A 72,089-nucleotide genomic window follows, 5' to 3' on the forward strand; every position below is an offset into this window, starting at 1 on the left:
CCCCGAAGTAGCATTGTTCTAAACTTCAATTAATGAAATCTTTATGAATAGCCAATATCAAAGTTTGATTTACATCTTTACTCAAATAATAATTGCAAAATAGAGCAAACTAGCAAAAACATCAAGTGCCTACTTTGCACAAAATACGTTACAATTCTCCCATCGAGTTATGTTACTGTTAGGAAATGAACAATAAATATGTCCACGAAAGCAATGTACTAACCTAAATTCGTTAACGCATATTAGTTATCATAGTTACGCATTATCGCCTTTATTTTTAGGGTCGTAAGATCGAAATTTGTTTACAAAATATTTCGGTACGGGCAAGATGTGTTTGCTTTACGCCCCTTTTGAGAGATATGTAAACTGGGTGAAGTAGTGTTGACTGGAGCTTGTCGCATATATTCCCCTCTCCGTATAATGAAGACACTCCTATCCATGGAAATAGGTGTTTTCGCAATAAGCACACGTCGAAAATAAGGTTGGAATAGCAGATTACGATGCTTACGATGATTAAATGTGCGAGGACGGGGAACTTCATTATTTTCCTGAAACTCCTCTACTGGGATATTTTGTTACATTACATCTTACTTTCGAATATCGATCAGTGCGGCTTTACACCATTTCTTTACTAATCACTACTAAGCCCAGTTTCTGAGGCTCTTGCAGGAGCTAGGAGACTCTTCCTTTCTGGTTTTCTTCCCTATTGAATTGGTTCGTTGTTAATTGGTCTGTGTTTTAACGTTAGCCAGAAAAAGCGCTAGAGAACATATAATAAAATAGGGCGTATTAGGGCTAGCGTCTATTATTTTCAGGCTACGTTATTTTACGACCCCGATCTCCGCACTTCGTTACCTAATATAAACCTTTTATTTTAATCCCTATTCCAGTGATATAGGGCACCCTAAATTATTATTAGACTTTCACCGAAAATTTTTAGCTACCTCGATCTATTCAGATCGTCTCCCCATTAGGCAATAAATGGAGGCTTAAAAATAAATGATTTCACTCCGTTTTAATACCTTCAACTCGTTTTGTACGGTAAATTGCAACTTCAAAACGCCAAAATTCGTTTTTTGACCGTACACTTTTTCCGGGTGAGAAGTATCCTATATCCTTTCCCGGGACTCAATGTGTCTATCTCCATAACAAACAGCAAAATCGGTTCTACGGTTATTGGGCGTAAAGAGGTAACAGGCAGGCAAACAGTTAGACAGACAGACACACTTTCTCATTTATAATATTAGTATGGATATACAACACAAGTTGGGTTGGACAGTTTATAAGTGCTGATGTTGCCGATGTGTCTCGTAAATATCTGATAGCTGTTCTTGATACTTTGGTCATAAGTGGAGTTACTCAGGTTAGTTGGTAGATTGTTGAAATTGAGTGCGCTTATCCTGTGGTTGTAAGTCACGGCCATTACCATCTTTTTTCATTTTCGAAATATCGTTGTATCTCAAGCAGTACACAGTCCAGAATGATGCCTATCCAATTTTCTGAGATCAATGGCGATATCTCCATAACGATCTTCTGAAATGACAACAGAGGGCCCAATCTTTAGTTACAATTGTTTGTATATTAATTACCTACTTAGTTTGCAAATAAAATCTTTGAATCTTTTAATTATTTTCCCATGCTATTTCCACACAGTATATATAAGGCAAAACAACGTTTGCCGCATGAGTAAGTTGCTCAATAATATCAATACAATTACAGATTGTCGATCGACAAGCAGCATGTAGCAGGTAATCGATAATAGGCAAAAATATATTCGGACAGACAAAAAGATATTGCACATCATTTTTAGGTAGTGCTTCATCGTTATCTTTCATTGCTAAACATTTGTTACCTCTATGAGGACGAAAACCACAACACCTGGCCAGCAGCCAAAAGTTTCAGGTCATTTTACACTGACATTCATACAACACGTAGGAAAATTACAAATAGGACTGTCGTGTTTGCTAGCAGAAATATTATTATGATGTTAAATATTAATAATTTTTCATACCAGTAAGCAAGAAAGAGTCGAGTTTTAAAGACTTCTGAAACTAATTACCTGTAAGTATAATCCTGGAATGACAAATAATTTTTGGAATTAATGGAAGCGTAGAATACGTCATTACCTAACATTCTACTTGAAATGGTTATTTTTCAATTGCTGCATTGTATTTGTAATATTATAAATAATAATACTATGTATGTGAATAATGAAAAAACCACGAGTGACACATGAAACGAGCAGAAAATGCAATCACAAAATTTCATCTCCATTCCAGAACCACAATATTAATTCATTTCGACACTTTTTTCGTCGCAACGTTGACGCGTCTCCAAATTGAATCGCGGAAACAATAATATCCGATACCAATCGGAATTGATTTACCGCGATAATTAATTGATAAAATTTGTAAACGCAAAGTAGGCCAAAGATATTATGAGAATGTTCGTAACGAATTGTTTTGGCAGTTTAACGATTGCCTTATTTCATAGAATCACGTCGATTCCACGCCAAAAATTTCTGGTAAGGCACAAAATTATGTATCGTTTCTTCTGTACGCATATTGTTGTTATATTGGCTTCTTATTATTCTGTTCTCGTGGAATCTTTAGTGCTTACTTGTTAGCCTGAATCTTTATGGAAGTACTGAGCGCCTACTTACTCTGATAAAGCTAATGCAATGGACTTTTGACATTCTTCAGGGTAAACGTTCGCAGCTCAACCTCATGTACTTGTACCCTTGTAAAGAACATTTTAATAAAGTTGAAAATTACTTGTTTTTAGGTACATAGGAAATTTCTTTACTAAAGATAATATTCGGTCTGTATTGTGCATAATATTATGTATGTTTTAATGAAACATTAAACACTAATTACAAATAATTTCGTATATTTTTAATATACGAGTATAATAATAAGTTGTGTGGTTTAACACCACGTCAAATTTATCCTGTACCAAACGCCTAAAAACTAACGTGTCAACGTCTTGTAACTAGACCATAGCATAGTAATTATTATAAGTTAAGAAATAAAACAAATAAATTAGCTGTAATAGATTTAATTCATATTAATTTTGCTTTTAAATAAAATGTTTAGAAGCCTATCTTTTGCTTGTAGTATACAGCTTTATACAGTCGTACAATATTAAGTCATAAAGAGAGACGAAAATAAGACAAAGGGGTCAGTCTTATATTTGGGAAGTTTGTAAACACGACTAAATAATATTTACAAAAGTTGGGAAGACACTTATGCGAAGTCATAAAAGGAAATAACTATTAAAGAAATAATTAGATACTTAATGTAATTCCAAAGTCCCATATCGGTAACATTTCTTTTAAAAAGTTCAAGTACTCGTACACCTTAATAATGATAACAACCTTACATTATTATATCTTACAACATAATATCTTGTATCGTTCGCGTCAATCGCACACACTACATATTTACAATTAAAAATTTTCCACATAGCCTACTAACTATAATTACATTACAATTTGGAAATAGTCTAATTGACTCTTAACTGCGCGGTACCAGGTCACCTCAGACTCGAAGCATCCAGTACCAGAGGCCGAGGCTAGAGGGAAACGAACTCGGGCGGTGGCGGGGGCAGGGATAAGACCGGAGTCTCAGATGGTTCCAAGTTTTCAGAACTAGCTCCCGGTAATGACCAAGTAGAACTTCCCGTAGCTGTTACTCTCGGGCCCATGTTGTCATACGCGGGAGCCGTGCAACAAGTTCGACTTCTTCTTGGTAAAGTGGCACCACCACTAAGTAAGTCTGGATACTTTGAAGATTCTCCTCTCCCGGCTACTTGAACTGATATAAAAATATTTCCATACGGAACGGGAACCGCGAACTCGGCGGGCGGCGGAGGGAATGCCCCAGGCGTACCTTCTATCGTTATATGCACGGGATCGAAACCGCAACCTCGAGGCTGCTCGTCTATCGACAGAGATCTTTCCGTGAGCTCGAAATCACACGGGGAAGCCATATCCGCAATAGATCTGTCGCAGCTCACCACTACCGACGCATCGATTAACCTTTTTTCTTGATCGGTAAAACTTCTACTAGGAGGCATCGTTCTCCTTCTTAACTGCCAACACGCTACAGCTCCTATAAATCCCAAAGTTGCCAGTGCCCCTAGGGCACCGAACACTACACCCAGTAATTGAGGAATACCTGGGGCGGTTCGTGCTGTAGCTGTCTGAGATCGTGGTAGGACTAGGCTTATTACCGCTCTCGCTTCACCTGCCATGCTTTTAGCAACGCAAGTCCATTCTCCTGCAGCACTCGAAGTAACATTCAACAACGTAATATTTACCCACCTCACGCTACCGGGTACTCTATTTTCTGAATCGTCATCATCGACGACCGTATCGGATTCCTCCATATCACAATCTATTGTACTGTTGTGTATTTCAACACCGTCCAGTAACCACGTCACCTGGGGTTTCGGGATCCCGTGGACCCAGCATCCAAACGTAGCTGGAGCGCCGACTTCAGCTCTCACTACCAACGTGCTCGATTTTACTTCAGGTTGACAGGCCATCGATTCGCTGGGAATATTACGCCATTTGAATCCGGAGTGATTGGCGGGCTCCACGCAGACCAATTCCTCCGTACCCAGTGTACTGTCCAAAAACCAATCCTTAAATTCCCGCAAACGACAGTCACATCGCCACGGGTTACCAGACAAGGACATAGTTTTTAAAGCCGGCAGAGAGAATGTAATCAAACGAAGGAATGTGAGTTGGTTTCTTCTTAGATCTATATTTTCTAATGATTTTAAATTCCTTAGCGCGTTCGTGTGTATCGTTCGTATTCTGCAGCCATCTAACTGGAGTATCCGGAGATGCGGAAGCGGCGGAAACTGATCGGCAATTAGGGTCGTCAGGGGATTATTACTCAGTATAACCATGCGTAACCTTTCGTTGCCTCTGAATATGTCTCTCGGTAGAATCGCGAGGTCGTTGTCTGCCAAATCGACTTCCACAAGTATTCTTAATTCTAAAAAAGCATCTGCGTGTATAGATCTAAGTTTCGTTGCGCGCAGGTTTAACCTTTGTAAATTGAGTAGGCCGATATTAGAAAATACTTCCTGAGGGAGATTCCTCAGTGGATTGTCATGAAGATCTAGAACTTGTATATCGGATGATAGAGATGGCGGGCGGCGCAGGTCGCTGGAGGCACAAGTGGCGGTTTTCTTCCCGGAGGACCACTTGCAGCGGCAGGTCGCGATGTGGGCGCAGTCCAGCCAGTCGCTAGCCGTCCTCGCGGTACAAGTCGTGAAGATTACTATCCAATACCACCTGGCCCACGACACGCGCATACTCATCTCATTTCGGATTTGTATTTACACCGGCCGTATGCCTGCAACAAGGAAATAATATCAATTAAAAACTGAGCGTGATAACAACAATATAGGTACTTGTTTGATTTGATTATTGTTTTTTTTTAACATTCCCTACATATTTTATGAAAACATTTTGTGAAACACAAAATGAAACATAAGTTTATACTTTGTGAAACACAAAATTAAACATAGGTTTATATTTAATTGGTTATATTGAATGTATACCAATTAGCACTATATACACTGTATGTATTATACAGTAATAATAATAATAATAATTAATAGATCTAATCGGCGCGGCGTGACAATTAACACCTATGTTGCGTGTTCGTTAATTATACAGAGTATAGGTTGATATAATAATAATAATAATAATAACAATAAAACACTTGCTCACAAATACCAATACCAAAAATAATTATACTAAACACACGCTTTTAGATAATATATTAAAACTAGGTATGTGGGCAAAGGCGATCTTATCGCTAAAAGCGATTTCTTCCAGACAACCTTGATATATTATATATCTTTTTACTGTCTATTTGGCCAGGGTCGGCGGCAGCAGCCACAGTGTCCTGAGAGATATAGTCGACAGCGGGGATTGTCCTCTGATCGGCTTTGTGATAAATAGGACTAAATCCCTTTTTAGAATAGAATATTAACATAGCGATAAGTTTCTTTACTAACAATATAATAATTTATCATAAGATTATCTTATTAGATTGTCTTGTTAGAAATGCATTGGATATTAGAATTCGGGTCTGAGGAAGTTTATGATGCGAAACATTGTCTCAATTATTTTGGAATTAAGTCGTAGCCCGACAGAATATTAAACATATTAAAGCAAGATCAAGAAAATTATTATTTTATAGGAATAGGTAACTTATGCATTAAGTATCCATTTCAACGTTTTTCAACGAAGACAAGCAACATTGACTTTTTCCTTAACTTGTAGACAAGCTTTACTCACACAATTATAACTAAACTCAGTGGTGTTAAAACCAATTTGTATGTGTGTGTAAATAATATTACAACCCCATCCGTGAACACATAGTTATTAATATGTTCCGGATACACGCTGTCATATAACATAACATCGATATTGTTTTGATAAATGTCTTCAGTCTTCCGGCCCGGAGGTTTTCTGTCTAGATTAGAAGGATTAATGGTCAAGAGAGATATTTGCCCGGTCGTTTTGTTCCAGAGGCGGATATAATAGAGTACTTTCCCTACAGAATACTATAACTGAAAATAGTTCCTTCTCAGAAATGAGGAACCCCATAGAATGAATTGCTGAAAGCTGAGCTTTTCTGCGTACTTAAAATATATTGCTTTACAATATCAGCTTGTTATTGTCGGCTCAAAACCCGAATAATATAGTCCATTGAAATTTTACAAATTAAAGACGGAATATTGCATTAGAGGACGCAATTTTATTTTTGGGACATGTAGGAGGGGTCAATAGAAGCTTAACCTCAAGTTTGTAGGATCGCCACTCTTGTCCCCCGGCCACCATCTTGAAACTTTTTTGCTTATAACTTTTAACATTTTTAATTTAGGGCAAAAAATTATATAAACATATTATTTGTAGGTAAAATAATTTGCAGCAAATTATTATTTTACAATTTTTTCGTAAAACGTATAGTTTCCAAGGTATTTAATTGCGAAAATACTGTTGTCACCCCTATTTCCAAGATGACGGCTGGGGCACAAGAGCGGCGGCCCCACAAACTTGAGGTTAAGCTTCTATTGACCCTCCCTACATGTCCCAAAAAATAAAATAGCGTCCTCTAATAAATGCAAAGCTCATGTAACATTTCAATGGACTAATAATGTCAGGAGCTTATAAAATCAATATTGTCTTTGTAGGTACAAAGTTATAATTACAATTATTATTATCATAAAGTTTAGTCCTTGTTTGTATAATAGTTATTATAAAGACTAGTCAGCTTGTTTTATAAGCCACTTTTATAAAGCATAATATAGTAGCGTACGCTATAGTAGATCTTTTTATTCTATGACTAGATGACGCCCGCAACTCCGTTGCGCCAAAACTCGTTTATCGCGCGGGGACCGAACATTTTTTCGGAACAAAAAGTATCCTATGCCCTTTCCCGGGACTCAAAATATATCTATGCTCAGCAGAATCGGTTCAGCGGTTTGGACGTGAAGAGGTAACAGACAGACAGACAGACAGATAGGCAGACAGACACACTTTCGCATTTATAAATGACTAGCTGTTGCACGCGACTTCGTCCGCGTGGACTTCAGTTTATAGCGCGCGATGTCAACAAAATTGGTGTCAAAAGCTTTTATAAAAAAAAACCTGGTACCCCTTAAATCAATACAACTGTGCAGTGTGCACACAATAAGTACTTAATTTTTTTATATTAAACTTTATATTTTATGCCAAATTTTAAAGCTTATTTAGCCCCCCAATTACACAACTTTACCCATAAACTATTTATCATTGATAGGTTTAGCCCCAATTTCACCAACGTCTGTTAGTGTTAACAGCTTGTTAAAATGTCCTGTCTTCTCTTTCATTCATATGAAAAACGAAACAGCTAACGTGATACTAATTTGAGCATTAACTTTAACAGTCGTTGGTGAAATTTGGTCTTAAGGTTACGTCACTGCCTGCACAGATAAAGTACTGAGTTATTTAATACCGTAGAATAGATATAACAATCGAAAAAAATCGAGACTTAAATGTAAGATGATACCACCTCTTATAGAAAGACTTTTGAGCAAGCGTCAGCGCGATGTAGAAGACGCACGGCGCCATCTATTATGAATTTTTTGAACAAATTTACGACCCTTACAACCATTTTTTCCAGTAAAAAAGTAGCCTATGTCCTTTCTCAGGCTTTAGACTATCTGTATACAAAATTTCATTACAATCGGTTCGGTAGTTTTGGCGTTTGGCGTGAAAGCGAGACTGACAGACAGACAGACAGACAGAGATACTTTCGCATTTATAATATTAGTATAGATTATGTGCACACTGCACAGCTGTTTTTGGGTATTTTGATTAATTAAGGGCCGCGCTACACCGGAATGGCAGCGGCGAGGCGAGCACTTTCAGCGCTGCCATTCCGGTGTAGCGCGGCCCTAAGAGGGGTACCACTTACCAGGGTTTTAAAAAGTTTTTAAATTTGACACAAATTTTGTTGACACCGCGCGCTATAAACTAAAGTCCACGCGGACGAAGTCGCGGGCAACAGCTAGTTATGAATAAAAACAATAATATATAATAAAGTAAGTATGATTAGTTCTGTTACAATAATGAAGTAAAAAATAAAACGCCATCTGTTTTCATATATTAGAATTAAAATGTTGATTGCATTGATATATTTTCTGGATGGAATATAGGCCAACACGGTACACCCGAACTCCTTAGAAATGCAGTAGGAGTTCTATAAGATAAGATAGATTGATTATTATTATACCAAGTGATAATATTATTAAACATAATATTCTAACGTATTAAAAACTATAAACAAAAACATAATAACTAATAAGTATGATTAGTTCTATGTTACAATGAAGTAAAAAATAAAACGCCATCTGTTGAATCGTATTAGAACTAAAATGTTCATTGCATCGATATATTTCTGGATTTTTTATAATATTATACATAAAATATATTTAAGATTTTTGAAATATTATGTTAATACACATCTAAGACCCAGGAACATTGAAAACTTTTTGTTCCGCCTGCGGGACTCGAACCCAGGACTCCCGGGATGAGCGCTGGCCACGCGCAATACGAATTAATTTTCGTCGATATTTTCATGGAAATAAGATATTTTCCCACATCAAAATGTAGCCTATGTCCTATATATATATATATATATATATATATATATATATATATATATATATATATATATATATATATATATATATATATATATATATATATATATATATATATATATATATATATATATATAGGACATAGGCTACATTTTGATGTGGGAAAATATCTTATTTCCATGAGGGTGTGTGTTGAGAGCCTAAAAGTAAACACTGTGTTTGATTTGCTCCTCGAGTTTTTTAAAGAATTCCTAGTCCTCGGCTGCCGTATACACTAATACTTCAATGGATATCCTAAACAACACCTTGAAGAGCTAAAGTAGCGTGCAGGTGAAGCTGAAACACAATCTTCAAGACACTTTTTTTGGCTGAAAAGGTACAGATTTTCAGTTTTGTACTTGATCGGCTTACTCACACATAGAAGACGTTTTGAAAATTATCCAATCAGCAAAGATTTTAACGAAATAAACTATTTTTTCGTTATTAAATTTGTAAAAACAGCTGTCATACTTTGTTTATACCGCCTGAATTATTTGAACTGATTGACGTCTGACAGGTGACTACGCACCTTGAGTACTGTCACCTCACATAGACTATATTGCAGCGGTGTTGCCAGCCATACTTCTTCTTCTTCTTTTAAACAGGCTTTTTTTGCCACAAGAAATCCAAGTTGTGCAGAATGTCACAAAAGTTATCTTTTCACTGCTCAGGATGTAATAACTACATAACCGAAGGGAAAATCAAATGCTCAAAGTGCCGACGTTTCTACGACACCGTGTGCGCAGGCATCTCAGGCGAGGCGACACTGACCCCTGAGTTCACCTCGAACTGGACGTGCCAGGAATGCCGGTGCAAAATTCCTAGAGGGGATAACTCTGAAACCCCAATACGTTCTCGCACTACCCATCATAGCGAGCCTTCCATTGGGACTCCAGGTATTTTTTCTTCGCCAATGTCTATTGAAAATGTTACAACTGTTCGTGGATCTCGTCGAGCTCATGTTGAAGCTGTAAATGTCCCTAACGACCATAACATAATGCGAGAAATCATTAACGAAGAGCTAGTGAAAATTTTCGAACAAAAGGTGCCCGAAATGATCACTCGTATTCTTGAGCCTTTTAATACTAAATTTATACAGACAGTGAATGTATTAAATCAAAAAATAGATAGTCTCCAAAAACAACTGCAGTCGTCAGGGTATAAAGCTAACTGTACTCCATCCTCCAGTGCAAGAGCTATGGAGACCTCCGCGAAGAAGCTCTCAGAAACCCAGCCGTCTACATGCCCCAAAGCTGCAAAGAAAGGCCAAGCTGATTCCGATACCATAACATCTCGTGCTAAATCGTCTAAAAATGCCCGACCAAGACCAGATGCATATCCTTCTAAGCGAAATGCTGTCACTTTGCAGCCTAGCACCCATGCAACGCAGCCAGTCGCTCTGTCCGGCAATACTATTGATGACAAAAGAAACGATATACCATCCGCTTGGCAAGACACTTCCTCTCTGCCCCCAGCAACTGCCCAAAACACTACCTCCTTGGAAGAAACTGGCTGGACAGAAGTTCAAGGTAGGCGAACTCGGTCATCGTCCAGTTCCATCTTACGAGGGACGGCAGCGCCTGGAACAACCAACCTACGAGCTAGTGAGAAATGGAAATATTTGCATCTCTACTATGTCAGAAAAGGGACGTCGGATGAAGAGATACGTGCACACCTTGACAATATCATTGGTGAAAAGAACACATGCACTGTAGATGCTCTCAATTCTCGTGGCAATTACGCTTCTTTCAAGTTGGGGGTACCAACTAGATTAGTGGATAAAGTTATGGCACCCCAAAATTGGACAGAAAATATTTGTATTAAGTACTGGCGCAGAAATTTTTTACACACAAAGGCCCAGTAGCTCACCCCGAATTCAAAATACCTACCATCACGCCCACTCCCAAAGTCCGAAATACAAACGTTCATATCCTGTACCAAAATGTAAGAGGTATCAAAACAAAACTTTCTACGTGGCGATCTAATATGATGATTACTGAACATGACCTTATAGCAGTGACCGAATCGTTCTTAGACACTTCGATTGATGATAATGAAATCTCTGCAGGCAACTGGAGCATATTACGCAGAGATAGATTATCTTTTGGAGGCGGAGTTTTGCTTGCATCTCGCCCAGGCATATCATTGAACCGATGTCGTCAACTCGAAACTGATCATGGGGAGGATTTATGGGCCTCTTTCTCCTATCTGGGCTCCTTAATTTACGTCTGCGTTGTTTACCTCAAGCCAACTGCAGCAGATGATGAGTATATGTCATGGTTCTACAAGGTCGAAGAAATAATTTCTAACTTGAAGGGACATTTCATAATTTTGGGAGATCTTAATATGAATAGTGCATCTGTTACCATAAAAAATTATTATTGTTATTTCTTAAGTTATTGTAATATGTATGATGTAAATGATGTGATGAATATGCATGGGAGTAAGTTGGATGTTGTTTTGACGCGGAAGGGCGCTGTCGCTAGTTGTGACTATGTACCGGGAATGGAACTGGTCCCGATTGACCTATATCATCCTCCTCTTGACGTTACTGTCTTCATCGTGTCGTGTAAGCCCACTGAGGCTATGGAACCTAGTAACGTCAACAAGCGGCATGATTATAATTTTACCAGAGCTGATTTTGTGCAATTATACCATACTCTGAAAACTGCCCCTTGGCACAATGTTCTAGATAATACTGATACCCATTCTGCTACCGATACATTTTATAACATCTTGTATAACGCTTTCGACACTTCTGTTCCCATGAAAAAAAGACAATCCTCGGGCAACAGGCGGTATCCTGTCTGGTTCACTGCAGATATACTTAGTGGTCTAAAACAAAAGAAACGACTGCATAATAAATGGAAACGTACTCGTTCTGAGCTAATCTACACTCAATTTAAGAACCTGCGTTCGGAACTGAAAATGAAAGTAAAGGCCGAGTATAGCTCCCATTGCTCTGCCATCGAAAGCAGATTGTTCAAATATCCAAAGCAATTTTGGCAGCACATTTCCAATTTAAAATCTAAGGGTGGGTTTGAACCAACTGTATCATTTAACGGTTCTTTCTATTCTGGAACTAAAAGTGCAGAAGCATTTGCTCGATACTTCTCTAGCGTTTTTCTCCCTGATGTACCTAAACTAGATCCCAATTTGGAGTCTGTAAATGCAGTGGGAACTAATATAATTCTTCCGTCTTTAATCTATGGTGACGTAGAAAAGGCTATCGACAAGCTAAAAGCACACAGCTCGATAGGCACTGATAGTGTACCCCCATATGTCCTAAAAGCGTGCAAAGACATATTTACCGTTCCGTTATGTCACCTGTTCAACACATCACTCAAAGCCGGAATATATCCTGAACAATGGAAATTATCGAGGGTCATACCTATTCCCAAAACGAGCGATCGACTGTCTGTAGAAAACCACAGACCTATAGCTGTATTGCCTTCTGTTGCCAAAGTTTTTGAGCTTGTACTTCATAATATATTAATGAAACAGATCCGTGGAATTCTTTCTGACAACCAGCATGGTTTCCGTCCTGGTCGCTCTGTCAGTACGAATCTTCTAGCTCACGTTGACATAATTTCTAAGGCTCTTGACGCAGGCTATCAAGTGGACGTTCTATACTTTGATTTCTGCAAAGCCTTTGATAGAGTCGATAATGATGTCCTCCTCAAAAAGTTGAGCGCTCTTGGGTTCTCTCCTAGTCTTGTTCATTTTTTCGCAGATTATCTTCGTGATCGGAAACAATTTGTGAGGTATGGATGTTTTGAGAGTGCCCCTTATCATACACGCTCTGGTGTTAGCCAAGGGTCAGTGTTGGGCCCACTCTTATTTCTTATATTTATTAACGATCTTACAACCATTCATAAGTTTGCTAAGTGTTTACTGTATGCCGACGACCTCAAGATTATTATGATCATAAAATCTATTTATGACTGTCTTCTTCTGCAAAAAGACTTGGATGCTGTACAATACTGGAGTATTTCCAACAACCTTTTGTTTAATATGAATAAGTGTAGCGTAATGACTTATGGGCGGAAGTTACACCCGATCATCTTTAATTATTCTATGGATGGTCATATTATTTCCCGTGTCCATAGTATCAAGGACTTAGGGGTGTACTTTGACAAAACTCTTACGTTTAGGGACCACATATATGAGACGGCTCAAGACAGTTTCAAACGTCTAGGTTTTGTACTCCGCAACGTTAAGGACTTTAAAAATCCCGCCGTTATAAAATTGCTATACAACGCACTAGTACGCAGCAAGCTAGAAACAAATGCGTGTGTCTGGGCTCCCTACACAGCTACATCAATTCTGATGCTGGAAAAAATCCAAAAGGCGTTTCTCAGATTTTTATTTAAGAAAGTGTACGGATACTACCCTTACATGTACCCAACTGGCTATCTCTTGGGTACCTTAGGTTACCAATCTCTAGAGGTCCGACGAGGCGTTGACCTACTATTGGTTGCCTTAAAAATCCTTCGCAATATAATCGATTGCCCTGAACTCCATGCCTTAATGTGCCGCTTGTTTGTGCCTGACAACTATCTAAAGCACCGTCCTAGCCGTCGGCCAAAATTATTCGCACTGCCGACATGTCGGACTGTCGCGAGAGCTGAGTCCCCGCTGTACCGAGCACTAAACTTGCTCAACGCCCTTCTGTCGGCTAATCCTGAATGTGATGTGTTTGTTGATAAGTGGTTGGATGTGAAGAGAGCATGTGTAGGATTTTGTGAAAGTAAGTACGAAAGGGTTTCTTCTATTACTATTTAATCTAATTTGTTTATGTATTGTAACAATGTCATAATTAATTTTAAGTTTTAATTTTAAGTCAAGATTGTAGTTAATTATTGTAATTGGGGTAACCCGTTTTAATTAACTTTAATAAATAAATAAAAAATAAATATATATATATATATATATATATATATATATATATATATATATATATATATATATATATATATATATATATATATATATATATATATATATATATATATATATATATATATATATATATATAATATATATATATATAATTGGAATCTGGGAATCGGCTCCAACAATTCTCATGAAATTTAGTATATAGGGGCTGGTTGTGCACTTAATTTTGTTATAAATTTTGTTATATTTCCTTAATAATTAAATAATAAGTTTTCAAATTACACTCTGGGTTTGTGTTGTGTTTGATTTCCACTGTTAGGATGTAGCTCAGTTTGGGAGTTTCTGTTCATCAACCGTTGGATGAACCTTTAACATAATATGGCAATTCACCACTGTCGGAAGAAGACGAAGAATACATCTCTTTGACTGATGACAAGTGTTTGCTGGGCCCTTTTTGCCGCGGACCGGGCTTGATGGCATACGAGAAAATTTTGTTCTGATAATTTTTCCTTGAAAAGGCTTAATCCAGCTGGAATTTCAAGTTTCATTCCCTTTTGGTTTTTCAATATAATCGCTGTGAACTTTTTGTGTGGTCGGCCGACCAAAGTGCATCAAAATTCAAGAGTACTTCAGCTACGCTCCGGAGCGGACCACGCGCTACAGAAGACAGTCATCTTGCTCCTACAAGATCCAACGGGGTTGCTGCTACTGCAATTGCCTGAGGAGCACCCCTGCTGACTATGGAACAGGTTAGTCGGGCATGATACGGATTCCGGAGTGTTTTTTTTTGAGAACTTTGTATTATCCCGAAGGCAATTTAGCTATTTACACGCTATTGCCTTTCCAGGGGCTTTCGGGGGCGATAAATCGATCTAGCTAGGAATTATTTTTAGAAAATATCATTTTCTCCGAATACCGAGCAAAGCTCGGTCAAATAGCTAGTATAAAATTAATTAACACTGAAACAATAATGTAAGCTTAATTTATATTCGGCCGGCAGAAAAATTGGTAAGACTTTCTGAACCGTGCTCGTATTTAATTTTAATTATATAAAAGCTTAATTAACATGACGTATTTTAATTGTATAAATAGCTCAATATTAAATGTATTCTCTAGAATTTCGAATGTTTTGTGGACATGTGCGCGTTTTTTATTTAAGAAATTTAATTTAATTTTTAGTCACTAATTGAAAACAAAATAAATTTAAATTTAAATTAAGAACAAGTATCATATCATCGTTAAACTTTAACAAACAATGTAGAATACTCAGAGAATGTGAAGGTGCTTTCGGAAAAGTTTTAGTCTAATAAACATTAGTTTGACGAAGGTTTATGGCTTTCATTAAGATTACGAGCGAACACAAAAGAGAACATAATATAGGACGATCATAACTATAATAATTACTAAAGGAATGGGAATAAACGTGTAATGGGCTACAACTACAAGCTACATTATAGTGATGTGACGTCACTTACTGGTGGCAAATGTAATGAAATGTGTGAGATTCCGCTCAGAAGTCAGTGAATGTAAATAATTATTCCTAATAATAATAAACCGTCTTATTCGATTTCATTTATTCGACTTTAATATCGATATATCTTAAACAAAGTGTGTTTTCAGGGTTTTATAATGGAAAATTTGGTATAAATAATCGGCCAAGTGCGAGTCGGACTCGCGCAAGAAGGGTTCCGTAAAATTATAAAGCAAAGTTAGGCCAAAATTTGTGTTTTGAGCCCCTCTTAATTTTTTATTTAATATTAGTATTATTATTAAATAATTATTAAAGTACACATAAAACTAAGGATTGTGTGAAAAATTCAAGTACCTACCTGTTGCTATTATTGATATATAGAGTAAAAAAGGCCAAAAAAATCACGTTTGTTGTATGGGAGCCCCCCTTAAATATTAATTTTATTTTGTTTATAGTATTTGTTGTTATAGCGGCAACGGATATACCTACACAATGTGTGAAAGTTTAAACTCTTTAGCTATTACCATTCTTGAGTTACAGTGTGACTGGAGATATACAGACGGACATACAATGAAGTCTTAGTAATAGGGTCCCGTTTTTACCTTTTGGGTACGGAACCCTAAAAACCAGTTCATACGAATTCATTTTCGATAGATTGCAATGATTAATCGCATTATCTAAGGGCGGCCATTTACAACTTTATCTAAGATCGAGAATAATAAAGTAGGATAAAATATAGTGAGCATATCTCAATTGAAGCAGTCTGCTCAGTTGGCATTAAATGTTCAAATACCGTTAGTAAAAGCACCTTAGTTTAAACATAGTATTCACATAATGTTATTATATTTAAATCAATACCTATCTAAATGCTATAGTAACAAAGTACTTTATTACATAAATCACTAAGTCGGTAAGGCAGCGTACTCGTAATGCTGTAACTCAAGAATGATATAACGCGTTCTACGCCGTCTCCGAGAATTGCCTTAAGCACTTTCCGCACAAACACTTGACTATTTAAACTTCTAGAATTTGCGGCGCAATGCAGGTAGGTACGAAAACTTCTGGAATAAACAAAGTCGAGCTAACTTGGTGAAAATTCATCAGACGTACCGTTTTCAGCACATACTTATCACATAATGTATAAGTAATATATAAATTAGTTTTTCTAACTATATCTAACTATAAAATAAAAATACGCTATTCTAGAAAGTTTATATATGTAAATAAAATATTTTTTCTTACTTAAAAGGAGTTAATTCAACGATATTACGACTTTGATGTAAGTAATATATTTTATGCTTGAGGCAATCAAACATGGCATATTATAATTTGTGTGCTTGTAATATTTCAATAAGCCGGTGGGCTCCATGTGGAATAGTGTTCAGTCATACATAATTCACAGCAATAAATGCTATCATATTGCGCGTCTCTACACTCTAGGGCAGTGTTTTTCAACCTTTTTTATGACGCGACCTTACCTTTGTATGACTTTGGTATAAAAAAAAATATTTCATACCAACTCGCGTCCCCATTTCGTTTTTTGTCAAAAGAGTATTATGTTTACAGTTTATGAAAATATTATTTTGTCGAAATTTACCAGCTTAACATACCTACTTAATATTTTTTTAATTTTTATGGTTTTTGCTAAGTCAGTTCTCTCGACCCTGGTGACCAGAACAGACCTGGCCCAGCAGAAGCTTCGCGACCCCCAAGGGGTCGTGACCCACATGTTGAAAAACACTGCTCTAGGGCGATGATACTTTAATCTTGTTTCTGTCAGATGAAATTGCTTTTAAGTTTTTATTTCGTGAGATATCTTTATCTTTTTTTGTTTCTGGCGTTTACATAGTTACTTGTATTTATTTAGGACTTTTCTTTAAAATGTAATTATACGTTTTTGAAAATCCTGATTCTTTAATTACTATACATACCAACTAAAAACGAGAAAAATCAGCAGTCCTTACAAAATATAACCAATCGTTAAATAAAAAATTAGTAATAAATAAATATTTATCGATTGATCACCCACCACTTGTAACGCGAATCTTCTTACTTGAATTATTTAAAAGAACAGGATATTTTGAAAGATTATTATAGGAGGCCTACAATATTGTCCATATCGTATACCCCAGGATAGTGGATAAATTTCAAAGCTACAAGATTAGATGTTAATATTATGATGTATTGCAAGTCATAAAACTTATCAGTTAACACGTCATATTGTGTACTCTTAAATATATTATACTAGTTTAAAATTACTGTTCCTAAAATTTTCCTAAAAGAAGCATTAACGCAATTTAAACCGCCAAAGTGCATCCCATATTGTAATTCAAATGCAAAAATTTTCAATTTTGCCACTTCTGGTTAAAAATAAAATGGACTTCGGTATTTTTTGTCAGGTATCGATGAACGAAATAAATTGATACTTTACAAAGCTCATTCAGTGCTCGGTGGACCTCATTATTAAAACGCCAGTAGCAATATAACGAAATGTATTATTTCTATAATTGAGTTTTTCTTTTGTGGGATTTTTTTATTTTCAAGTTATCCAATAATAGTAAGATTACTCATTAGTGTTTTTAGTTGGTATTATATTTTGTAGCTTCGTAATATTTTGTGATATATCAAACAGAAATTTTGTCCATCTCGTTTTATTTTTTGTTGGTATATTTTAGTGACAGATAAATAATATTATCCTAATTACTATTTAAATCTGCAAAATTAAAAGCAGAGAAAATGGAAATACCGTAGTAGATACTTTAAATATTATTTAACTTGGAAAGCATTTGAAAAGCGAACAAGCTAAATCTGGGTGAAAATGAAGCCAATACAAAAACTCCATTGGTTCAAAGTTCAAACAACATTCTTGAAGTTTTCCCTGGTTCTCCTGTAAATACATTTCAAAGTATTTGAAAAGAAAAGTACTAACCAAAGTGGTTTCACTTTTCCGTAAACAATACGTATACTCATTTAAGTCTTTATCGACCACTTGATTGAAGGTACCAAAGGCTCTCATAAGGTACTCAAAAGTCATAAACAATTTTTGGGTACATAATATTAATGTCTGCTTACAGCTGTGTCCTTTACTTTTCTAAAATAAGGACGATCGTTTGAACAAAAGAGTCGCTTTAAGCAGTCGTTATATTACTCGGCACTCGAAGCTACATTTGGAGCTCCCTTGTGTTATATTTCTTTTTAGTTCAAGGTTTCCCCAAACTAGGACTAACCATAAATATGTCTGTCATCGAGTGTTAGAAGCAACATAGACTATAATCATAAAGAACTGGCGTGTTTGGACTCTAAACTTGTGTATGCATGCCTTTTGTCACGAGACGTCACATGCACACCAGTGATAAAGTGGATGGGGTCAACCCTGATTTATTTGCTTAGGCTGTTTACTAATGTAGCTCAAAATATTCGATATACGTTCGCGGCCTACCTTTTCGCGTAAAAATATATTTCTGTTTGGTGTGAAAGTATTTATACTTCGTATTTTGGACTTGTTATTTTTAGCCCCATTTTTCACACCTCCTACGTCGTTAGATTTGGGACAAGGTTTTCGTATGACCATGAAGGGAATAGATTTATTTAATTTTATATGTATATTCCTTGAAAAAAAAGGATAAGCTAAGTATTCTGTCACAATACCTCGCAGCAATATTTTTCAGAATTAAATATTAATATTATTGCAATAAGTGTTATTAGTGATAGGAAAATACTATTCTAAAAGCTTAAGCTCTCGATAAATGAGACATTTATACCGTACGAGCATTTATCTCCAATTAAATTTCGTGTATATTGAGGAGATTGGCAATTGTCTGACCAAATCTAACAGGATTCGGCATTTCCGCATACCGCATGTGCGTGAATTGCGCAATCTAATGCGCACGGAATTAGATCCTGGCAGGCTGCCATCTCGCGGTCTATTCCGGCCGTCGACCTCTTTTGTAGTTTCGCTGAACGAAAACAATGCATGCGAAACGAAACTCAGCGCAAAACTTAATGCAAATTGTACCGGTTTGAAACATTTGCGATAATTATGAGTTTTTTTTTAATTTTATATTCAGCTGAATATAAGGTGTGGTATATTATGAATTATGATGATCAAGGGCTCAAAGAGACGCAGAAAAATAACTCTCGAAAACAAAAGTTTTTACGGCCGAGTTTGCGTTAAGTAGAGTCGCCCATTACATAAGATGAATTAATTATTATAATTTGCTTTTAGTATTACAATTCCGCAGTTAATTTTACCACAATATGTTATATAATAAAAAAAATATGATTTATGGCCCTTAAAACCTTTCTTTTCTTTCCTTTCAAACAACAGCAGTTCTTGACAGACAAGCTGATCTAAATATGTAATATTGCTACAGAAGTAATAAAAACGTTGGTTAGTAGAACAATGTCTTCAATGTAATCACTAATTCTATCATTGTTCGTACGCGTTTCTTATCTTCAGCATAAGCAGGGCGGGCCCCCGTAAGGGCTACTGGCACCTGTGTGCAAAAAAAGGATTTTGGCGCTCCTTTAGGCTAATTTTTTGGGACCTTGGCGCCCCTAAAGATGACAATTTGGCGCCCCTAGAGGATGACGCCCGTGTGCATTGCACACATTGCACATATGGTAGCGGGGGCCCTGAGCATAAGGCTGCGTTTCCACCAGAGATGTGTTCCAAGGAGTGTGTTTTTGAGAACCAATAGAATCGCTTCATTGACGTGACCTCGCTCAGCCCAGCGATTCTATTGGATCTTAAAAACACATTCCTCGCAACATGTATCTGGTGGAAAAGCAGCCTTACTCTAAAATGGACATCTTTAAGAAGAATATAATATTGTTTTCTTAATTTAACAATAGATAGTTGTTTCTGTATCTATATCTATACTTATTACTTATTTACTTATAATATTATAATCTATATTCTGCAGAGTTTGTTAGTTTGTTTGTTTGAACGCGCTAATCTCAGGAACTACTTGTCCGATTTGAAAAATTCTTTAAGTGTTAGATAGCTCATTTATCGAGAAAGGCTATAGGCTATATTTTATCACGCTAAAGCTAATGGGAGCGAAGAAATAGAGGAAAATGTGGAAAAAATGGGGGAAATTAATTGAAAGGGCTTATAGCTGCAAGGAACGTTATATTTCACGTGGTCACGACATCACGCGTAAACGGCTGGACCCATTTTGCTGAAATTTGGTATAAAGATACTTTGAGTCCCGAAAAAGAACATAGAATACATTTTGTCCCGGAAAAATGTACGGTTACTGCACAATATACTTTTATGATTTGCGCGTAAACTATTCAATCTATTTTGATGGAATTTGGTATGGAGATACTTTGAGTCTCGGGAAAGGACAAGGAATACTAATTTTGTCCCGGAAAATGTACGGTTCCCGCACAATAAACTTTTATGATTATCGCCTAAACTATTTAATCTATTTTGATGTTTAGCATGGATATTGAAGTCCACGTGGAAGTCGCGGGCAACAGCTAGTTCATAATAATTTATTTGAAGGAGATATTTTGTATAATATTATGTATATTTTCATAGTAATATTACTCGTATCTATTTTCTAAATACTCTCTATGTTTTCCTACTCTGATTCCACTTTGTAATAAAGTTATCTTCTGCTATATCACAAGATTATTACAAATTTATGACTGGTCCAATATCGTGAAGTAGTTATACTCGGTCAATAACAACAAATCATTAATACTCTCCGAAGGCTATAAATTCTTTGAATGCCCGAGGGTACTGTAATAGTACCGAGCCGCTATTGTTGGTAGCCGGTGACCTTATTGATTATTTGCCTCTGGTTGATGAACAAATAGATGAGATTTCAAAATAGTCAATCTCGAACGAAATACGAAATTTTAATGAAACCAGCATTTTCCCAACTTCAATCCGAAGTCCGAACTATGCATACTAATATTACAAATGCGAAAGTCTGTCCTACCAGTAATCGAAATAGGAATTTTTATATGGTTTTTGAGTAGCATTTAATGTATTTTTAACCGACTTCCAAAAAGGAGGAGGTTATATGTTCGGCTGTGGTTTTTCTTTTTTTTATACTTACTTTGTACTTTTAGTCAATTTAGAATGTACACTGTACAGGTACCTACGGCGAATTTCCACACAAACGAAATTGCGGATAAAATGTATTTCATAATAAATTTCTCTCATACGTATGACGTGATTTGTAATGGTGGGGCCATTGGGTTTTAGGTGATACCGTATCGAAAAACTGAGGAGGATTTGCATTTAGAGTGCCATCTGTGTTGTGGATGATGGATATACATCTATCATAATTTGTCACGCGTTATATAAATTCAAACGACGACGGAAGTTGACGGTGACTCCATAAAAAACAACCATGTATGTTTTGTCGCTTGGATGACATTGTCAGGGGCGTGGAAATCAAAGAGAAGTGAATTTGACCACATGTAAAATTGAAACTTGGATGAAAATGTCATCCAAAGTAAAACATGTACCATTTTGACCTAGCTATAGCTCAAGTGATATTTATAATGTTGTGCTAGCGGTAGTTATGAAAACAGTCTAAGGGTCAATATTTAGACCGCAATGTTGACGCGACGCGTAGATGCATTTCTAAATTTGTACTGAATTGACAGATTTAGTGAGCCTGAGACGTCATGCAAATCTGTCAAATCTATACAAATTTAGCATCTACGCGTCGCGTTGCGGTCTGAAGGGACCCTAGAGGTTTGTACTCATATTAATCGACATATTCGGTCGAAGCGAACTGTTGAATACAGCGTAAAATTAAATATATTTTTATCATACAAGATACGTTTATAAATACCAAACAAAAATTATATTTCTTTTCAAATTCAGGGTTTGTATTCGAAGCTTCACAAAGCTTTTATGACAACATTTAAGTTTAGCAATATTGTTAGCAATTTTGCACTAATATTGCTGAAAACGTCTCAGACGTTTCGGTTACGCAAAACAATAATATAATAACTTACAACATTGAAATGTTCGCGATCTGATATTCCTTTATATTCCTAAATTACGTTATGCGTGGGGGTTGGCTTTGTTCTTTGATATTTTATAAAACACATAATAATAATACCACTCCCCCCCACCGGTTTCGGTGACGGTGGCCGGTTTCATTGAAACCAGGCGTACCTGACGCAGGAGTAATTTTATAGTGCCCAAGTGTGTGCGCAGTACACAAGGGCACTCTCTATTCCTTTACTCTCATAACCCAGTGGGACGGACGACCGACACGACTGGCGAGAGATCAGGCGCAGGACTGACTTTTTACATGCCCATCCGACGCATGGATCATCTTACTTGTCAGACAATCAGGTGATCAGCCGGCATTGTCCTAACCAAACTTGGAAATAACATGTTTCCAACGCGAGAATCGAACCCACAACCTCCGAGTCAAGAGCCACACTCTTAACCACTGGAACACGGAGACGATTATAATATCTATAATAGAATAATATGACGTCCGCAACTCCGTTGCGCTCAAATTCGTTTATCGCGCAAGAATCGTACGTCTATATTTTTCCGTGATGAAAAGTATCATAGGATACTTTGATAGGACATAGGTCCTTTCCCGAGATTCAAATTATCTCCTTACCAAATTTCAGAAAAATCCGTTCAGCGGTTTGGGCGTGAAGAGGTAACATACAGACAGACACACTTTCGCATTTATAATATTAGTATGGATGTACCCCAACAAGACTGCGTCTAGAAAAATCTACATTGACTTTCTTTATACCCCGCGGACGAGTTCCAAGGATTTGTTAAAAAATAAAAATATAATACTACCCACCTCCTTGCTCGCTTGCATCTCTTGAAACCACGATTTCTCGGAACTCTCACATGAAGAATATCAGAAAAATGTTTCGAATGCTATTTTTTATAAAATAAGGGGCAAACGAGCAAACGGGTCGCCTGATGGAAAGCAACTACCGTCGTCCATGGACACTCGCAACATGCTTTGCATGTCGTATAAGTCCGGAAATACTAATATTAATAAGCCATTATAATACATTATAATAATTAATTACTCATGAAATACTTATATCGACGGGTGCAAAGTAAAAAAAGTCATCTGCAATTTTGAGTTTTTCGTTTTTTTGTAGAAACTAGCTTAAAATATCATGTTCTACAACATACCAAAAACAAAAATTCAAATATCACCTTATTTTTGGTACTTTTGTCACGTAAAAGAAGACATCTACTCTTGTTTTGTGAAATTGCACGATGTAAATGCGGATAACTACTGCTGGTCGTCTATACGCGGGACGCGCGGGGGTCATGTTATGCGGCATAAGCGGCTATCTGCCATATAGCTTTTTCTACGTTGTGATTGTGATTTAGATGTCTCAATTTACTTTTGCAAATTAGTATTGTTTATTATGTTTATGAGTACCTATTTATGTTAATTCTTATTGTTAGCTATATTAATTGACTTCTAATTTGTTACTGTTATTTTTTACTGTTTTTTCATGTTCAGAAAGTCCAAAACGACTTTTTAAAGAAGTTGAAAGTTTCCAGAACATAAGTGATAGATTTATCGAGCAAAATACTGTGTTGCCCGATTAAATTATTGAACATCTTATAGAAAACCTTGATGTGTCACCGATGAAGACAAATGAATATAAGTTAACTTTGTAAGATAAGTCCCCATGATCTGAATACTCTAGGCCAGTCACACCAGTTCACTCTCAGTCTGAAATATAAAATGATTTTGAAAATTTGTCGATCTCAGCAAATTAACAAATACGCCAACACCCTCAGAATACAGTTCATCACTTCAAGTCCGCCGCGTCCATTATCAGTATTAGATCAAAATATTATATATTCTTTTTTATTAAACAGATACTTTGATCTCATATAATCTATGACCTGCTTGAGTTTATTAACTCAAGCAGGCCATCGAGTATATTGTCCCTCTCAAACTTTAAATCTTCTATAGACAACACCATTGATGCTTCTTCGGCAGTGGAGGCATCAAGTGAATGTTCTACGCCTTCCTCGTTAAACGGTAGAAAAAGACGTCAGTTAAATATTGATCTAAAGAAAAGGCGATTGAGAAATAAAGACACGTGTATTGATACGAGACGTAAATTACGACGAAATTTAGGTAAACAATTACATCAGTCCAGAAATGGTAAATTGCAACCTGCGTAACATCATATCCCGGCATTTGCAAGTTCTCGCGAAGTTTTTCTATTAACTTATCTTTGACCGGTTTTGGGATCTCTGTGATCACGAGAAGCAATTGAGAAATCGTTGAAATAAAATTTCATTTTGTGTTCTAAAAAATCGTATGTACCCCTCCGATGGTGTAAAACGTCCGGCGATGCTTATGATGTTATAATGAACCCATCATGCTTACAAGTGCCAAGTACAAAGACTTAATAAGCCTCTGCCTAAATTATAATCATTTACAACATAGTTCCTGTACTGATAATGATACTGAATAATTTTTAAATTAGTTTAAAATAATTAAAGTATTGACACAGAATTTCATTTTTGTTGTGAGAAAATACGATTTTTACGAAAGTAAATGAATGATTCCTAAGTATATCCATACTAATATTATAAATGGGAAAATATGTTTATTTATTTATTTGTTTGTTTGTCCTTCCTTCACGCTCTAACGAAGAAACAAATCGTATTGTTTTTTGGCATAAACTTAATTGAAAGGATGAAAAATAACATAGGCTACTTTTGGTCTTGGAAAAACATCATGTTTCTAAGGGAGCTTACGGGAATATTTGCAATTTACGCGATTTTCAAATTCCACGCGAGCGAAGCCGCGAGCAAAAGCTAGTATTTCATATTTTAACTCCCTTCTAAATCGTGTACCTTGCACCGAATCGACAACGTAGAAAAAGATATCTACGCAATTATGTTCTGAACTTGGTGTGTTTAAGATGTAAAACGTTTAACTAAATATTTTAATAATATAACTTACTTTTAATAATAATTTTAATAATATAAAGTGTTACACTTTACGTAGTTACTGATAATCGTACTAGTAATCGGTAAAAATACATCAATAAATATAATTTTTAATTCCCACGTAGAAACGACCAAGTGGTAGTTAACTCAGTTGTCATATTTTCAAGCGCAATGTAGATGCAGACAACTACAATATCTCGTAAATTAAACATAATTAGAAGAAATTAAATATACATGTGGATTCATTAATAAATAATGAAACAATGATGAAAATTTCAATAAATTTGATCGGAAATTGACAAAATGGGAGCATTTTTTCCTATTATGCGCTCTCCTGAAAAGTTGCTGTTTTGTAGATGACTCTTTTTACTTTGCACCCGTCGATATATATATATAGCTGAGGATACAATACATTTTATAAAACATACGAATTTTCAAAAAGTTGACAGGTCAAAACCAAAAATAAATGTTTTTAAGGTAGTTCCAAGTCAAAAACAAATATTTTGAAGATCAACATGACTAAACAACTTTAGAAATGGACGCTTTTGTTTATCCAAACAACAAAAATGAGGAAATAAGTTTTCGCTTGCAGCAAATAATAATAGATTTCCTTTCTGTACACGTCTCGTAGTTCAAACAAACAAACGAAAAACGGGCTTCTGCTATGTTTTCAAAGGTTGGAAACAAATGCTTACAAATATTTCATGAAGCCAAAGCTCCGGGCATAGACGAATTTAATAGGAACGGACGGCGTCGGTGTTACACGTCCACAAAACAAGAATTTATTTGCACCTACAAACTGTTTATGACGTAAATTATATTTTAATGCTTTCTAAAATGAAACAAAACAATTTTAAATCAGATTATGTCATGTAATGTATTTTTTTCGTTTCTGATATATTTAAGTTTATTTTACATTTTCTATTTTAAGTTTAGTAGCTTTATTAAAAATAGCCTTAGACACTACTTAATATTTAAAAAAAAAACCGCTATAATACGACAGTCACGTCCTTAAATACCAAACCTTCCGACTAAGAATTTTCGTTACATTCTTACATTGTTTCAACATCATCTGATATATTATTATATAGCGACTATTGATGTAATGGAAATTGAGTTCCTTATCATCCACACCCTCGGAGATACTGTCAAAGAGAGTGATGTGTCAAAGTATTCGGGAGCTCGTTCGACAGGGGGAAAAATTTTCTTTCCTCGATACTATTATAATATTATGCATACTGTAGTTTTTATGTTTTCCATACATCTTTAATCATCAATATCTTTAATTAATTTATATTTGTTCTGAATATATTTTTTTAATTTACTATATTAAAATGTAAAATAAAATCACAATATTTTTTGTCACAAATTCTTTCTATTAATGTAGCAATTATTTCTATTTGTGCATCAAAGGGAACTCGTATTTCATATTTATTAACAATAAAATATCCGAAAATGCAACTTTTCTTTTTAATGCTTTTTTTAAAGCTTAATTTATTAAAATAGAGCAGATATTAGTGAAATTGTTGGAATTGAAGTTACGTTAGCGTCTTCGATCAATCCGAGTTCCGACTGAAGACGATCAGTCGGGACTTTAACAGCTGAATTCTTTACATTCGTAGAATGTTCCGCACTTTTTAGAATTATTAACGAACAAATGGATTTAAATATAATATTATATACATATCTGAAGAATCTCATGGAGGCAGATTTCCTTTTGAACAATCTCATGGAGGCAGGTATCAGTAGAATTAAACAACGTCGATTTTTTTAAATGAAATAAGTGGGCAAACGAGCAAACGGGTCACCTGATGGAAAGCAACTTCCGTCGCCCATGGACACTCGCAGCATCAGAAGAGCTGCAGGTGCGTTGCCGGCCTTTTAAGAGGGAATAGGGTAATAGGGGAGGGTAGGTATGGGGAGGAAAGGGAAGGGAATAGGGGAGGGTAGGGAAGGGAATAGGGTAGGGGATTGGGCCTCCGGTAAACTCACTCACTCGGCGAAACTCAGCGCAAGCGCTGTTTCACGCCGGTTTTCTGTGAGAACGTGGTATTTCTCCGGTCGAGCCGGCCCATTCGTGCAGAAGCATGGCTCTCCCACGTATATTTATCCTCCTAGGATGCTTAGCTACCTTTCGTGTATATATTTTCAACACGTCAGTCGTTTAAATTAATATCAAAAGCATTAATTAAAAGCAAAATAAATGTTATCGAGTAGTAATTGTAACAATTGTAAGCCTTAAAATATTCGGTTAATCTATAAAGGCGAAATTAGCTTTAAAAATGAAAACGAATCAAACGTTAAGAGATTTACACACGGCAGATAACACACGGCGCGGCTTCCATCAGCTTTGTTTGATACATTTTACAATAGCTTTAATTTTAATTGAATAAATATTCATATTGTTCGCTGGAAAAGGTGTTCATTCCGTCAGATTTGGCCAATATATTTTTTATTAAAGTTGATAGAAGTACACATAAAAGATTTTATAGAGGATTATATCTAAAATTAGATCTTTCTTAAAAGTTTTTCCTTTAGGGTCTAAAATCTAAAGAAAGATTTTCTACGAAATTTTACTTTGAGTCAGATCTTTCAGATTGGAGTCTTTTAAGCGATCACTGTGAAGCAAAGCTTGCGTGAGTTAAGCTACCGAAGAGGTTAAATATTCAAAATAACAATAATATATTTACTTCATAATTTTCTAAAAATAACTGTTAGAGCGATCGCAGACTTACAATTTCAAGTTGACCGACTAAATCGTATAGTATCAATTTAGTTGGATGCAATGTGCGAGCTCTCATAAGCCGCCATAGCTAGCAGTCATACTATACGATTTAGTCGGTCAACTTGAAATTGTAAGTCTGCGGTGACACCTACTAAAATGTAATATTATCGTATGAGACTCGTAAATTATTTCTTATTTGGTTTCATCGTGTTTCTCTTAGTTTTGATATAACTTATTTTTTTAAACAAAAAACATAATTATACTAAATAGTCAAGTAGTCAATAACTACTCAATAACACATTAGTAAGAAGGAGTCCACAATTTACTCAATGCTAAAGTTCTAGAATTAAGCAGAGCTAGTCTTTGTGAGACACTTTCACAAGATTGCATAATTAAAAAGTGCTAAAGAATGCATTATACTTTGAGCTTTATTGGAGAAAAGTAAACCTAGAATTATAAAATGAACTGTTTTATCTGGTCTGCTTAAATTTCTTAAACTTACACAATACACAGCTTTTGTAGAGATATAAGTACTAAACAGTAAACTTTGATTATTATAGATAGAGTTAGAATATGTATCCAGAACAACAAAAAGTAACAGGTAATACTCTTAAAAGATCTTACACTGATTGCTGATTACACTTGTAAATAAAATAAAACTCTTCAGAACTTGATACGGTACTCAAGTTAGGAATTTCATTAAAATTAAAATTCTAACGAAAAGATTGTAAAACAACCATTATATTTCATCTTAAAAGGGGCGTAAAAAAACTCATTTTCGAACATAAAACTCATCAGTTTCAAGGAAAATTACTTCAGAACCGTGTGATGCGCTCATTTTTATGGCTTTTAAAGTTTCGTTAGCAAATAACATTATGATCATATTGTTTCTTTGTGTTTTAAGCGCATTTCATTCCCTCGTAATTTTTATATGCAAATAATATGAACTATAAATATGAGGTTGAATGTTAACATCTACGCTTCTTTAATGGTTTTAACTTTTAAAATCGTTACTATATAATCTATACATATAAATAAATTGGAGTGTCTGTTTGTATATGAATGTTTAGACGGTACCTACATACACCAAAATAACAATTTTTAGAATTTTTGTGTCTGTTTGTTCCAGCTAATCTCCGAAATGGCTGGACTGATTTTACGGGACTTTTATTGGCAGATAGCTGATGTAATAAGGAGTAGCTTAAGCTACTTTTTAACCGACTTCACAAAAGGAGTAGGATATTTTTTACTTTTTTATGTTTTACGTATGTATTTTACTCCGCCGTTTGTGGACTGATTTTCAAAATTATTTTGTTGTTGCATAAGATTAAAAAGTGGTCCAAATTAGATACCATGTTCATAATGATTCAAATTAGATACCATGTTCATAATGTTCATTCTTTGTTATCAACTTATCACATTTTTTTGACGCGGACGAAGTCGCGGGTAACAGCTAGTTGTATAATAAGAAATTTAAACTATACAGTATACAGTATTAAAGCTTGGCAGTAAAAAAAACAAAGTATGTTCTTAATAAAACAATATATTTTCTCAAAAGTATAACCGCATAATATGTTTGCATAAAACTACTGAGATAGAGAAACCTAAGCAGCATGCATAAAGTGCCTAACTTCAGTACAGGAATATTTTACAGTTTGCAACCTTATCCTAAACTTGTCAAACTTAAGATAAGATCAATTGGTATAGAGCCAGACTTTTCAAATATAAGTTTTATTTGTTTATTTATCTGATACATAAGATGTTGTGTGCATAAATTTTGTGAGTTAGTTGCAGTAAAGTGAGTTAGATCAATTATTTAGGCGTGTAATAGTAACAGGCAGACAGACATGTCAGACAGAAATCATATTATATCATGTTTTATTTAAAAGCGTAGCCCAGTAATTGTATTTTTCTTGAGAGCGTGCAGGTTCGATCCCAGGTAGTAGCGCGTATCAATAAACAGATGAAACACGGCTCAGCCAATGGCCTCGTCCACCTGATCAAATTTGTGCACATACATAGTTGACCAGGTGACCAGCAGGCTTAGCATAGTCTCCATAGAAACGGTTTTTTTCTACGGAAGAGTAGACAAAGTGACAGATTGACTACGGAAATCCGCTATTTTAACACTAAAATCTGTCTGTATATTCATACATCTCCGTTTCTAATGTTGTTAATTGTTATGCTAAGCATGCTGGCCACTGGCCCAGCATGTTAAGAGAATCATATAAGTGCTTAATGCAATCATTATGGATATTTAGAAAAATTCAGGCACTTCAGTATTTCCAGAATAAATACTTCGCTAGGAGAATAATATGTATTAATCATTCACAACGATTGCGACAGCCTTATTTTTATGTTTTATTAATATGGTATTTTGGTGAGTTGTTAAACCGAAAGCACTTTTACGAAATTTAAAAATAATTGAAGTAGCATTAAGAATTTTATTTGTGCTTAAAACTTCCAAGTGGCACTCTACAAAATCGGAGCAAAGTTTTCGTGATATTTATTATAAAATTTGCATATAAAATATATGAAATACTAGTAGGTTTGTCGCTAACAACTTTTTTATTTAATTTCGCCCGAGCCCACACCCACTAGACTTTTTTACTAAATAGAAATACTTAATTATGAATATCAGGCCTAAAATAAACGTACGATTTTTATTTTTAGTCAAGCTTTGAAATGTAGGTAACATTACAAAATATAATCTTTTATTTCATTTTGACAATATTTCAATATTATAATAAAAATAGCATATTCAATATTCATAGAACTTCAAAGGATATCTGAAAGACATCTATTTATTGGATCCGTATTCGGCAGCTATCGACTTAAGCTTCGTTTACTTGCGCTTCTTATGAGCTCATTCGCTATTTATAGGTTTGAGAATGTCTGTTTTCTTATTGCAATCTAACTTAAATAATCTATCCGAATACACCTGCAAGGTTTGATAAAAATCTCTTAAGCCGTTTCGGATATATATCAAAATATGTTAATTTAGCACCTATGATGGAGGTTAGTTAATGTTAACTGTTATTGCATACAAGCCAGTTTTCCGATAGACCTGATCTCACCTGTACATTTAACAAGCTGCATTAGCTGACTAAAGCCGATCGTAAATGCAGCTCATGCTATCTTCAATCTGAGAACAAAGTATGTACTTTACAGTTTTTGTCCTGCTTTTACACGCTACATAGCAGCAAAAGTACAAACTGTATTCTGTATAGTGTTCTGGTAAAATGGTACTGCACGAGGAAACTGGTTTTCGGAATTATGACCTAAGTAGGTGTGTTTAATGTTTATACTAATTGGCACGTACTTGTATCACTTATCAGTAATTATAATTTATCAAGTAATTATAATATTATAATTTATCAAGTAATTATAATATTATTATTTATCAAGTATCCATTAAAAGTTTCCACAGATAGAAAAATGCTAATAAAACAAAGCAGCGATAGACAATGGTTACAATTATTTAGTATTTTAGGAACAATTTAGAAAAACAGAACAAGAACAAGAACATGCTGAATATTAGTGTTATGTGAATTGTAATGTGATTGTGTTATAAAGTAAATTAGATAAGTAATGATTGTGTAAATAAAATAAAGTGTACCTATTTTCAACTTAAATAATATTATGTGTTAGGTTTTCGTAAACATTACAAAACCCTTCATCCCTAAAGCATCCCTTCCTTTTTGCTTAGGCTCAGTCGAGTAAAAACGTATGTCGTTAGGTTGACAGAGATGGGCGCAAAATAACCGCAAACGAGTTTTTGCGGACTCGGTCAAAGATTTGCTAGGCAACTGACCTGATGTTTTACCACAATATAATGCTCTGTTTCTTTCTTTTTTTAGGATTTGTAAAAAGTATATCAAATTTCGTTTGTCGTCGAATTGTTCGGAATCATACCACCTGCAACTTTTCGCCATCGTCCCACGCGAAAAATATACTATCCTCATCACCTTGATGAGTGGCAGTCTTCCACCGTGCGTTTCTCGCGTAACTCTCTGCCGCGCACTCTAAAACTCTGGAACGAACTGTCCCCAGCAGTATTTCCGGACCTATACGACCTGTAAACCTTCAAGAAGAGAGCGTATTCTCTCATAAAAGGCCAGCAACGCACCTGCAGCTCTTCTGATGTTACGAGTGTCCATGGGCAACGGTAGTTGCTTTCCATCAGGTGAGCTGTTTGCTCGTTTGCCCCCTTATTTCATTAAAAAAAAAACATCAAAAAATAGAACAAGCTCTCTTAATAAAAATCTTCTCTTAAGTGTTCATAGATAAGATTCAAAACTTTCAAATTGGCTAATTAGTGTAAAGCAAAACTTGAAAACAAATTCTACAATGAATCGTTTTGTAGAAACCGTCTAGCAACGCATGAGACGTCTATAATAATTTGTTTTCTGGAGCACACCTGGAGTGATTAATCCTTGGTTGTTTTCTTGTAACTGTTCGCACGTCAAACGCAACCGTGACCCGTTTCCGCTTTATTTTAGAACTATTGTTCACATTAAAAGTGAAGAAAAACAGATAGAGAAAACAAATGCCCGCGCCTTTGTTTGCTTAATATTTTAACGCGTATTCAATGACGCTACACAGTGTTTCAACTGTTGTTTAGAAGTGCAAAGATGTTTTAGAACGTCGATACATTGTCACAAAGCGGTTGTCACTCAAAATTAATGGATGACAATAATTTCATGATGATAGGGTATCATTGTCATCCATAACAGCTTATAGTAGCTCTCAAGTGTCAATTTAATTTTAAAATGTCGCAGATTGCGAGCTTAACACGACACTTCAATTCTTTTTAAAAAAATATTCATTTTTCATAAAATATTTAACCTCATGAACGTTATGAATTCTAATTACTGTATTAAATGAAGAAATACTCTAGAAAGTTTTTCTTTTTCAAATAATAGCGTTTTAAAATATATTGCAATAAAGGTTTTAAGACAAGGTATCAACTTGATACTGAAAGTTTTTACTATCTGAATATCGATTACTTTTTCTCAAAGTAGCATAAGAATGCTTGAAGCGAAACTTTTTAGAGTCGATTTCTTATCTTCAACAGCTGATCTTGCAAATATTTTGCACTGCGAATTCGTAACTTAAGATACTAATCAGCAGTACTGGCTGTTAATATAATAGGTTGGGGAAAAAGTCTTTTCGCATTATAGTACATAATATGAACTTGTCATAAAATCTCTTGGGCTTTACCTCAGAACAGGAAAATAAGTCTAAAATCTGTGGGCTTTACCAATTGTATCTGGCTGATTTTGGTATCATTAAAAAGTTTTAATTTTAAAGAAGACAATTCCAAATTCAAATTACTTAGGTAAATGTGAGATTTTCATTTGTTTTTCTTATTATATAAAAAAGATAGTAAAAAAGGTAAAAATTAATTTGAAAAAAGCTGGGTACACAAAAACTCTTGATATTTCTGTGCCTCATGAGCTCACTGAAAGTAACCTAATGGACCGTGTACACATTTGTGATTCTTTATTACGAAAAGTGGATCACGACAAGAACGTGCGAAAAAGATTGTGGTCAAAGGCCGGTCAGGCTTCACAGACTGTGGCGAAAACCGGGTTAACTCGCAACAATGTGATGCTGTGTGTGTGGTGGGATTGGTAGGGCATTATTCGTTATGAGTTGTTACCGCCAGGCAGGACCATCGATACTGAACTGTACTGCGAACAACCGATGGGATTAAAGCAAGAAGTTGAGAGAAAGCGCCCGGAATTAATCATCACAAGGGGTGTGGTTTTTCACCATGATAACGGGTGTTTGGCTGGGAGATGTTAATGCATCCGCCGTATAGTCCTGACCTTGCAACTTCAGATTTCCACCTGTTTAGATCCCTGCAGAATACCTTAGGCAGTGTCAGGTTGACATTACAAACCCACTTGTCGCAATTTTTTCATCAGAAGTCCCAAAATTTTTATAATGGGATCATGTCCCTACCAACAAGATGGCAAAAAGTTATCGAACAAAATGGCACCTATATACTTTAGTCAATTGTAAATAAACTTTATAAAAAAAACCTTTTTAATTTTTATATAACGAAGAAACTTTTTCCCCAACCTAATATGTAATGTACATTATAATAATAAATAAATAAACTTTTATTTGGCACAATAAATGAACTGGTACATAAAATTTACTTGTTCATTTTATTATAATGCCATTACGCTATTTGTTTGTAACTATGTTCGCTTTGTATTTAAATTTTGCCAATAGCTGTGCATAAATAGGAATAATTTAATAATTTACATTAACAATAACTGTGAACACTTCACTACTAAAATTCAATATGCTTGATGTTAAGTTTATTCATAGGCTTTGGCGGATATTTTAACCTAATGAATTTATAAATGAACCTGTTCGGGTATCTTATATCTTATACCATTGTATCTTATATCTTTAAACGAGCAATTCTTGTACATATATATAATTGGAATCTCGGAATCGGCTCCAACGATTTTCATGAAATTTAGTATAGGTATAGAGGGATAAATCGATCTAGCTAGGAATCATTTTTAGAAAATGTCATTTTATTCGTGTTTTATCGAATACCGAGCAAAGCTCGGTCAAATAGCTAGTATTGATTATATAATATAACTATAGAAGTTCCTCGCAGCTCCGCCCGCATAAAAAAAACATTTCCCGGAAACTTACATTTTTCCCTCAAAAATATAGCTTTCTAGTATGCTCTTCCCCATGGTCTTTTCTATGTCTGTGCCAAATTACATAAAAATTAGTTTAGTGTTTCGTGAGATTAGCGCGTAACTTAAAAATTATTTGGCTCTATAATGTATGTATTATGTGTAAGTACTTATACGTCTTAGAGCTTAGGTAGTAACTTTTATGAATATTTTATTATAGGCGTGAAAAAATATTTCTCACTTATTCTGTCGTGGATGTGGAATATGTATCTGAAATTCACGACTCAATGGAAAGTTTTACCGCGGGATTTTTTCGACGTCGGCACAAATATTTTCCCAGTTAATAATTTCCGAGATCAGAAATTGAAATGGATAGGTACAATATTTTTTGCTAGGCTCCATACTCGTAGTCTCTGCGTTATATAATTTTTATAAATCTGGAATATAATATTCCGAAACAAATCTTTTATTAACAATTAATAACAAAGCAAGATTCCACCGCAAGAGGCGCTACCAGTAAAATACTACAGAATCACACATAAATTCTGTGATAAAAAACTATAAATTATTTTTACGAGACGTTCGAAACTCCGGTGGAAAATTGTTGAAAAATTTTACCTATTCAAAGTTACCGGCATAAGATATTAAATTCCTCAGACCGAAAAAAGGAAGTTTTCAAAACATCGGAGGCATTTTTAATCTCGAGCAATTTCTTAAGCGAATGACAGCAAACGTACTCTTATAGGCAACACAATAATGTTGTATTTCGATGTCTCTTTTCAGTTTTCGCCGACATTAGCTTTGTCCACACTGTGCCTTCTTCTGTTCGTCAAGGGCACGCATTATAGCGCAGTCAACAGCGAACGTGAGGCATGCCCGCGACGCATGCCCTCTGACCGTATCCAAAACTTCAAAAATGACAATATTGGCGTTGCGTTCTTTGACGCATTCAATTATTGAATGCGCCAATATGAAAGTCGATGACGAAAATTGAAGGTGAAAGTCTTGCTATAATGTTTACTCTATGGTGAAAGTGCACAGTGTGGACATAGCTATACTCCACTATATTATATGATATTGTCAATCGTGGTTTTATATGGAAAATGACAAGTTTTTGACAGGGAGTCAATGACCGCTAGCGACAAGTTAGCCCGAGTGGAGTATAGTGACTATCAGCTTCTTATTTACGATAGAAAGAACATTGGGGTTGATATCTAAGGCATTTTTTACAACCTGGGTTTTAGAGTCTATTAACAAATGTACCTAGTACCTATGTTAATAGGCTCTACAACCCACGGTATATAGTACATACATAGGTACTATTGATTTGCCGCTATTTGTGTAATAGACTCTAAAACCCACGGCATATAGTACATAGGTACTATTGATTTGCCGATATTTTTATGAAGCGATAAAATTATTCTTATTAAATTGCAACAACAAAGTTACCCCTTATTTACCTTTACCAATATTTCATTTCAAAAGTGTACCCATTTTCTTCAAATAAACTAACCTTAAGGGTTGATTCAGACCGCTACGCGACGAGTCGAGGCGAGGTGCGGTGCGGCATAAATTTGTATGGATTTGACAGATTTCAATTGCGTGAAACGTCTTGCGAATCTCCAGTCAATCCATGTAAATTTAGAAATGCATCTACGCGTCGCGTTGCGGTCTGAATCAACCCTAAGTTTATAAATCGGAACACCGGCCGTAAAGGAAGATTTGTGGATTTGAACATCGTAAAACTTTTATGTCGGTTTTATTAATCTTTTATTGAACAGTAATAATTTGTTTCTTTGAAAACGTTTTAGTGTCAAGGTTACAACACTAAAATATTTTTAGGTTAGATTTTACGTATAGGAGGAACTATTAATTAAAGCCAAAAGTCAAACGATTTAAAGGAACTATTTATACTACAACTAGTGTCGTAGATTGTCACATAACCACTAAAACCGCCAATACCCAGTATTTGGCCTCCATATTGATGAATCGTAGGTAATAATATATACCTACCCTTAATATAATTATGCGACTTGTCTATGTTACCAGGCAGACAACCCTGAAGCACTTTAGATACTGTTTGTTCCATGGCCGGTATTTAAAGTTGTCTCTGTTTTAAATGTTTGTTTGTTTATTCACTCGTTGATACCCTGGTACCGAGTTGTACTTATAAAGGTACCTGTATAATGTTGTACCGATTGGTAACTAGTAACTTCCAATGGAGCATACCTTGACAATTGCCAATGTATGCCCAATAAAGATCAAAAGTAAAAGCAAACAAATCCCATTAGCATGTTTCAAGAGAAACAGTTTGGGAGAAGAATAAAATAATTACTTTTTAACTCCCGACAAAAAAGAGGGGTGTTATAAGTTTGACGCGTCTGTCTGTCTGTTTGTCTGTCTGTGTGTGTATCTGTCCGTGGCATCGTAGCATCCAATCGGATGGACCGATTTTGATCTAGTTTTTTTGTTTGAAAGCTGACATAATCGAGAGTGTTCTTAGCTATAATTCATCATCATCAGCCTGCTCAGTGCTGGACAATCAGAGTTTATCTGGTTCATGAAAGGCCGTTAGCAACTTGTAGTCGTTTGATGTGTATATTTCATTCTAGTTCGTGACATTTGTGAGTATACTATATACGTATACACATATCAATGGAAAGTTGACCTGGTGCTGCAGCATCACCTGGTAATCAATAGGATATCCAACTCTTCGCCAACTTAGAGCAGAAATTTCGTGTTTGGGCTCATTTTAATTGCGACAACCAGTAAGAAGTAGATAGACAGTAAATATTTACATGCTGCTGCTGGAGCATCACCTGGATTCCATAGGAACCGAGCTTCGTATGAACCCAAAGAGGAGGTTTCGTGTTTGGTCTCATATTAACGGCCTCATCGAAAAGGATATTGATAGTTGGTAATCATGAGAATATGAATAATCATATTCTCATAAGTATATTCTCTTCAACATAAGTTGATAGGAATTATTCTGCACTATAAACAACACAAGTTTTGAAAAGTATGAAATAAAATTAAATTAAGAAATTAAAAAAAACCCCGCCAAACAACTTTCAAAAGTAATGAAATAATATTTACTGCCTTTAAAAGGATACACCAGGGGCTAGAGAAATGAAAAAAAAGTACGTGTAATATCTATAGCTGTCTCCCTTACCTCAAGCCTATACCGCAGAAAACGATAGAGACAACTGAAGAAAATCAACGATTCGTTGTCCCCTGATTCCTTCTCCAAAACTTAACCGATTTAAGAACTTTTTTCACTAAAGATTAAAGAAAGGCTTGAGCTGTATTCCTATGTTTTGCTTTTTTTGTATAATCTAGCCAAATCTGTTTTCTGGACGTTTAAACACAGCGGAACATCTGGCCATTTTTTTGGGGTTTTTGAACGTTCACATCTTATTTAATAATTAAATTATGAAAAAAAAGAAAACATAGGGACATTGTATTAGTGGCCATAGATATTCAGGAAAAAAATTATAACTCTACTAGCATTATCCAGGGAGGAAACAGGGGACAGCGTTTGTATGGAAAAAAGGGCGGTGTGGACTCCTCTTAAGTTCAAATAATTCCTAACTTGTGTAAAGTAATTTTTTAGTCCATAATTGTTGTCAAGGTGTGTCGGACCGCTGATGTAGATGTTTGATTTGAGATTTCACATAACATTATAGTTTAAGGATCAGTTCACAGCGAACCGAATGGAGATAATCAGCGACTTGGAGGTTGTGGGTTGTAGTTTACTTGGCGGTCCCCCGACACACCGTGACAACAATTATAGACTAAAATATTACTTTACACAAGTTAGGAATTATTTGAACTTAAAGGCAGTAAAAATTATTTCATTACTTTTTAAAGTTGTTTGGCGGGGGTTTTTTAAATTTCTTAATTTTATTTTATTAGTGAAGCTTCTGAGTTCTGACATGAGACCCCAGTGTCAGCGCAAACTTTCGCAATTTATCACCCACAACCCCATTAACATAATTTTATGTTTTATTCAAAAAATCGTATTGTTTTTATTTTTATTTTAAGTGATACTTGTTTTAATTTACATTGATAATAATGAATAATTAATAATTTTAAACTTAATGACAATGGATAAATGTAGTTACAAATAGAAGCAACAGGCAGATAATTATTAATTAAGGATATTATTAAGTTTCTTTACTTTACATATCAATAACCATGAACTTAACAAATTAATAATTGGCTCTTTTTGGCGCAAGTGTAAATTTTCTTAACCCTTGAGGTGTTTGATGGGTCAAACAGATCGGTATCGTCAAAATGGAAAGAAATAATCCACTCAACTAATTTTCGCATGATCAATACAGTTTAAATATATATGCTATTTACCTCACCTTATTAATATTCAATATTTTAAATTGCCGTAGTGCTCGATATTGCTCAAACAATGTTCGCTCAACTGAACGGTTTTATAGTGAATTAACATGACACAGCGTTAATTTTAATGTAAAATTTTAATTGGTCAATTATAGCCCCATAAGAGTCGTTCAGAATTAACTCACATTATGAAATAATTTAAAGCACCCGCGAGCACGTGTGTCCGACGGATTCGTGTCGGCCATGTTGATTAAGGCCAATTACAGACGTCATTTGATGTATGAGGCTTCAGCTGAAAAATGAAGCCTAATAACGTAAACATAATATAAACTCTTACATTGTAATTACACGTAATATAATGCTTACGTTAGGCGACGGCTTCCTGGATAGGACTGTTACTATAATCTCTACTTGCTTTAATACTATTATTATTCGTTAAAATGGATTTTGTTAATTTTCATGTTTACAGAAAGCAACATCATATTTAAATCAATAAAATTTCAATGCTAAAAGAGCCCATTTATACATTCCAAACGGTGGAAGGGTAATAAAATCATTCGCTTTTATAAGCCGTATAAGTGTGTGGAGCTAAAAGAGCATTCACTGTAGATGCAAATTATAAACGCTATAAATCGGCTAACGAATCGGACTTCAACCATTAAATCGAATAGCACTTGATGTGAAAATGCACTCTGCATCATGAATTTTTCAGTTATTTATGCTCATATGTGAACATTCCTTCGATTTATGTTTGGAGGTAATAGGATGGAATAGATTTTTATTTTATATGTAGTAAAAGATGTACTTACTCTCAAAGCTTTCTGATCTGAATGGGGCTGAATATTAATAAAATTTTAAAACTTTTCTGCTTTTATTTGTTTAAGTTTAGAGAATAATATAAGGTATCTATTGGCTTAACTTAACAGAATTATCCTTTATATACTAAAAGAATCAGACTTCAGCTAGAAAATAAAAAATACTTTTTTTTCTCCTTCCCTTTCTATAAACAAATTATATTATGGACCGAAACAAGATCGATATCTGTATCTGGTCTAGAATCTACAAGAAATCCAGCTTTAAGAAAGTTACAACTGGAGTTAAAATAACGTTACAAGCCACCCTACTTGGTAACTTGCAACGTGGGCGAAACTATATTAGATCAGTAAGATGGTACCTAAATATTGTTTGTTATTAGTAACATTGTAAACTAACATTCGGTAAAGTTTTTGGCAATAAGTTTAAAGTATGGATCTATACTAATATTACATTAAGATATATCTGTCCATCTATTACTTTTAGGGTGGGTCGAACCAATTAACTTTAACTATAAATTTAACCATAAAGCTTAGGCCAAACCTACGCGACCAAAGCGACTGCGAAGCGGTAGCGTCTACCGCGCGGCGGACGCTGCCCATGTAATCTTATGGCGCCGTGCACACCTACGCGACCGCGACGCGAGATGTTCGCGTCAGCAAAGCGAAACGCGTGTTTTGAAGTGTACATAACTAGACATGTTTATATATATAATATATTATTTTCTACAACTCCTTAGTTTATGATTTTTTGATTTGTTTACGTTTTGATAAATTGTGTCATGATATTAAGGCGTCTATCACATGTGTATGCTTGAACACAGTTTTGCTAGCGCATACTTCTTGCATGAAAAGACGTAAGACTGACTAATCTACCACATGCATGCGCAAGCCACATTCTTGCCGAGATCGTCGGCGTATAAACAATGTTTCTCAATGAAGAACTATTTCTTCTCCTTTTATTTTTCCAGTTCCAGCTAGTGACAAAATTGATAATGCATAAATTAAATATTTTTTTCATATGTGTATTTTTTTATTCCTGTCAGAATAATCTTTTGATTTGTTCTTCCACGGAGCGAGCAGAGATTTTTGTAATTCAATGAATTCAGTTGCAAACTGACGATTATACATATGTTCGTAAATCTGGCATTTTATAGCAGCGTGCGCGCATTTTAACACCATTTGACTGACAAAGAGCGGCTTGAACACTGAACTTCCAACCACACGCTCAGACAAAGTTCTACACGAAGGCTTGCGCATGCCTGAATTTCAAGCAAGTTTAAAAACCATCAAGCCAAACTTTGGGGCTTGCGCGTACTACTGTTTTACCAACTACATGCACAATGTTCAGTGTTCTAGCCGGCATGCGCAAGTAAATTTGTAGTCAAGCATGCACGTGTGGTAGGCGCCTAAATTAATTTGGTTTGACCATTGTGGACACAGACGTGTTTTATTCCTCTGCACCTTCTAAATCAAAAGCAAGCTTAGCACCTCGCAACCTTCATGTATGTCCGTCCAACGTATCGGACTCTGATGTTAAATATGAGGATGTCATTACCACAACAGTTAGCATACACCAGATAAAATCGCGCGTCTTCAGTGACTGTTCATTAACAAATGAAGTTTGACGGTTTGCACTTTGCGCAGTAGTCGCGCAGGTGTGCACGCCCAGTTTCGCGTTGCAGACGCTCCCGTATCGCGTACCGCGTCCCATGTCACTGACGCGTAGGTTTGTTCTAAGCTTAACAAAATGTCAAAATATGAACTGTCAAATCCCTAATAAAAGACCATAATGGACGCCATATTTGACGATAACCTTAACCTTAACTACGCCTCAGCTCTGGTGCAACCACGGAGCTAATATAGAGCTCTATATTAGCTCCATGGCTAATATAGCTCCATGGGTGCAACCCACCCTATAACACTAAAACTGCCTAACTAATTTTTACCACTAATATTGTAAATGCCTAGGAATGAAACAGGATAGTTTTTATACTATAAAATACACGTTGTCTACGCGTTAAGCGATTGCTGAAAGATGTAGCTAACTTCGTTGCGTTGAAATTATCGCGTATTGTTTAAACAAAATTCCTTGAAGCTCATGCGAAGTAGGTATATGTTGTTCAATGAGTAATTATTATTATTCACATTTGTTGTTAATATTAATTGCTTATTGATATTAATTTCTGTGTAAACTGACTCGGTTATCGTGGCTTAAGATTATGTTCTTAACAACTTTGAAGTGATTTAATTTTAGCATGGCGGCTGCGGAAATGATTTCCACGAGCTCAACCAGGTTGGCAGTTATTTATATCGGGTCTGGGTTACACCGCAACGGCCGACTGAATTATTTAACGTTATTAAAATTCAATAAAGTCACAGAGTAACAAAGAGCAATTGATTTCGATAATTTGAGTGAATCACTGACTTCTGATAATTATAATGTTTCGATTTTAACCCTCCGTGTACGAGGTGGGGTATGACATACCCCAGCGCTAAAAAAAATGATAGCATTTTTAAACGAAAAAAGTATGCGAGTTGGTTTACTCAATAGCTGCAAATAAGACGTTGCTGTTTTAATTCCTACCAAATATTCAGTCCTATGTTTATCACCAATTCTGTTAAATGTGATTAAAGTGCGCTGGGGTATCACATACCCCACCTAGTACAGCACGTAGCTAAAAAAGTAAGTGTAACTTCTTTTGTTTTTATTTGTTTATATGTTTAATTTGGTGTTTAACTTGATGAAACATTATTTTCTGGTATAACTTTTGCTAAAAATGTCTCGGTTATCGAAAAAAATTATTTTACGAGCACTGACTGAAGTAGATGATGACTGTGACGCTGAGCTAATGAGTTTCGAACAAGAATCGGCTGGTAATGAAGATCAAATCAGGGATACCGGATATGGCCTATACTAATATATAGGAATACTGGGCACATTTGCAAAAAATATAATATGTCCATATTATGTATTTTACATACTAATTTTTCTGTCTAAATAACTGTCAATATTACGGAAACCGAAGAGACCAAGATCTATTTCATATTGTTTATTTTAAATTGATATTATAAATAGGTTAAAACTAGATATACTGTAGTCTTAGAAATTGAGAAGAATTTGATTGTAATAGGTTCCATTCAATTTTTGTACTGAAGAAAAGATTTCATAGTTTACAGTTTGAAGAAAAAGTCAAGTTTTTGGACTTTTGCTTATAAAATGTATTTTATAATGTAAAATTGAATTTAATTTACTTAAACCAATTCATTATTAAATATTTAAATATATTACTTATTATGTTACAATCACAAGGAACAATTTTTCGAATTTAACTGCCTTTCATTGTTGGGGTATGTCATACCCCACCTAGTACAGCATGGTGAGATTAGCCACCTAGTACACGGAGGGTTAAGCCTGAAATTATTACAATGATGTTACTTACAGTTTGAAATCTTTTTGTAGTCGAAATTTAGCCTGCACCTATGTTATTATGTATACTCCAAGCTCAGAATGAAACCAAAATCATAAAAAAGCTCAGAAAGCTCAGAAAAATAAAAAGAAATGCGGTAAATCGTTTCTGAATGTTTCTAAAATCTAAGTAATATATTCTTACATAGCATGATTTACGGCTTAGATTAGAATTTATTGTGTATCAAAGAAGTTAATTCCTAGGCAGATGGGGGACCTACGTATTTTGGTCGTGTTACATCTTGAACCCAGCCGACAGATCACAATTTACATTAAATTGACATGATCCGATCAATTGACGTTGGTCTGTCAACTGCCTAGGAATCAATTTCCTCGATGGTACATTAAAAGTTGAGAGATCATCTTACATGGGTTGACTCCCGACTCCGGGATAAGGAAAATGTTGAAAATAAAAAGTTGAAAGAGAAACAACAGGAAACATCAATATTGAGTCGCAGAGGATATGAGGAAATTTTAATACACTACGTTCTCACGATATTTTCAAAATTTACTATGATGAATAGAATAGAGAAGTATGGTTTCTATAATTTTAAACTTTGATCAACTTCCCTTCATAATAATATATTATAATATAAAAGTAGAAAGACTAGTGCTTCCCTCCAACGAAGATCAAGAGAATTAATCAACTTTCACTCGGTCTTCTTATTTATTGATATTAAAGGATTATTTTTAATATGTCCTTTTGTTAAGAAAGTACTCTTTAAGTACGACCACCTCCGTGGCTCAATGGTTAGAGTGTGTGGCAACTCAAGCCGGGGGTCGCGGGTTCGAATCCCGACGACGGAACAAAAAGTTTTTCAATGTTCCTGGGTCATGCATGTGTATTAAATATGTGTATGATATAATAAAAATCTTAAATATATGTATAGTATAAAAGTATTAAATATATTTCCGTTGTCTTACCTATAACACAAGTCCTTCAGGTACTTAGCACGGGGCCAGACTGACGGTGTGAAGCGTCCATAGATATTATTATTATTAAGTATCAGAAACTACTATGTTCCTTTTCGTTGAAGAAATAACTGCTTTTATATTAACCATTTACAAAGTAGGTATGCTAGCTAACGTGTGCATCTCAAGCGTAAAATTTATAAGTCTTTCTAGTCTCAAATGCTAAGCCAAAAATATCATCATCATAATATTAATACGCGAACGAAAAACTTTATAACCCTTTTTACGAAAAATGGGGATACGTAGGTGCATGAAATTTTGCACAGTTATAGTTTATATGGTGAAGGAGTGCATCGAACTAATATTATTTTGAAATTATGCTTTTATCATACATTTTTTTAACAAATAAAACATTACACAAACTACAACACACCTACATGAGAAATGACAGATTTTTGAGTGACAAATTGTACTCTTTTATTTATGGTTGAAGTCTGTTGACAACAAGTTGACAAATTGAAAATGGATTATAGTTTTTTTTTATTGAATCTAAGATACTATTAGACAATGCTACACGGCCAGTCTGAGCTCAGCTGAGTCCCAGAGACAAGAGTTGAAAAAAAAATGATAAAGTTAATATTTTTTACAAAATATAGGTACCGTAGTAGTCCTAAATATGTCGTTAAAACTAAGGTCGAATTTCGACCATTGGGCGATCTCTAGTTATATTAATTATGTTTAAATACGATTTAATCTAACAATTTGTGTTTGTTGTCAAACATCCCTACAGGCTATAGGGTGTAACAAAACTAATTGATAAAATGTTAGGATGTTTAAAGAGTTTGCTGTGAAAGTAGCAGAAGTATAAAAAAATTGTGATGCTGCCAGGGCGCTTCCCCATACAAATAACAAAAAAAAAATGCTCTTTCAGCGCTGCTGTTTTCACAGCGATCTCTGAATAGGAGACCCATACACGCCCTAAAGAATTATCGCTTAGTTTTTTTACAACCTGTTTAAAATTTAAATTAAATAGAATATCACCAAAACCGCCTATTACAATCGCTTTGGCATATCACACTTGAGTGGCATATAATCAAACACAAATGGAAATTATATCGTCGTCATAATAAGCTGCGTAATTTGAGACTTGTCTTGTTGTCCGTTTAGAGGATAATGGACTGACGAACACAAACAGTTACAATTTATGCCAATTATAACAATGCCTTACATAATACTTTAGCCGTAGGAACCCGTTGTGTTGAAATATTATCGGGGCATTTTGTAGCCGACCCTATTAGCACAGTGTAAGCTTCCGTAGACCTATGTCACTTACGTTGGACATCTTTACAGCAAGATTTTACAAATGTACCTACACAAATTGACCCCAGGGTAAATTTCTGTAGATGATAATAATTTGGCATCTTAAATATTATGTTCAGACATTTTTAAGATGCCAAATTATTATCATCACAATTCTTCGCAATCCATACTAATATTATAAATGCGAAAGTGTGTCTGTCTGTCTGTCTGTTGCCCAAACCGCTAAACCGATTTTGCTAAAATTCGGCATGGAGATACTTGGAGTCCCGGCAAAGGACATAGGATACTTTTCATCCCGGAAAAATGTACGGTTCCCGCGCGATAAACAAATTTTGGCGCAACAGAGTTGCGGGCATTATCTAGTGTCATATAAAACAGAATCCTGCGGTAATCGTAATCTTTTACAACATGAAAAGTAGTTAATATCTATCGCCACGGTGTGTTTCTTACGATTTTATCTGTGATACATTTTATCAAAATCGGTCCAGTAGTTTCGAAGGATATTAATTGATGCAAAGCTTTAAAGTAAAGGTAAATATAAATCATCTCATACATATCATTTTATATACATAGTTTATAATTATTATGGGGAACATGTACCGCAATATAAATTAGGATCATAAATCTTAAATTATAATAACACGTATCACTAAGCACGGGTCTATCGAGTTATAAGTTGGGGTAATTAGGGATTCTCAAAGTTCTCGTGCCTTTCAGGACCTTTGGGATCGTTCAGGTACGCAAATACTGAACGATGTTTTAACCCTGTTAAGGCAAATCAACATGATAATAATAAACATTTTATTTATACAAATTGATTGATCAAGAAACTGTATTTTAATGTATTTTAATCCACAGATCTATATAACTACGAATGATATAACTTAGGGCCTGTTTAACCACTTTCTGATAAAGTGCCTAATAGGCTATTGAATAGCCTATTAGCCCTATTCACAACTTTTTTGACAGATTCTCCATACTTGATCTGTCAAGTTAATTGGTGGATAGCTATATCAGGCAGTGGTGAAACAGGCCGTTAGTCCAATAACTATGCTACAATTTTGTGCCATCGTTCACATTCACAATTATTATTCCGCACAGTCGTGCGCACATTAACTAAGCGTTTAAAAACATATCCCAGCTTTGTAAGCAAACGTTCAGGCAAATGGTATTCTTTACAGTTAATTTTCGGCGATTGGTACGGATCACGTTGCAGACGGATAGTTAAAGATCCGGTCAATTCATTTGATGACGTAACACCAGAGCGAAGCGACGTCTCGACACGATCTTGGCACGTTTTACGTATAATAAGTTACAGACAGTTTTGCTCGTAAAATTTTCTATTTTTAATTTATATAGGTCAAACGTCAGGTCAACTAGACACCAGGAGCGATTTATCGGTTCAAAATATACTGATAAAGCCGCAAATTCATCCATTCAGTTGACGCTCACTCGCCCATCGCGAACTAGTTTGATTCCATTGAATCACATCACGAAAATAAAATTCCATTTGTAGATCCGATTATGGAATATTGTTTATTGTAATTGAATTTGGACACTGTGACATTAAAATCATTATGTTTCGACTGATAATAATTAATTAGTTTTATTATAGATAGAATACTTAATTGAAACATCGCGTCGCATCTTCATAATATAATGATTATTTTTATCCTCAATCATTATGTTTAAAGTTTTAATGTCATTTATCATTATTATTAACAGTAGGTGTTGATGAAACAAAAAGGCTTCAGAAAATTTGCCAAACTCTGTTTTGTCTTTCGTTGTATAAATGGTAAAACAGTGTCCCCTGTTTGTTCTTCAATTTTAAGCCAATGTAAGCTTTATTGAAAAGTTGAGAAAGATTTATTTTATCTGTCATTCAAATTAAAATTAATTTAATTCAAAACTTACTTGTGTTCGTGTTCTACAATGACAAAACCACATGCTATTGGTTATGTATCGGGGATTGATCTTATACCTAGAGTCTTGACCATAGGCGTTAATACGTCAATTTCCATCGCCCTACGGCCATAATTGATAAACCTACATTGTCTTGGTGCAATAATGGAATAGCTCTAGAATATAGATAGATCTAGATAGGGCAATCAGTGCGTAATGCGAATAATTCAATAATTCAAGATTATAAGAAGATTTTATTAAGGCACTTTAAAAAGCTTGTTATTTATAATATAATAATTGTTGCCCGCGACTTCGTCCGCGTGGACCTTAGTTTATTATTGTTCCCGTACATCGATTGAATAATTAACGCGCAAATTATAAAAGTATAAATTGTGTGGGAACTTCACATTTTTCCGGGAGAAAAAGCATTCCTTCAAGATTCAAATTAGTATATTCGGTCCATTTCATCAAAATAGATTAAATAGTTTAGGCGAAAATAATAAAAGTTTATTGCGCGGGAACCGTACGTTTTCCGGGACAAAAAGTATCCCTTGTCTTTTCCCGAGACTCAAAGTATCTCCATGCCAAAATTCTTTAAAATCGATTGAATAGTTTACGCGCAAATCATAAAAGTTTACTTAACTTAAAAGGTTACCGCACAATATGTGCAGTAACCGTATATTTTTCCGGGACAAAATGTATCCCATGTTTTTTTTTCGGGACTCAAAGTATCTCTATACCAAATTTCAGCAAAATCAGTTCAGCCGTTTACGCGCGATGTCGTGACCACGCGAAATATGGATTCATTTTTATATTATTTGATTTGATATAATTAAAATATCCATTAGTCACATTCGTTTTATATAATGTGTCCTGACACCAGTATCCGATCCTTTTAATGTCATAATGTATGGCATATTTTATCGATAAATTGGCTCTAAATTTTTTTTCTCTCTCAGGGTTGTAAACTGGCAGCCATTTTAATATTTTTTGTCGGGCTCTAACATAATAATATGACCAATTATATTATCCTTTGAACATACAAATTAAGGTCTCATTCAATAGCCCTTACAAATGTTATAAATTTCGTAGAATAAAACATAGGAAAATCGAGTTTAAGGAAAAAGGTGTATTTTTTTATTAATGGCTTTTTGTAAAAAATCTAGTGCACTAAACTGGTTCTTTTTATTTTAGGAAGATGGAGGAGGTTTTTATTTATTTAAAACTGCTAAACTATCTGACTTCATGATCATAACGATTTGTTTATAAACTCTTGTTCGGTTTGTGAAGTATTTGGTCAGGTTAATAAGGGAGCCCCAAAAAAATTACAAAATTTATATAAAAAAAAATTTTAGCTAATTTTTCGGTAAAATATGCCATATATAATTAACAATAAAGGCTCGAACACTGGTGTAGGGACACATTGTATAATAAAATCATGCCTACTATTGAATCAAAGAGGCATTTTTGATCACTCTTTATTATAATATAACTCTGCGTGCGGCTATGTTAGAGCTCAAAAGTAACTTGTTTTATAATATAATTCACTTTACAAATAAATTCCCTATATTGCAACTTCTTAGTGGCCCAGAAAAAAAGGCTGCACCTTGATGATTTTGACCCCAGAAGCCCCAAACATCCTTCATCAAAATTTTTATTTAATTTAAGTTTAATCATAATTAAAGTGCAGTAGTAAGTACGGCCGTTAGTCACATAGTCACATATACTCATATTATTATTGAAATACGCGACTGTAGCCTATAGGTATGATTTCCAAGGCGGTAACGTGAGTTTTGTAGCTCGCGTTTCGTACCGTCATTTACCGAGAGATAAACTCTGAAGAATTTCCAGAGCTCGCCGTTTAAACAGCCAAAACAGGGAAGTAGATGTTTTTTCTCTGTTGGAAAACGATTACCTTTGTTTCGAAATGAAGCGTAGCAGCTGAGATTTTCAAATGTTTTACAGACTGACGCGTAGTCTTTTATTCCTTATTCATACTATTCCTTCGTTATTCTAATGCATCTCATCGCTGTACGCGTTGTCTACAGGATTTTTGAGCTTCGTTCTAAGCTCTGCAGTCTGAATCGTTGTGGTTTCGATGTCTACGTTGTAACTAAACAATTTGTAACTAAGTTTAGTTAGGACAACGAAGGCTGAACACCTAATGTCTGACAAGAAAGACGAGAATATAACATGCATCGGATGTGATGGGCATTCTCTCGCATGTCATTGAAACTTGAAAGTACAATGCTCAATGCTCATGTATGATGAGCTCACTTTTGGGCACTACAAAATAGAAAATTATATAGTTTCAGGAAGCCTTTACGGAAGGGTTTACTCGGTATTCTTCACTTGTTAAGCGACAGAACGTATCAAATACATTTGTCATAGAAAAATTCCAATGAAAATGCAATAAGACGTCATTGCAATCGCAACCGGTGGAAGCGCTCCGTCTTAGCCAAGATTAAACCTTCTCACGTAACGATATTGCTTGTTCCATCGCCTTCAGCTGTGCCCGTGTCTTCTGCAATAAGCATACCAGACATGACAACTAGCTCCGGTAATTTGAATCGAGAAGCTACGAGATCTAATTCTAAATTACTACTATCACCGTTTAAAGAGATCTTTTTGCTGCAGAGGGTTCTATATTATATTATTATGTATTTAAATGTTCTATCAGATATTTGAATTTTGTAATTTATAAATGGGATGCAATAATTATAATCACTGTTGAATAAAAATAAAATGTTTTTATATTGAAACAATTAACAATTTCATGCAGTCTTCTTATATGATTTGTATCCATATTTGATATTTTATCATTCTCTAAAAGGATCATCGCTTTGAATTTTCTAAAGCTTGGATCGTGTACCTACATCGGTTTATCAATTTTAACTAATTATAAATTTATAATCATTTAATAAGCAGTCCGCTAACTGAGGGAGAGGATTTTCTGCCCTGAAATTGTTAATCTCGAATATAAAGTTAAGTAGGAATACCTAACGAAGACGTGCTTAAATAGAATTTTAAATCAGACATTTTAGCGTAATGTGAAAGTCCTTTTACGATAACGCAGAATGTGTATACAAAATTTACCAGGAGCATATTTAAAAGGCGATTTAGAAAAAATACGTAAAAATGATAAAATACTTTTTCGCATTAAAAGTTTTTACAAGTCAAGTCTGTGCTATTCGTTGTAACTTTTATAAAGTCGCTTAGAATACCGTATAATACGAGGCCCCCGAAGATTTGAGCTGTACAATTTTATTAAGATACATACGCAGAAGTTTATGTGCTGACTCGGGATTTCGCATTCAGATGGAAACGAAGTCATAAAAATAATAGCTGTACACTGTACGGTATTAAAATGGTTGTAAAATAAACTCTTACTAGAGAAAGCTTATTCATTAGAATAATGATTTAAAAGTGTTTTTATAATACAAAATATATCATTCTGATATATTAATGGGTATGTTATTCGAATATTCGAATACTCGATTTTATTCGAATATTCGACGATTTTATTATTCGAATATTCGCCAAATTATTTTTCGAATAATTCGAATAGTAAAAATAATGTTTATTTAGTTTAAAATGCTATCAAACATAAAATTAACATGGAATAAGAAGAAAATTAAGTTTATTTCAGAAAAATAATATTAATTATGAATATTCTACATGTTTAATGATAATATAAATCTGTTTTTTAGGCAAAATAACGATTTTGCCTAAAGACATGAAAATGAAGATATTATAAACTCCTTTCAGTCATGGCTTTCATTATCGTCAGTAATGTTCGCTCACGATCTGTATCCATTGACTTCTTTCAAGCATAATCACATGAGAAAAGTAAAAGGTAGCACCTTTTACTTTTCTCATGTGATTATGCACAGTCGAAAACGGTTTCCACTTTACAACCTTTCTTTTATTGCCCAGCTGTAAACTTAAAATATACATTTTTAAAGTGTTTAACGATAAAAATTAACTATGTCATCTATATTATATTAATACGTGAACCAAAAACTTTGTACTTATCCCTTTTGACGAAAAATGGGGAAACGTAGGCGAATGAAATTTTGCACAGTTATAGTTTTTTATGGTGAAGGAGTGCATTGAGCTACTATTATTTTGAAATTATGCTTTTATCATACATTTTTTTAACAAATAAAACATTACACACACTACAACACACACACACACACATGAGAAATGACAGATTTTTGAGTGACAAGCCTATCCATTACGAGCTCTTTTATTTATGGTTGAAGTCTGTTGACAAGAAGATGACAAATTGAAAATAGATTATATTTTTTTTATTGAATCTTAGATACTATTAGACAAAGCTTACACGGCCAGTCTGAGATCAGCTGAGTCCCAGAGACAAGAGTTGAAAAAAAAAATGATACAGTCAGTCTAAACGACTCAAGTGATTTTTATGAAATTTGCCATAGAGTTAGCTAACACCCTGGATTAAGGTGACGCTGCGTTGAAGTAAAAAAACCGGCCAAGTGCGAGTTGGACTCGCCCATGAAGGGTTCCGCAGCAGCAATAAGGTTTATTTTTATGAAATTCAAAGGTTTTTGATTTATTTTTATATCTCAGTTAATTAAATGAGAGCTAATTTAAGATTTACTATCTATACTATCATGTCCCTACTTTTGATGCTAGAGGGGGGGGGGGGGAGGGTACACACAGTTCTTGCAAACTATTTAGGTTAGAAATAAATGATATGAAAAACCTCAATATGATTTTTATTTTTGAAGACCTGTCCATAGATACCCCACAAGCATAGGTTAGATGAAAAAAAAATGTTTTGTTTCAGTTGTACGTCTATGGGAACCCCTAAAATTTTTAAAAAAATTTCCATTTTTGTATCAAAATCTTAATGCGGTTCACAGACTACATCTACTTATCAAGTTTTAATAGTATTGCTCTTATACTTTCGGAGAAAAGTGGCTGTGACATACGGACGCATTAATTATTTGTTTGGTCAAAATGGTTTTAAATTTTAATAATTAATAAAAGAAAAATTATGGTGGGTAGAGTAATTAAATATCGAAATAATAAAGTTGTATGTACGAAAAAAAAATATTTAATAATATTCATCGCGTTAATTATGTATCATCATTCATCAGGCTACTAATTATTAGTAACAAGTATTTACCAGTAATTTATTTTTAATTAAAAATTTTACCTATGCAATTAAACTAATATAATATTATTTTATGACATGACACTAAATCATATTCAGGTTGTCTCCGGAAGATCTTAAGGCAAGAATAATAATAATAAAATGAGTCCCTCCCTAGTCTATAATTATTAAAATACGTAAAATAAAATTCTATAACATAGGCAAATAACATATTTTAAGTCAATAACTAACTCTACTAAAAAGAAAATACTTTCAGCATACTTAAATAAAAAAAATTCCAAAAAAATCTCCCGAATAATCCTATTCTCACTTACCATGTAAAGGAACCGAAGATTCCTTGGACCTTATCTAGCACATCACAACATTCCGTTCAGTTCATCCATAGTTCACAAGCACGAAACATCACTAGTCGGAATCGCGGTGGTGTCGCACGCTCGAGCGGCGCGGCGGTCTGGGGCCTTGTGGCCGCGCCGTGGCCCCGCGCCTCCCCGGCTCATGGTCGAGGGACCAGGGACCACGCGTGTACTGCGCAATGCATAAATTGCAACAAATATCTCAACAATGCCACCGTTCCACCACCCCTTTCGCGGTTTCACGGACCCAAACGGTATTTTTGCTTAGATTCGTGGTTTTAAACTTTCGCCATGAAAAGCGAAATGTTTCGTATTATGTGATTAATAATGGAAAAATTAATAATACTATAGCTACAAGTTGTTTTCGTCAATTAAATAGGGATTAATCAGAGGCTTCAGGCGACGGAAAACATGTAGGTACGTATTGAAAAAAAATTGCAATGGACTTAAAATTTAGTCTTGAAAAAAAGTTTGCGAATCTCAAACCTATCCGAAAAGTACATGATTGATATTATAATATTATTTAAATAATCATAATATTATTCTACGCGTAGCTTTGACGTCTACGGTTATCTACGGACTACGACGGCTCCGAAGCTACATAGTAGTTAGTACATATTATTATTATATACGGTCTCAATTATTAGGAAGGTTACTAATTACCTACCACTCTGGCGTAGCCTATACATACCCATTATAATATTTTTACATCAATGATTTACACTTTCTATAATTAATTATTAATTGCCCTGGATTTTACGATAAGTGAACGTAGATGTAGTACGTTTTACTGTTTCATTTGCGTGATATTTTTTAACTATTAACCGTAAAAAGGTTACGTCCTGAAGAGCCACAAAGAACGCGGTGGCAATTAGTTTGTGGGCTGAATATGCTAATAATAACTAATAAGCAACGGCCAACGATCTGTCAACCCAAGATTTGTGGTTCCGACCCTATTGTCATTATGATTTGAGCGTGGGCAATGGACTTGGGTCAAATTTAAGAGTTTTTATAGTAATTAAACCTTTAGTAATCGTGGGGTATTTTTTTTTTCTATTCAAAGTTCATTTAATTACTTTTAAGTATTCTTAGGATAGCGCACATTTTGAAGGGTATTGAACTCGTAGAGGTGAAAAGTCAATCGTTTGAGCTGTACAGACCTATGGGGTAAGTTTATAAAATTATACCCCATAGTGTTAGATATGTAACAAAAACTCACAATGTTACTTGAGGGTTAATAAAATATATCCAATATCCATATCCATAAATGTGAAAGCGTCTGTCTGTCTGCCTGTTACCTCTTCACGCCCAAATCGCTGAACAGATTTTGCTGAAATTTGGTATGGATATATTTTGAGTCCTGGGAAAGGACATAAAATACTTTTCCCTAATCCCGAAAAAATATATTATGGTTCTTACGCGGTATATTATACGAAATTTGGCACCACAGAGTTGCAGGCGTCATCTAGTAATCTATCTATATTTACCTATATATATATAAAACTCAAAGGTGACTGACTGATTGACATAGTGATCTATCAACGCACAGCCCATGGAAAACACTGGACGGATCGGGCTGAAATTTGGCATGCATGTAGATGTTATAACGTAGGCATCCGCTAAGAAAGGATTTTGATAAATTCCAACCCCAAGAGGTTCAAATAGGGGATGAAAGTTTGTATATAATAAAACTTCTTAACGCGAGCGAAGCCGCGGGCAAAAGCTCGTATTATATATACCTACTTTAAAAAAAATCTCCATAGTATAATATATAGCGATTACCTTGTGTTTCTATAGTTTCGCCGGCTTATCAACTAAAACTCACATTTATCTAATTAATTTAGCTGTCAATAGATTTCGTGGTAATAGCAACCTGGTTTTAAAGTTTTCATTTTCTTATAATTATCACGTTTTAGTGCCTCATTAGGTTAATAAATAAATATAGGCTAAAAGGTACTTCCTACTCTACTTGCATCTTTACAAAATCTTTGTTAATTTATTTCATACACCTCAATACTTTCAACACATCTGAAACTTCAACAATGATTAACTCGTAAAGAAGCAAATCACACCTGAGACGCGACTGAAGGTTTGAAGAACCTTATTTAGATTTGAAAATTCTACGAATGAAATTACTATCTATAAAGGTAGCTAAATAATAATTATTTTTATAGGTTCAACTTCCTTTTCACATAGTTTTTTTTCCCGTAGAAGCGTACATTTTCTGGGACAAAATCTATTATAAGCCTATTATAAGTAATTAGATATTATTATATAGTAATTATATATTATCTATCCCGATATCTTCGGTCAAAATTGGTTATGATGTAGAAGCGTAAAAACGGATAAACTTTTACGTTTATAATATTGATTTTTATTATTGAGTTTAAAAAGTAGATTTTTAAATAACATTCCATATGCTTACCTACATTTAAAATTAAAAACATTGACAAGTTTTCGTGAAAAAAGCTTTTCATTAAAATGCAAAGTTTCATAAAATTAATGTCACAAGTAAGTATGTTACTAAATAGTGAGACCAAAATGTGGTACTTCGTAATTATGAACTTTAATATTAGTCTAATTTGTTATCACACTCCTCTTATTAAGATTGAAACTTTTTATTTATTCCGAGAAACATTGGGGGAGTTTAAGAGGTCTAATTATTCCTAAAGAGGAGAGGCGACAGAATAATGAGGATGGATTTAAAAAACTGAAAAAAACGTGAGAATCATTTTAATTAGAAAGTGTAATAAAGTATGAGGTTAAAAGGCTTTCCAGGAATGGTCAGGCTCAGACTTTTTGTAGTATAAAACAGTGACTTTTTCATCAATGTCAATTTTTCCAATATTAAACAAAACTTTTTTCCTCTTTTCATGATTTGCATTACAAAAAACACCTAAATTTTATAAGTGAGAAGAACGTCTGTCCGGGTCAATTAGTATATTTTATAAGCTATAATGAGGGATGATAGAAAAGAGAAAATTAAGGTGCTAAGTTAAGCGTGGACGTTTTATAAATGCAAGCGGGAGACGCCGCAGCTGGTGTTAAGTAGCTTACGATCATAAACATTTGCATAATTATTAACTCCGAGTAAAAGGTTAAAACTTGAAAAACTTAAAAAAAGGTTTCGTCTTTTTTAATTAATAAGCGCAAATACAATTTTTAGACATTTTTCGCTGTAAGTGTCTGGAGAAAAACTCTGCAAGCGCGAAAGAAAATTATATTTATTAATATTTTAAACTAGCTGCTGCCTGCGACTTCGTCCGCGTTAGCAAAATGTGATAACAAAGATAATAAAAAAGATTAAAAAAAAACCTTGGTTCATTTAAAAAAAAAGTTAAATAATCCTCCTCCTTTTCGGAAGTCGGTTAAAAAGTAGCCTAAGTTATTCCTTACTACATCAGCTATATGCCTAAAAAAGTCCCGTCAAAATCGCTCCAGCCATTTCAGAGAATAGCCGGAACAAACAGACACACAGACATGCAGACAAAAATTGTAAAAAATGTTGTTTTGGTGTCTATACCCTATATACATTCATATGCATTTAGTAAAAAACGGTCCTTTCAATATTACAAACAGACATTCCAATTTTATTTATATGTATATATAGATGTATAGATGTATAATAATTAATAACCTCAGAAGTCCACGCATACTTGATTATATCGGAATCACACCCCGAGGTAAAATCTGGCGCCCGCCGGATGAAACCGGAATAATAAAATTTTCTATTACCCACATTTACAGTATCTCGTTACGCTTTACTTACTATACAAATCAACAATGCGACAGGTTTTATATTTACTGCTGATATAAAATACTGAATACTTAATATTTGGGTTTTATTATCGTCTTTACTGCGAACGACGGAAAGTTTATTTTGCTATAGACGTGTGGATTTATAAAGTCCATTTAACATAAAATCTGCGTAGATGTATCATACAGATTTCTATCTTAATGTTCCGTTATAAGAACTTCGTATATTATCAAGTCGTCGGTATTATTATTTATCACTTATAATATAAGGCTTAGTATTTAATTAATTAAATATTATTTATTAATAATTACTATTTTTAATTATCTTAATATAATGCTACTACTGTATCGTATTTGGTTAAAAATCCAAAGTAGCGAGAAAGTAAATAAGTGTTCTGAACTAGTTCGGATTCGAGTCTCCAAAATCATCTTGTCATATTACAGAACACATGCTAGAGTAACAATAGTTTGCAACTGTGGAGCTAATTATAATCCAGTCCTGTTTCCTTTACGAATCACTATAACGGTCACATCAAAGAGCTAATTTCGTCCAGCCCGATTGAAATGTTTTGGGTCAATCACATACGTGGGCTACATCTGTTACGAAAACGTTACGTTCTGTTATTTTTGTCTAGTTTTCATAACAAATATTATGATTTATTTGTCAATTTGATCTCGACTCAGCAAAGAGTATGAAAACGTTCATCGAATTCATGAAGAAGTCATTCTTCATCAATTCGATAAACGTTTTGATACATTATTTTCTTAAATGATTCGCTAAATTCTAGTAAGGAAAGAGAGAGAATATTAGATATTGTCATTTTGCGCAATACCGGTAGCCGCATCACGTATCTTGCGAGAGCAATGCGATAGCAATTTTGGCGCGATAATTGCTCCAAAATCGCAATTTTGTATCCAGCCAAAACAATACGATTGCAATCGATCGCTAAACATGATACCATTGTTTTTATACCTAGCAATCGCTCGCGCTATTGTTCGTGCTAGTGGATTGTTGATCTCTATTTTTACGTGATAGCCCTGCGGTTCTGAACTCTTTATATCGAGTATTCAGAATATATAAAGCGCATTTATTCAAGCCTGACCTGCCCGACACTTAATTTCAATGCCGTGGCATAAAACAATTACAACTCGTAATATTTTACTCAAACAACAGTTACTAAAATACATTGAAAAGCTGCAAACGATAAAAGTAAACATTTTTAAATAATACATTTCGGACAATTATAATTTTGAGTGCCGCATAAATTTTTTTATCGCTTGTTTCGACCAGAAAAAGGTTGAAATGGATATAATTCATAAAACGAAAGGTCGTACATAAAAACATAACAATCAAAACAGAATTGGCGTTTTGCCAGTCGTAAAAATAACTTTGAAACACGACTTGACCGGACGGAAATATGTTTAATGGGCAAAAGTAAGTAGGTCGTCCTCAACATCGCGTGATAATTGATGTGTATCATGTACTAGAACATAAAAACCATAATATTATGTCGACTAACACCTACACTTATTCACTTAGTTGTCACTATAGATTATTTTGTTTATTTATTTTTACACTATTTTGCACACAAAACCGTTAAAAAGTAACATATTAGAGAAAAGACGACACAACAGGTAGGTACTTCTTATCTCTGAAAGAAATTCCTTCCAGCAGTCGTAAGTAGAGACATTTTAACAGAAACATCAGATGGGGCGTGCACACTACAGATAATTAATTATTAATACTGATGAACAATTTAAATTACGACATTAAAATACAATAATTATATTATTAAAAATATTATGCTATAGGTACATATTTGATATTATACTGCAATACTTAAAATAATTTATTACTATACTAAAATTTATTTTATACAATACTAGCTGTTGCCCGCGACTTCGTCCGCGTCAGCAAATTGTGATAACAAAGATAATAAAAAAGAGAAAAAAATCCCCTTTTTAAGGTTCCTTTATAAAAAAAGTGAAATATATACTCCTCCTTTTCGGAAGTCGGTTAAAAAGTAGCCTAAGTTATTGCTTACTACATCAGCTATGTGCCTTAAAAAGTCTCGACGAAATCGCTCCAGCCATTTCAGAGATTAGCCGGAACAAACAGACAGACATACAGACAGACAAAAATTGTAAAGATTGCTATTTGGGTATATGTACCCTATATACATTCATATGCATTTAGTAAAAAACGGTTCTTTCAATATTACAAATATACACTCCAATTTTGTTTATATGTATAGATTTATAGATTAGTACAATATCAATATATATATATACAAATTATTATAAATATTCAAACATTATCTATACATATAGTAAAATCGTAGAAAAGTCAATTCTGTACATTGAATACCTACTTTAAAAATTGTTTAATATTACGCGTATGGGTTTACAACTTTTTGAGGGCTGAAAAATGCACTTATTTAAATATCATCCACAATATTATGTGCATTTTTTTAAACTTCTGTGGAAGCATTTGAAAATACAGTTGCACATGTTTGAAACATCTTTGACCCGGAGAGCTTCATGAAAGTGTGTCCCCACGTGGTCCCCACCGGCCACCGCTAAATGGGGCTTAATTGATTGCAGAGAAGTTTCCCCGCGCGCGCCATCCGCCGCGCCGCCATGTTGCCAGAGATAGAATCCACTTACCTATGCAACACTAACTCGGATTTACTGCCCTACTGTGAATACACCAACGCAAAATGACCACTAACTACTGACATATTACAAATACCTATCATGTCGGTACTGCAAACCGTACAATGTACATTTCTCCAAGATAAAAAGTATCATAATCATAATGCGCGAGCGAAAACTTTGACGAAAAATGCGGAAACGTAGGTGAACGAAATTTTGCACAGTTATAGTTAAGAGGATACACCAGGGGCGAGAGAAATTGAAAATAGGTATTAAAAAATGTATTGCTGACTCACCAATCTCAAGTCTCCCACCGCAGAGCGTGATAGAGACAATACGACAAAAGTTCTAATAAAAGAACAGAAAATCTTCGATTCGTTGTCCGCTGATTCCTTCTCCAAAACTTAACCGATTTAAGTACTTTTTTCATTAAAAATTAAAGCAAGGCTTGAGCAGTGTTCCTATGTTTTATTTTTTTTGTATATTTTAGCCAGTTTTGTTTTCTAGGTGTTCAAACACCTAGGAAAATTTTGCCACTTTTTTGGGTTTTTGGGCGTTCTTATCTTTTTTAATAATAAAATTATGAAAAAAGGAAAACATAGGGACAAGCTAATAGATATTCAGGAAAAAAATCATAACTCTACCGGCATTATCCAGGGAGGAAACAGAGGACAGCGTTTGTATGGAAAAACGGCGGTGTGGACTCCTCTTAAGGGCCGGGACACAAAAACACGATACGACGTCGTGTCGTACCACGACACGGCGTCGTTGAATGCGCGGCCCTTATATTATGGTGAAGGACTGCATCGAGCTAATAATAATATTATTTTGAAATTATGTTTTTATTATACATAGGTTTAGCGGCTTGGACGTGAAGAGGTAACAGACAAACAGACATAATATAGGCACACTTTTGCATTTATAATATAGGTATTAGTATGGATTTTTAAATTCATTTCTAATGAAACTCCAATGATTTTCCTATTATTATTCAAACTCAAACTCATTAATTTTTGTTCAGTTTTTTTTTTCAAATACTTCCTGAACGTTGGTGCTACAGGTGCCTACCACCATCTTATTATTATTATCTATTATTTGACCATACTTTTCATTTGTTATTGATACAAATACATTCAAAGTTTTAATAAATGTGAAAAAAATATAATAATTATTATTTCATTTTACGGACAAACGAGGATTTGCTTTACAATTTCAAAGAAAAAGGGCGAAAGCTTACAAATCAACCCTTTGAAAGTTGAGATTTCTTTAATTTGAATAGCGTCCCTCGGAACTGTCAAAACATCAAATATTCAAATTGCCGAAGTTTTGTGAGGACGGGATCGTTCAGTTATAAGCCTAACAAAGGACACGGATTGTCCCTGATTTGTAACCAAGAGTCGGAATTGCGGATTAATTGTATTTATCTAGGCTCGAGCTGCAGATTGTTCGGCCAATTGGAACGGCCTATTGTTTGATTTAACATAACATTGTTCTTTGTAATCCGGTGCTTATAACGCGTTGTGTTTGTCTTAGGTTAATTCTGCTCGATCCAGGTACGAAACGCCAGTCCAACAATGATACGTTCAATGTTCATGCTTTTCATGGACGTATTTAGGCTTTAGCTTTGTTAGTCCCTCATTTGTTCTCATTTACGAAATGTGACTTCTAGCTAAAGATCTGATTTTATTTTTTACTGTTGTGTCTTCTCAAACGAGCTATGTTTTGGTAAATATAAGTAAATAAATATATTTTACTACTATCGATTATATTATTATTATGTTTTCAAAGTTTGTGTAATAATATTATTTTAATAACATAAGCCTTAAGTAGGCATAATCTTTGACAATAGTTTTGGGGTCCTTTAATCTCGTACTAATTACGGTAGGGTCAAACATGACTCGAAAGATTAGGTTAAACTTAAGTCTTTATTCCAGGAGTTCAACACAATAGTAGTACATCAAAACCTCAGCAGTTCGTCCTTTTCGCACGCTAAAGTCGGAGCGAGTTAAGAGATCTTATTAAAGTCGTAAAATATCTCGGCGTGATAACATGTAAGTTTCCGCATAACTTTCAACTAAATGAGATATTCGGTTAGTATGCTATTTTAGACGAAACTCTCTTTAACAATTTTGTGTGCTCTTGTTTCCTCGCTCGAACGAGTTTTGTGGCTGACGTGGCTAAAACTGATTAAGATTTTTCATCAAGATTAATAATTTCGATGATTCTTTTTAACTGTGTAAAAATATTTAGCCCATGTCACGCTATATTATAGCCTAATGGGTGATATTTGTTAATTATAAATCCATATTAGGTACCTACATTACAACAAATATTCTTATTATTAATTACTATTATTTTTATTGAGTATACGCGAATCAGGTTGGTAAATGTTTCAGAAACATCGAGAATTTGTATAAACAACTGAATTTATTAGAGTTATGAGTTTAGGCTAATTCTGACAGAATATAATATTATGGGTCTTAGTCTTTCCTCAGTAATTTTACGGTGAGGAGTCCTCACTGAGGACAAGCAATGCCTTAAAAAAACTTACTGTAATAATTAACTTTCGTACAGATTCTTTAATTATTTTTAAAATGAAAAATGCTGTAAATATTGCCCGCATTTAAATATAACTTTCATAATATTATGCTATTTTGTTCATTCCTAAAACTGTTATTTAACGTGTTTGTTATAGGTACGTGACAAAACAAATTTTCATATTTTAAGTTTTAAATTTAATTTCATGATATAATTTACAAAAAATGTTTAATATTTTATTAGTGTGCGCACAGCCTTCTTTCAACAACGAGTGTATAACAAATACGAAGTTGTTTGTATAGCAGTCATAAACTTAAGAGTTGTTTGAACAGAAAACATGACGTTCCTACACTCGGCTTAGAAACTTGACGAGAATTCTAAACTTAAATCAATTTTTCCAATATTTCCTTAGTATAAACCTGACAAAGCAAATCTCAAACTAGACTTGATAATAATAATACTAAGTATGTAATTTATTGTAATTTGACTTTATGAAAATAGATTTTTCTAAGGCCTATTTCTAAATAAAAAATTATGTTATTTTACGACAATTCATGGAGGTTGAGTCAGTCAGTCAGTCCTTACATACGAGATGATTTTTTTTTTCGAAAGGGTCTCAGCTACTGGTCTGGTTAAGACCATGGTAGCTTAATCGTGGCTATAACTAGTCTATTGCTAGTTGGTTTGGAGATAAGCAATGAGGGGGCCTGGCCCCCTCCCCTAAAGTCACACGTGTGCGAGTGAAAGGGGTAAGAAGCAGTAGGTCGGTGGGCAACTTTCTCTGTCATCCGCAGCCCTCCTTCGTCATCTGTTTTACTAATCTCAATGTGCCTAAACAATTATTTTACTGAAACATTTCATGCGACAATTAGCTACTTGTTTTTGTGGGCACCACTCATCTGAATGGACTCTTACATAATATTATGTCTTGCTGCGGGTGCAAGGCATATCTATCTTGTTAGCTGCAATCAAGGTTTAAGGTCAATAAAAATATTTTACATGGTAAATTATTTATAAAATGGTGGATTATTAAGTGGTGATGCTACTTTATGGAAAAGTTAAGAAAGGTATACTGAATAATAAATTATGTTGAGAAACCTCAATGTAATAAACTAGAAACATCTCACATTTAGAGGTAAAACAATACCGTACTTATTACGTATTACGCCGGTGACAATAAAAATCCCTTTCCACATACATATGTAACGCGATACTAAATTCATGTAATTCGGTCAAAAGTCGCCCCAACCTTTTTGCGGTCCATTAACGGGCACCGAAGAAGTACTAAGATAGCTGTAACGTAACATTTGATTGCATTATTAACCTTAATACGTCGTAATAAGAACCCGAAAACCCGGGAAATCATAAATTTTAAGTGTCTCAATAAATATGTGGTGCGGTCATAAAAACCGGAATACTAATGAACTTGATTAAATTTTATCGAGTAAAGGAACGAAAGACATGCTTTATGCGATGCTTAAACGTCGGTAGTTATGTCTATTGTGACGTCGTGTACAATTAATGACACATTTATCAACACATCATTTTACGTTACCTATGGTATATTTGATACATGTAATGGCCTGAGCAATTAACTATTCTTGTGCCATCTCCATGAAAGAACTTGTCTAAAAATATATCTTGTGGATGCAAGTATGATATGGGAAACGAGAGGTGAATATGAGATAATAATTATGATAGCGATCACATTTTAGAGCAATTAAATATATTATTTTGTAAACAAAAAACCAAAAATAGCGTCGCAAGGTAATAAAATGGTAATTTTAGTGAGGTTTTTACTCAGTAAATCCTAAACGTTAAAATTTGTTTGGCGTCCGTGGCTTTAGCTTGTCACCGTGGTTTCACTAGCTTCATTCTATTTCTTTCCTTTTTGTCGTAAAGAATTTGATATCTTATTATACCTCCTTCGTATTGAAATGGAAAGAGAGTTAATATTTCTAAGGAAAATTGTGTATTGTATCCGAGGTTATTGAAGCTTTACGCGTCAAACATAATACCGGATCCCGTAGAATAAACAAAAATAAAAAAAGTATACTAAAGCGCAATGTGCAATATTATCTTTAGCACCGAAACGTTTAATTCACTTAAATTAAAAACTTTATTTCCTCTAAACTTCTTATTAGTTACCACAATTTTATTTGAAAAGATTTAATGTTCTTGATTGAAAATAATAATAATAATAGCTCCCACACCGGTTGAGACCAGGCCAGCTACGCAGGAGTAATTTTATAGTGCCCAAGTGTGTGCGCAGTACACAAGAACATTCTCTATTCCTTTACTCTCATTACCCAGTGGGACGGACGACCGACACGACTGGCGAGAGATCAGGCGCAGGACCAACTTTTTACATGCCCATCCGACGCATGGATCATCTTACTTGTCAGACAATCAGGTGATCAGCCTCCATTGTCCTAACCAAACTTGGAAATAACATGTTTCCAACGCGGGAATCGAACCCACGACCTCCGAGTCAAGAGCCGCGCTCTACACCACTAGACCACGGAGGCGTTATTGATTGAATTTATTTGCGTAATTGATTGAAAATAATATAACAATTGATATACGTACTATAAAGGCTACCAGTAAATAAAATCAAGACGTGAGTGGAAGAATAAGGTAAATAGCATGAAAAAACTTCCCGTTTTTTTGCTTAAATGGAGGCTTTAGGGCCGGAAAATTTATTTGAAATATAATATCTGTAGTCAGATATATTAGCTAGGTTATGAAGTAGATAAGTTACAAGTTTTATCAAAATAATTAGGGAAAAAATGAGTTATTGTCAGTATGTTACGAAATGTTACTTGTTCGATTCTTCAATCAACTGCCTATGTACGGTTTATTATTATACTTTTAAACAATCTTTTTTGCTCCATCTTTTAACTTGTGCTGTCTACTATTCGCCGTAGTAGTCTGTAATATTGTATTAATTATTTAGCACATCAAACCGGTAAATTATGCAAACTAAATTATACTATTACATGTTGAGTGACGTCTGTGACAGCGTAGCATTCAACGTGACTATAATTGCATCTACAGCAGTATGCTAACTACGGACTACACTCGGAATTATACTGCACAAGCCATTATTATACTACAGCATATTATATCAACAATTCAGTTTATTAAGAGAGAGAAATTATGACTTACAATTGATTTTTGGGGTGATTTTTGAACTAAAAATAAGAATCTTGAGCCCACATGTACCTCTGCGTACGACGTCAAAAAGTAGTCAATCAAATTTTTGTATTTACGAAAGAGAAAGCATAATGGTTTGGGAGTAGTCGTTTTTATAAACAACAACAAATTTTATCTACCAACAGGATATAGTATTAAACAGTTAAAGCTGCAGAAAAAACTAGCAAAGTATACAACTATATAAACCGCCAAAGAATGTACTCTATACTTAGATTTTGTAACATGTCGTACAAGGAACAAACTGGATTTAGAAACATAGACAAACTTCGTATGCAAACGTAGATACTTTGGTAAAATCTGCAGATTCGCTATTGTATTTGGCTCCATAGTTTGTAAGCTCCTGCAACTTTCATCAGTTTACCACTCAAATTCGATATTTATAAACATACTTTCTTGTAAATAATAATATTCTTAGAGTCATTACTAAAATATTATTAATCAAGCACACAAGTTATTAATTAATATTTTATTCTGGTCTGTCAAAATGTATGTTCTAGTCTAACGACTAGAACGCTTCACACCACGTCAGTCTGGCCGCGTGGTAAGTATCTGAAGGACTTGTGTTACGGGTACTAGACAACGGAAATATATTTAATACTTTTATGCTATGCATATATTTAAGATTTTTATTATATTATTACAATACACGTCCATGATCTTTTTGCAAACGTTTTGTTCCGTCGGCGGGATTCGACCCCGCGACCCCTGACTTGAGCTACCAACGCGCTCATCCACTGAGCCAGAGAGGTCGTCATGGGAACATTTTATATATTTTGCTTTAAAAATTAACGCACACATTGCGACGGAGCGCAGTGGGAAGGAGCGCATTTTCAACATAAATATTTATAGGCTTGTCCCGCTGTGCCCCTTCGTAATATACGCTTACCGTTCAGTACATTTGCGATCGATGCTTCGATAAATTCGCTGCCTCATTATCTACAGAATCTATCGTAATAGAAAAATATTCGTTTTCTGTTCGTTAAAATTTATCACTTGTTTCAAATAACAGTGGGAACTCCTAAAACGGCGATTTGGTGACATCGTTTCAGCGGAGAGCCGGCTGTAAATTGTACGGAAAACCCAGTATAGATAACCCGATTGTAGGGTGACCACGACTTATTGGCGAACAGATAACGAGCTTACCGGAACCGGAAGCGGCAAGCTTCAGCGTAGCAAGTGTTGTTCACAAATACATAATTTAAAAAATGTACTTTATTTTGTGTACGGTGACGAGAGGTTTTTTTAACAATGTCACATAAAAGTTATTTTGTATTTATTTATTTACCAATACAAATAATTAAAAAATATATAAATTAAGCACTCACAAAAAAAACACGTAGGTTTAGTGACATAGTACTAGTTAGTTTACGTCTAGTCTATGTACAATAATAATAATTATTATTTGAAGTAAGATGAGTGCATTTCAGTGGTACTATAAATAAGAATGTAGGTAATATAGTACTGAATAAGCGTAATTTAAATAAAAAAATAAATATTATTCCTTTTTGCCATTTCAGTCATTAGGTAGATATAAAATCTTTTAAATATTATATAATATTCTTAATTCATATAAACATATTTTTTTAAATAATTGGGTATGTTATACGAATTTCCTAGAAAGTTGAACGATATGAGGACCCTACACAATATGTAAAGGCTGAAAAAATATTCCCACAAATGCGATGAATATTTTCCAAAGCGAATGTTTGGTGTCGGTTGTATTGAGGTTTTATATTTGTAAATTACTATCTCACAAATACGTAGTGTTAAATGGCTTTCGAAAACTCCAATATTTTATTTGAAATCTTTCGTTGTGTATAGAGTCAACGTTATCAATTCGTGATTATTTCTATATTACATAGGCAAGAAGTAAGAACCTTGCTTTGTAGTAAGATACTGAATAAAGCGTTTGTATTGATACATTATCACACGTCTGATATGTTTGTGAGTTTCTATATTTGTTACTTCTTCACGTCTTAACAGTTGGGCCGATTTTAATAAAATTTGGTTTGGAGTTTGTTGATACCCTGGATTAACACAATATACTTTTTACTGCAGGAAAATATCACAATTTATTATCCCTAATAAACCGCGGGTAACACTGCGGGGTACGGCTAGTATCAAATACTTCTAAGCAGACAAATAACTCACAAGTGTTTGTAGAGCTATTTGGGTGTGCAACTGTGCACTGTGCAGTGTGCAGACTAAAGCGTATCTAATTCGTAGCACTACGCTCTACGAATTCAATGAGCTACGTGATGCTACGCGCCGACGTAGCACGTCTACGATAATGCAAACGGTTGTTGCCTTTTACTTTATTACGTGCTAGCGACCCGCCCCGGCGTCACACGGGTATAAAATATATAGCCACTTAAAAAAATGATTAAAATCGATAGCCTATGATCCTTCACGTGGTCTACTTCTTATCTGTGCCAAATAACATAAAAATTGCTCCAGTAGTTCGCGCGCTTTCAAATAATTTCCCCCGTTTCTTCCACATTCTGCTATTAGTCTTAGCGTAGTAAAATATAGCCTATAGCCTTCCTCAATAAACGGGCAATTTGACACTGAAAGAATTTTTCAAATCGGAACAGTAATTCCTGAGATTAGCGCGTTCAAGTTAGCCGTTTCAAATAATTTTCCCCGTTTTTTCAACATTTTCCTCTATTTCTTCGCTCCTATTAGTCTTAGCGTGATAAAATATAGACTATAGCCTTCCTCGAGAAATGAGCTATCTAACACTGAAATAATCATCAAAATCCGTTGCGTAGTTTTAAAGATTAAAGGTAACAAAGGGACATGAGGGAAAAAAAGCGACTTTGTTTTATAATATTATGTATAGATTTTTATGTAATTTTTTATTTCTATGCATAAGGCAAATCACTTTGATAAATTTAATTAAAAGAAGGATGTATTTTCTGTATCTAAAAATGTTTATATAAAAACTTTTTTGTTTACCCGAAAGCCGAATTCTCGGGGATGGAGCTGAAATTAAATTACCGCATATCCGGCCGGGGCCGACGTGTCGGATTAGTCGGCCGCAATAATTGACTGCCGGCTTAAGATTTCCGCCATCAAACTAGCATGTAAACTATTAAGGATCGGGTGTCCGACGAGATAACTGTAAGCCGGAAATGATAACTACAAACGCTCTAAGATTTTACTTACCCGGTTATCCTTTATACGTGGGAGAGCCATGCTTCGGCATGAATGGGCCGGATCGACGGGAAAAATACCACGTTCTCACAGAAAACCGGCGTGATACAGCGCTTGCGTTGTGTTTCGCCGAGTGAGTGAGTTTACCGGATGCCCAATCCCCTACCCTATTCCCTTCCCTACCCCCCTATTCCCTTCCCTTCCCATCCCTACCCTCCCCTATTCCCTCTTAAAAGGCCGGCAACGCACCTGCAGCTCTCCTGATGCTGCGAGTGTCCATGGGTGACGGAAGTTGCTTTCCATCAGGTGACCCGTTTGCTCGTTTGCCCCCTTATTTCATTTAAAAAATCGGTTATCTTATCCCTGAATAATGAGTTTTTTTTAAGCTATTGCATAACTTTTATTGCGGGCTTTGAGCGCGGCGACCGAATCAAGACATTCCGTAACGAAAATAAACCTAATACCCTCAGTTCGACCGGTAAGCGGTGCGGCGTTGAAAGCCGTGCATCGTCTAACGTCGTTCCAGTTTGGCAGACTTCGGCACGGTGTTTGTGTGCATGCGACTAGTCGCATAGCATCTAGTCTACATGCATACGTCTAGACTATAGTCTAGACGAATGCGTGTAGACTGCTCTGCAATAGCTTTACCCCGGCATTCCCCGAGTGCCACACGTAATTAATATTAATTTTACATACTATTTGTTTCATTTGTTTGGTTAAAAAACCTTCAAAATAAAAATCATACGGTGATTTTAATACATTACATAATATACCTACAAGGATATGTGGAAAACGTGGATTTGGCTAAGAGCTAAAAGATACTAAGATGACATTCACAGTAAAAAAAACTAGGCCTTTGCATCCGTAGTGGATGATTTATACAGTATTTTCAGAGCAAAGTAACCACTCCTCAAATACTGTAGTGTATGGGACAAGATTTAAATGTCCGTATGGTTGCCCAAGCACATACGATATTCTCGCAACATAGTCGGCCTAGTCCAGAGGAAAGAACTAGTCAATACGTCTGGGACCAACTATGTGCGGGTTTCCTCACGATGTTTTTCTTCACTGTACGAGCGTCCGTATTATGTAATTGAGATAAGAAAATATCTCATTGGTACACTCCTCCACCCGGGATCAAACCTGCACCCTCTACGAGTGCGAACCAAAGGTCTACCCATTAGGCCACGGACGCTCTTCACAGTAAAACATAGATGTAAAACAGATGTCTCTCATATGATACTATACGAGATTGTAGCATTCATTTTAATTTCAGACTCGCCCAAAACATCCTTGTAGGGCTAGGGTTGTATAATTATAGAATCACAAAGCTCTATTGTAGAAGTGACACCAAGCCCGAAGGTCAAGTCCGTCAAAATTCCGTCCGGAAAAATTACAACCGGCGAGATTGATGTCTTCCTCATAAATTCACTTTAAAATGAAGCGTCGAATTCTTTTTCGCTCCAAAATTAAACGTCTTATTTTTGTTACATAATTGCGATAACACCAAAGAATATTCAAATTTAATGCAAAATTCGTATCTTTCGCTGACGTTCATGATTCAGTGGAGTAATAAAATAAATTAAGTTCGTCCTTTTTTATATTATCGTCATCATTATCATAATAATCATTAGGCTCTATGTGCCATCATTTTCCCGAGTACCTACCTATTTTGAATGTATAAGAGTCTGCTTCTAATAATTACATTTAAGAATTTACTCCTGGCCTAGGATCCCACCATAGAAGGACTTATTTATTTTTTATTCTGGACCGAAATTTTTTAGGCAACCCACTTGCAATGAATTTATTGACATTCGGAATCTTCTATCTATATATATATAACTCAAAGGTGATAGATCACCATGTCAGTCAGTGACATGGTGATCTATCAACGCACAGCCCAAACTACTGCACCGATCGGGCTGAAATTTGGCATGCAGGTAGATGATATGACGCAGGCATCCGCTAAGAAAGGATTTTGATCAATTCCACCTCCAAGGGGTTACTTCTTATCATACTTCTTAACGCAAACGAAGCCGCGGGCATAAGCTCGATATATAAAATACTTTTCATCCATTAACCAGCTCGGTGAAGTGGGATCCTAGGCCATTCTACTTTACAGCAGTCGTCAAGGTTAAACATGCGTTGAAGATTTCTATTTTGCGAAAGTTAACGGTGCATACAATGAATTCGTTTCTAACTCAATAAAAGCTACAAGAAAGGCTGTACTAACAGAAACGTTACCGTCTATTTTCTTCTCACTCTCGCATTTCCCGGTAGTGATTGCTTTAATTATGTTACAGCGACTGAGGTGCTGCAATAAATAGTATTTACAGGGAAGTGTAGGTGTTACTGAGAGCAAACAACGTTTCTATTCAACGTTTAAATGTTCACTCGATGGCGAATATTTCACAGTGATTTTTATTCTTACTTTTGCCAGTCGATAATTCACGTGAAACATTCATAAAATCTTTAAAGGTAAAATATGAGCTCGACCGGGAAATCTATCGGACGTATTAGTTCCGTGGATACACTTGGACAAATGTACGTTATGTAACGCTTGAAAATGAAGTTTTCAGTCGCTTTCCAAGAAGATCTTAAAAATCAATACAAACTCACTTACACTTAATAGTTTATTTAAGAGTTCGTTGCAGTATGCATCCGTTTCTTAGAGAAAAATTATTTGGAATTTTCAGATAATTTTTGCATTGAATTAAAGACAAAGAATATATCTAGGGCGATTCGTTCTTTTGACTCGATTTAATTGATGTATAAAAAAACGACGATCAAAAAACTATAAAATAGCAGGCGCAAAGTGTGTGACTGAAAGCGTACGAAGCGTACTGAAAGCGAACCTTTGCACCTGCTATTTTATAGTTTTTTGATCGTCGTTTTTTTATACATCAATTAAATCGAGTCAAAAAAACGAATCGCCCTAGATATATTCTTTGTCTTTAATTCAGTGCAAAAATTATCTGAAAATTTCAAATAATTTGGACATAGTATGGAAAATTCGTTAAAAGAAGAGGTAAGTTTGGGATTTTTTTCTATCGAGTGAAGTTCATGATATTGTGTAATGGAATATAAATTCCACTGTGTTAGATCCTTAACTAACACATATTTTTTTCAGAATTTAAATTACTATATTTTTGTGTCTACTGTCACTTTTAAATCTTGAAAATCGTGCTTTTTTGGGAATACAGGGCCTTAATAGATCATGTTTGTCAATTGTGCACCAGCCTTAAAGATAAAACAATGACCCGGTTAAAAAAGGCTAGTCGTGAATATTTAAATACGCATCCGATACGGCCGCGACTATCTGAAACAAATAAATCGCACTGTCCCATTTAATTCATTTTAAATTTTAATTGTAGCCTCATTGGTGGACTATTCTGAAATTATTATCCGGGTCAAAGAATAAAACGAGTAAAGCACTTTCTCAAGCGGAAATCTGCATAAAGTATAATATAATATTGTGACTGTGGCCAATTCCTTTCACTGTTATAATTATTTCTTTTATATTTTATTCTTGTACATATCGATTTTTCTTACTGTAGCAAAATAATA

The 72,089-nt window shown here is 34.7% G+C and overlaps 1 protein-coding gene across 1 annotated transcript; it reads right to left on the minus strand.

Annotated features, from left to right (window-relative positions):
* Positions 1-3,077: 3,077 nt before the first annotated feature.
* Positions 3,078-53,296, minus strand: LOC121726363 (leucine-rich repeat-containing protein 24-like). The gene is made up of 2 exons (XM_042113700.1): positions 53,163-53,296; positions 3,078-5,369 (listed from the first exon to the last, which is right to left on the minus strand). The coding sequence occupies exon 2, from the start codon at positions 5,332-5,334 to the stop codon at positions 3,574-3,576; it is 1,761 nt and encodes a 586-aa protein (XP_041969634.1). The 5' UTR covers positions 5,335-5,369; positions 53,163-53,296; the 3' UTR covers positions 3,078-3,573.
* Positions 53,297-72,089: the final 18,793 nt, after the last annotated feature.

The sequence above is a fragment of the Aricia agestis genome, chromosome 4 (assembly GCF_905147365.1).
Source record: "Aricia agestis chromosome 4, ilAriAges1.1, whole genome shotgun sequence".
Taxonomy (NCBI): Eukaryota; Metazoa; Arthropoda; class Insecta; order Lepidoptera; family Lycaenidae; genus Aricia; species Aricia agestis.

What these genes read in the sequence shown, in the direction of transcription:
- LOC121726363 (XM_042113700.1), bottom strand. Translation starts at nt 5,334, where the DNA reads ATGAGTATGCGCGTGTCGTGGGCCAGGTGGTATTGGATAGTAATCTTC.